Raw genomic sequence first — 72,089 nt, 5'->3', positions numbered from 1 at the left:
TTTATATAGGATTTTACTAGATTCTCAAAAATTCAGTTGAGCCTGGAAATGGAAAAGAATAACTAGATTCTATTTTTGGATGTGATGGTAATGAAAAATCTAGACATTAGTCTCTTATTACACAGTAGAGGGAAAAGAAGGCCTCAGTTGAAGATATACAGAACATGCCAAGGTAAATCAGCCCTGAGAAATGGATTATGAACTTGACTAATATAAAATGGCACTGATTTGGAGTGGGAAAAAATGTAATGTAGATCAACTGGGAATCTTACATCTAGTCAGCTCTCTTTACGGAAACTCTCAGTTTCACATAGAATATTCAGTACATCACGTTGCCACCTATTCAGTATTGGAGAAAGTTTTGTACTCCATTGCCCTCCTGCCCTCACTCAGACAAGCAAATTAAATTTTAACAACACCTCATTTAAATACAGTGATATAAAACTGTTTACACATTTACACCACCAGCCCTAAAAATAAATTCTATCAGAATTGCTCTAATCTATAAAAATGTTATTCTGGCAAATGCTCCTAATGCATTAAGGGCCATTATGAGTGGCCAAGAGGAGAGTCACTAACTTGATCAGAGAGCTGGAGCACCTCTCCTATGAGGAAAGGTCGAGAGAACTAGGCTTGTTTAGCTTGGAGAAGAGAAGGCTCCGGGGAGACCTCACTGTGGTACTCATTTCAGTACTTGAAGGGAGCATATAAACAGGACGAGGAACAGCTGCTTATGAGGGTGGATAGTAATAGGACAAGGGGGAATGAGACAGGGGAGGTTTTGGTTAGATATTAGGAGGAAATTTTTTACACAGAGGGTGGTGAGGCACTGGAACAGATTGCTCAAGGAGGTTGTGGATGCCCCATTCCTGGACGCATTCAAGGCCACGCTGGATGTGGCTCTGGGCAGCCTGGTCTGGTTGGTGACCCTGCACATAGCAGGGGGTTGAAACTAGATTATCACTGTGGTCCTTTTCAACCCAAGCTATTTTATGATTCTGTGGTTAGAAACATGTAATCCTTTGTAGTCAGAACATCTCTTTTAATGTCTGAATAATCTTCTTGTAAACTCTCTTCGGCTTCAGGACTTATATAACTTAAAAACAAACAAACAAACAAAGAATCTGCATCATTTATATTATAAACTATTACTGGTCATCAAATACATATGTTATATATGATACAAAAACATCTCTGTAATTTCATCACCTTTAATTCTTAGGTAGAATTTCTTTTCAAGTACGCATGAACATAATTTTCAAAGAATTTGGGAATTTTGGAGGTGATCTGAATATTTTTGCTCCAAGACATCTGCAAGACACCAACTTTTCCGACGCTGCTGCTCAGCACTTTCTGAGAATCTTGAAAAAAACATAATAATTCCAATCTATTTTTACTGTCCTTCTGACAGCTGTCTTCCCAGTGAGCAGAGCTGTCACTGACAAGCCTTGCTCAAGAAGAGACTGGAAAAAAAAAATCTAACATGAGCTACTGGGTGGTTTGCAGGGCTGAATTGGCATGAACTCTCTGCTTTCAGGGCTGGTTAATATCGCTGGTTTGCCTCCACTCTGCCTTCTGCCAAAATGAACTATGACAAGAGCAAATTTCTTAACACAGAGCCTGAGGACCTGACCTCTGCACTAGAACTACTCTTGGTAGAAATCTCTCTTATCATCAACTACATTTGGCTGCTCACAAAATATTGTATTTGCCTCCATTTATAGAATGAATCATATTTATATATGCGGTTGAAAAAATACACCGCAAAATAAAAATTCAACTGGCAACTAATTATAAAAATTAAAAAAAATAGTCAAATGAAATGCCTGTGAAAGGTTTTCTTTATGGGTAGTTGAGCAAGCCAGACAGTCATCCCAATGAAACTACTGCTTCTTACTACTGAAATCCAAAATGAATTACCGTAAAGCTTTTATACAATGTAGTGGTGAGCAGCTGTATACATCATTCACCAACTCAGCATTTATTTGTTTGTTTTTGATGTATATTGCATATTTTCTTACCTCTTATTTTGCTGTTTATGTAAAATTATGTGAAACTAAATATTTTAAATATCTTTCTTATACAGGTAGAGAAGCAATGTAACATTTTGCAGTCCCTACCTTAGACTGCTCCTTAACAGTGCACATTAACTCAGTTGATATTTTTTATCTTTTCCTTTAAAAAACCTTAAAAAGAGCTCATACTCCCAGACTGTTTAGCACTAACTAATCATTCCTTTTACCCTTTTGTACCTCCATTTGCTACATAATAAGGTACTTTTTGCTGCTTGTTCCAGACACTGAGCACTTTTATTGTACTTTTATGTGTATAGAAAATCTAATTAGCAAATGTGGAACTGCTAATGCCAAATTACTAGCACAAATCACATCTCCATGTTGTTGGTCACGGAACTGAATGTTTCTGTCTAATACTTTACATATTTTAAGAGTTGTCCATATGTTATCATAACCAGCTAAAAAAAAAATAAAAATTGGCAGGTCACTTGGGACACAGAATTTTGTGAATCTGTGGATCAACGCATATATGAACTGTAGCTCCAGAAGATTTAGGAGATGTTAGGAGTAATATTGACCAGTACACTTATATGGGTTTGGGATGAATAAAAGTAATACTGAATGGTTTAACTAAAAATAAGCTGTATGGAAATTTCACATGCACTTAATTAAACTTCCTATTGAGCAGTTTGTTGCCCTAGATGTGATCTAAGGAAGAGGTCTGTTTTTTATTGACAGTGCATGGAAAACTTGCTGGAGAGAAAGGTGGCAAGATACTCTTCTGATGCCCTCAATGAAATGACAAATTCATGCATTGTACAATTAAATTTGTTATTCACAACGTAATACATAAGGAAAACTCACAGAGATCGGCACATGCATATTCATAGACCACAGCTGTTTCCTCTATTTTGAAACTGAATTAGGAAAACAGTTGTTTTAAACAGCAGCACTACAATTAGGCTAAGGGCTTTAATGACTTTTATTGAGCATTAGTTACTACATGGTTTATAAAATAATGTCATAAAAGGGGACTGCTTTAAAATATATTGTATCTCTTCAAACAAACTGCAATCCCAACACTGAATCTATCTTATGTTTTGGGCTTTATAAGTCTATTTGATATGCATAAGGTGTTTGTAATGCAAGGAAACTAGAAGAAAACATTTTAAAAAACCTCAAAGAAAAACAGATATTTATCCCAGGCATGGAAGTTGTACTGTCTGACAACCAAAACTATGGTTTTAAATTGCTTTAGTGTTTTTTAAAACAAAAGAAAAATAGACTAATAAGGACATGTCACTCAAAGCATTACTTAAAATTGTGTGTAGTGGCTGAATGGGCACCAGCCAGGCTTGATGCCTTTCTTATTCAGACAACTACCAAGGACTAGGAGGTGCACTATTTGCCAGCATTTTCCTGATACCATATGGCATGACGAGTACGTTGGAACCTGCACTCCCTTATGCACAGCTAATAGAAAAATGAGACAGAAATATCCTGAACAAAACATTCCAATAAGGAGAGCAGGCTGCCTGTAGCTGATTGTTGGAAGAATTATTTATGAACTTGGAGGCACACCTGACAAGTCTGTGGGCTATCTCTTCTACATTTCAGAGAAGACTAGAAAAATTCTTACCATTAGCAAAACTAATGGACGAAGGACAAATGCTGCTGTATGGAGTAACTTAGTGTTCCCCATCGTTGGCTGAAAAATTCATAAATTGCAGTCCAAGCCCAAAGGTTATCTTTTATAGGCAGCAACTCCATGTACAATCCATAGTAAACAGACCCGTCACTTTTTCTCATTATATTTATCATTTGCAGGTCAGAACCACAACCTGTATTTGAGAAATCATGCAAATAAAAAGGATTCTTCTAACTCCCTTAGTTTCCCCACATATTGTGATAGTTTTTGTCATTTTTCTCAAATCTGCATATGGCTTGGATACTGCTAAAGAACATGAGGCGTGGGGACATCTCATCTCCCTGCCTGGCATTTTTAGTGGTTATTTTCAATTAGCACCAGTCAGAAACATTGATACTGCTTCTGTAATTGATGAAATGAAGGAAACAAGATTCAACGTTAGCTCTTCACCAGCTGTACCATGATGTGATCACAGAAATCAGTGAAAATCAGAAATCACACACAGAAATCAGCGATTTCACAGGAATCAGTGAACAATGTACATTTTTACTAATAGTTTAGCTACCAGCTTAGAGTACTTATGCTCACCAACCCAACTCTACAGACTGGCACTTTCTTCATGAACAACAGAATTTAATATTTCTCCTTGCCCGTCTAGAAAACCAGACATCGAATACGTCCGACTTTGAAGCTGGTTTCAAGGAGAACGCATTAAGAACTGACGCTGCCTTGGATCCACAGCAGCTTCACGTTGACTTCCGTTCCAGTTATTCAGTACGGCCGTGACGCAGCGCGGCCCCATTAGAACTACAGGTCCCGGCGTGCGCTGCGGGCGGGCAGCAGGACGAGAGGGGGGTGGGGAGAAAATGGCGGCCGCTGAACTGAGTCGGAGCGGTGGCTGAGGTGAGCGGGGGACAGTCGGGAAGCCGTTCTGTTCTTTGTTTCTGTCTTCGCGACCGTCTTTTTCTTTTTTTTTTTTTTTTTTTTTCTCCTGTTGTCCCGTTTAGGAGTGAGGAGGTCGCGCGGGGTGGGCGCTGAGGGACTGCGGAGGGGTGAGGGATTGGGGAAAAGGAAGAGAAAGGGAAGGTGAGCGAAGAGCCGCAGGACGTCCTCTGAGCGAGTCGAGCTGCTGTCCCTGCTGGGCCCCAGGAGGGCTCTAGCTGGGTGGTGCCTGCCTGGCACTGGAGGGCAGGAGGCCTTCCGTCAGTCTGCCCGCAGCCAGAGCCTTGCTAGCAGTGCTGAGGTCCCCGTTATCAGTTTGCAAGCGCTGGAGGAAGATTGTGGGTTGGAGTTGTTTCCTGGGTGGCTTTCTCCATAGGTACTGGGTGCCTCTCTCCATGGTGGTCCTGGCTAACATGTAAAGCTTTCTTTGTAGAGATCCCTTTCCTTCACAGCTGACAGGAGTTGCATCCAGACAGGGGGAGATTTTATTTTTTGCAGTCACTTTGTCAATGACTCCTTCTCTAGGGAGGGATCCCAGCTGCTTGCCTTCCTAATCTCGATAGCATTCCCTCCTGGTGAGCAGTTCAGGCAGGTTGGTAACAACAGATGTGTGGAGTCCTCTGCATAGGAGAGACACTGATCTGTTGGGAACCACCTCCCCTATGAGGTCAGGCTGAGAGCTGGGCTGTTATGCTGGGGAAGAGAATGCTCTGGGGATACCAGATAGCAGCCTTTCAGTATCCAAAGGGGGGTTGTAATAAGGAAGAGGTCAGACTCTCTGTTAGGGACTGTTGTAGAACAGGTTGCCCAGAGATGTGATGAATACCTTGTCCCTGCAGATATTCAAGGTTAGGCTAGGTGAGTCTCTGAGCAACCTGATCTAGCTGTAGCTGCCCCTGTTCATTGCAGGAAAGTTGGACTAGATGACCTTTAAATGTGTCTTCCAACTCAGACAATTGTATGAATCTATGAAATGCCTTTAACACAGCAGTATCTCAGTGTGGATGTCCCCTCTTCAGTACCACATTGGATGGGCCCTGGGCAGCCTGATCTGGTGGGTGGAACCCTGCCCACAGCAGGGTTGAAACTGGTTGAAACTTGGAGGTCCCTTCCAACCCAAACTTTTCTATGATAAACTTTAATTGAACACAATGAGACTGTCCAATAGGACTACACAGGATCATTCTTAAATAGCTTCACGCTTTACTTTAAAGTTCTTATATGCTTTGGTGTTGTGTGCGTTTTTCTGCCAGCACTGTCTGGTAGATGATGTGCACTTTTGTGGACAGTCATTACCGGGTGAATTTACCAGACTGCAGCGCTTGCCAGTAAGTGCACTGCATGGAGCCATGCTTAAGATAATTGAGGTGCAGGTTCACAAATCCTGTTACTGAGAACTAATTATATTACCATTTCTTCCTTTAAGCTTAATGTGGTTAGGGAGGTATCCCATAGTACTTTGAGCTGAGATATTAGGAATAAAAAAGCGTGGGTTGGATTGTGGTATCTCCATGCTCTGTTGGAGAATTTGTAGAAAAGTCCCATATCAAAATGAGTTTTAACTCCCATATCTAAATCAAGTTAGCCAGTTCGTGTTTGTAAAGCTACATCAGATGTTCTATGATTCTATGTTTGCTCTGTGAATTGAGTAGGTAGTATAAAACCAGAGGAATGGCCAAGGCTTTGACAAGGCATGTGTGGCCTGCTTTCTGAATCTTTTATAATATACACAAAATAATTTGAAATGTATTCTTGAGTAACTTCAGTATTAAGCCATCTTGCCAGAAAAGTCAGTGTGTCAATGCTCATAATAATAATAATAATAATAATAATAATAATAATAATAAGGGGTAGAAGGTAGGGGGGTAAAATTTTCCTGAACTGAATTGTAATGCCTTGATGAAAAGGCTCACACGCATTTCCAATTCAGGAAAAAGCTAACAAAAATGGTTGTATAGTTTCAGTTTAATATTTGTTTGAAGGTGATTGCTTTAGGTCTGGCATCATCTTGAGGAAACGTGGGCAGTTAATGAGGAACATTATCTTCTCTCTGCTTCTGAAGCAAACTTATGCTGGAGAAAAGAATTGACAGTTTTTGTATGAAATGTACGTGGAAGGAGGCATTGGCATGTCCAGACTCATCAATTTAACTTCAGCTATTATGAAAGTGAACTGCACTTATAATGATGAGATCTAAGCTGTAAACAGTATGGGTTAAAGACAGTGTCTGTTGATATCAGTGGTTTTTAATTGTCTAGCCTAATTCTGTAACAAAGGAATACTTGTAAAATCACTGTGTAATTTTTAAACAACTTTGAAGGTTTTTCTTTTTATGTAAAAACAAAATCATGTGTTCTTTACATGAAATAGAGAAGTATTTATTTGATGGGTTTTTAACTCACTGCTGGCAGTGTATGTACAGAGGCATAGTGGTGCTTTCAGTTTTGAGACTGAAATGGATATTGGGTTAAACTGGCCTTTGAGGAAGAATAGAAATATCCATTTTAAGCTGTGTTTTATTCTGAAAACTGCATTTTGGAGCCAAACTGTTGATATTTAAGAGTAAGCATGGGACTTCTTAATCTTGTGTCTCTTTGGCAAATTACCTATTGACAAAACTAACTGTTTTGATCAGTTTTTCAGGTAGAAAATATGAGTGGGGAAACAAGCAATGTCAGAACTTAATGCGTAGTGCATTATAGCATTTTCAGCTCGTGCCTGCTCACAAGCCCAGACCATCTGACTGCGAGAGAAGCTTAAACCTGTGCTTTCCTTTGTCTTAATTTGCAGGAATGGATGGGTGCCCAGTTTACAATCTCATTTTGAATCCTCAAATTAAGTTAATTATTTATAGTGTTACATAATGGAGTTACGTAATGGTGTAGTTACAGAAAGAAAATACAACACCATAATATACTAATTTCTTCAGCTGAAGCTCAGGTATATACAATTTTACTGATCAGATTGTATTGGACCGAGATAATAATTCTGCTGTTAATACTTTTTTCTTTTCCCATCATCCAGCACTTGTGCATATAATCTTTTTTTTTTTTTCTTTTTTTTTTTTTTTTTTTTTAAAGACAATCCTTATGAAATCAGATTTGGTCCAAAGCTCTGAATACTTTTTTTTCCGCACTGAATAGAGTCATGTACTCTTAAATTACTGAGATAATCTGACATAGTGGAATATGGGCCATGAGATCTTCCCATTTGAGATGTCTACAGTGGTTTCTTTTTTTCTTTTAAAGCTGAACAAGAGAAATATGTCTGTTCTTCTGTTTAGCTTTTAGTGCCATTTATGGAATCTTGGGTAATAAGGAAATAGTTTCAACTTCTAAACTATCCTTTAGTTTTGCATCCTGGCTTATCTGAAGTAAAGACAGAAGATGCACGCTTGAGGGAGAGAGTGATCAGGATCAGAAACAATAAATACAACAAAGCATGTTTTTATTCCTATGTTAGTGCTAGTGGAATCTGATGAATCAGTACATTTCTTCACCCTTGCCAAGTTGTTTTAAAAAAGTTATAAATGAAACTGAAAGTTCTTGTTAAGAAAGGTGACCCTAACCTGTCACACAAACGTTGATCTGCTTTTTAAGTGTAGATTCAGAAAAGTTGTAGTTCAGTTATAATTGTGTTTAGATTTACTATTATCATTAGGAAAACAGCTTCTAGTCCTTTTTTTTTTTTTTTTTTTTTTTTTTTCAGATGTCACTCCTAAACTAAATTATGACTGTTTTATCACAGTTGGCTTTATCTTTTTTTCAGTTGTTGAGTTGTTGTTCATCAAATACTGGACTTTTTTTTCCCTTACTGCTTAGAATTTATTCCAGTGGCAAACAGCAAAGCAGGGCATCGTGAGAAGCTTCTCTTATTTTAGCTAGTGCTGTTCTATTGCATTTTTTTCAGGAGATACCAGCATCTGTGGAAAAAAAATTGCCCTAGGCCTAATATGCCTGTGATTCAACACTGTATTTAGGAAGCTATGGGCTGTGTTTTGCATGTATAAGTTGTAGCTTCATTTTGAATTTTTGGTCCTGTTACAAATCATAATGTAATTAAAAATCCAGTTAACTATTTTAAAGTGAAACCAAAAATGTTCCATTTGAACAACTGCCTTAAAAATAAATTTCCTCATATCAAATTATGCTACTTCTGACTCTTGCTTTGGTGCCATTTAAACGTACTTCTGACCAAATTGAATGTTCATTCTCACCTTGTTAGTAGTTGGAAAAATAATCTGTGTTTTATATATACATATATAACAATTATTAGTTGAATGTTGCTTTTTTCATTTGTTGTTTTTGAAAGGAGCAACACAGTGTTTATCTGAGATTTTTTCTATTTGTGAAGAAGTGTATTTGTGTCTTTGTATTTAGCTGTTACTAAAATCCACGTGTGGTGATTTAATATAGAAAAATGCCAAATAATTTGCACTTCAGTATTTAAACAGTAGGTTAGGCTATATTTATTCCCAAAATAGGTTGTTTGAAGTCTGATTTAGTGGCATGAAAATATCTAATTGTGTCAAAAGTATATTAAGCGTCTTCTGTTTATAGTTGTTTGCTCTCTCATCTAGAATCTATTTTCTTAATACTGAGAGAAAAATGTTACAGAAAATCCACATGAATATTTAGCATCGTTTTCTTTGTGTAGAACAGAAACCTTTCACATCCCCTGTGCTGTGATTTACATTTGGAGTGGAAGTACCTTGTATGGATGTTCACCATTCAGCACCATAAGCAGTGGCAGTGAGGAAGATCATCTGAATAAATTAAAAGGAGACATTTAATCAGGCATCAAATGTAAGAACAGGCTGATGGAATTTCAAGAATAGGAAAACTATTCTGGTCATATAGAGTGAATGTCTGGGTTTCTGTGGTAACGGTCTGTGTGGTGTTGGAGCTAAAGAATGTTCTTCTCTCATTCTTCATAAGTTTCTACGTATATTTGGATGTAAATTGTCCAAAATTATTGTTTTGAATTACATTTTTGTTCTCTTTGTAGCTTATGCCTCTCAAAATAGAAGACAGATTACTGATTAACAATGCCTGCTAGTAAGTATTGTTACTTTAAATACTTGAAGATAATATTTAGAGGTTTTTGTGGATATGTGTATTTTCTTTGGGAACTAAAAATTGTAACAAAATTTAAAGTGGGGGGGGGGGTCAACAAATGATACTTGCTGTTATTTTTAAGGTATTTAAGATCTTGATATTTTGTGGTCTCTGTAGATCTCAGCATATATTTTCAAGAGATGCTCACAGTTTAACATTGAGTTTAATGATTTAAAATGTATTGAGTGCACTTTAATTATATGCTTGTAATGAGTTCAGCAAATGTTTCATTTCACGGGGAATCATTTGAGGACTGTTTTTGGGGGGTGACCTTATATTTGTTATAAGCTGTGATTAGTGGTTGTTTAGAAATACTTCAAAGTAATTGCAGTGATCCATGGTCACATCTATGAATGTCTGATCTGAAAGTATCTGTAAGTAATGGTAATGTTTTGATACGTAGTACTGGTAGAGTCACTGTCGTGTAAAATACTTCACTGTAAGTATATTGAGTTATTTTGGTTTTGTGGTAAGTAGTTGAAATTCTGCCTGTACATATTTGTGAGCTGATGTAACAAAATAGTGGCAAATGTGTATATTCAGACTGTGCTGTGGTCTAACTTTTGAAATACCATGAACTGATGCTGCCTTTTAATTGTAGTTTTGATACTAATTTTTGCTGGGAAGGTGTTTTGCTGTATCTGTTTGTTTTGTTTGCTTTAATAATTAAGCTGGTAAATTAAAAGGCTTTTTTTGTTGTTGTTGTTTTTTTTTTTTTTTTTTTTTTTTAACCTACACGAAGGGCATTATTAACATTACTTACCCTGATGCACATAGATAACTGCAGAGGTCTGGTAGAACTTGAATGAGATCAAAACAATTTTTCTGTAGTGAGATGTTCAGAACTACACAGCCATTTATTTCTGTTTACATTAGACTCTTCTTTGTTGAATGAATTAGAAAAGAAGTTACTTTAACATTCATGCGTATTATGAGATGACAGTACTTTATTAATATTTTCCTTGCAAAATTGTGGCAGTAAAGAGAGATTGGATTCTAATGGAAGCAAGCATTATTTTTTTGATAGAGGTACCTTTCACCAATGTGCAGCCTCCAAGACTTCAGCTTTCTGAATGTGTAAGGGACCACTTTGTCCACTGATTTAGGTTTCTAAATATTCCTCCAATTTATTTCCAGAGCATACTGAGGTAAAATAGGTTTCTACTGTAGAGAGTTAACTTAGAAATTTAGTTTTCAGATCATCGTGACAGCTTTTCCAGTATTGTCCTGCTTGTTTGCATGAGTTTGTATCGGTGACTTATAGCATTTCTTCTACCCTTTTATTCAGTGTAGTTAAGGAATGTGAATGTGTGGAAGTGGTGGTATGGAAAGTCAGGAGCCAGTTTTGGTCTCTGGGCAATGTTAAATCTTTTGGGGGACTTTAACTTTTGCTAGAGATACTTGAAAAAGTCATTCTGAAGTTATGGTAAATTCTACTTCCCCCAGTATTAACTGTTAATCTTTAGATGTAGAATTGCTGGCTAGCAATGGCATGGCCTTTGTATTGATGCACAGTTTGTAGTGCTGTAGTGTGATGAAATTGCTGCAACAGTGATAAAAAAAAAATTGCCAAAATGTTTCTTTTCTTTTCTTTTATTTATTTATTTTTTTTTTTGTAGCTCTAACTTTATATCCTTTTCTGCAAATAGCGTGGGCATTAAAGATACAAACTTGTTGCCTTCATCCCAAGTTGAAATGCAAGTTATGAAATATGAGAAAGTAAATAAGATTTTTTACCGGTATTATAGTACAGTAAGAGCAAGTTGATTTGAACAATTTTGTTAACTGATTTAGCTTGGATTAAAATGTCAATTAGCTCTTTTGTTTAAAAATGGAGTATGAATAGCTTACTGCTTTCTCCCACCAAGACTATCTGAATAAATAGTCTTTTTAGTCATCATATGTGCGGCCTCAATTTCCTGGCTCAATAACTTATGCAGATAACTTCATTTAATGTGGTATGGAACAAAGCTGTTTCTGGTATTTTTGACTGCCTTTGAAATGAAAGGATGTGAGTCCTTCTGTTAAGGAGAAAAACGTAGCTAAATCTTCTGTGAAAACATTTAATTAAGAATTGTGGTTTTGGGCATTATGTTCCAAATATTCACACTTAATCAGATGCTTCAAGCAACAGTTTGCTAGCTAACGAGGTTTCTTTTAGATAACTTAGTCTTGTTTTCTTTAACATACTTAAATTATATCCTTAATTCTCAAGATTTTGTTAGTAGTATATGTTATGTTATACTGATTCTGGCTCATAATTAGCAGATCATTTTATGACTGCTTTACTGACATGCAAATTCAGAGAGCAAACAAGAAGAAATAACAATATGATCTTGTATTCTGCCGTTGTATTAATAATACTGAAAAGTTTATTAATGCAAACATCCCCTACACTATTTGCCATCGAAAGAGATGAGTTGATTTTAGAGTTATGTATTAGTTATTAGTTATTGTGCAGTCATCCTTTTGGTAACTTCAGAACACTTCTCAGAATATACTGAGTAAGACATTCCGTGTTGCTTCACCTTCAGCTATGTAAAATTTTGTTTCCTCAACTATCAGAATACCTTATGGCTTTTTACTGTCATCTTCGTAGAGATAGCTAGTGCATAGTTGAGGTGCATTGCAGAGATTAGGGAAGTCACCAGTACTGGAGTGTAAGATAGAACGATTCAATGGAGTGATTGTCTCTTTCCTTTTTTTTTTTTTATTTTTATTTTTTTTACTTTGATCTTGCTTTCTTGGTCAAAGTTGCTTTATAACCTTTATTAAAAAAAAAGAAAAAAGAAAAAAAAGGAAATTCTCTTTTTAAATACACTTGAATAGTTAAAATATATGTAAATTCTTTACTCATATTAATCTTTTGAACTTATTTTAAGAGGCTTTAACTGTTTTCATTTTGAGTTTTTTTGCTCCACGACTTAGGACAATTTAGTTCTCTGACCGTTCTAGGTTTGTTCTGTATTAACAACATGACTAATGAGAAGGAAAGGTTTATTTCTCTATGAAATAAAGTTCTAAAATACCCTTATGGTGGTTGAAGATGTATTCCTACTTCTGTCTGTATAAATATTTCATAGGATAATGCATTGTTGGTTTGTTTGGGTGTTTTTTTTTTTTGTTTGTTTGTTTTTTGCTTTTATAGCAAAAAATTACATTGTAGTTCTAAGCAATAACATTCTTCAATCTTTACATGTTTCTTGTGTACCCTTGACACTTCAGAATCCCAAATGGGACCTTCCACTTAATGAAATTATTTTCTTGGTATTGTTTTAATTAATTTTGTAGCAGTATAGTTTCTATTTGTTTTCCAGAAGTTTTGTTGACTACACAGAATAGTGTTAAAATAGTTACATTGTGACTCTCTAAAACAACAGTGTCCAACCTTTTGGCTTGCCTAGGTTGTTTGTTTAGTGAGCAGAAATTGTCTTGGACCTTATATACGTGTGCAGTTCCAGAAGTTATATCTCTATTTCCATAGAAATGACAACAGATGGAAAAAGCACAATAACACTACTTGATAAAGCAAATTCTCAACTACAAAACACTGTTTTTCAACGTGGTCACCACCATTAGCTGTGCATTTTCACCAGCTCTGAACCAAAGCCTGCATGCTGCACTCATCACCATCTGCACCAGCAAAGGTGACCTGCTGTCACCACAGCTAAAATGTACCACCCACCACCTCCCTGTGCACGTATTCACTGTTTGGTCTCCAGTAACGTTCAGCAGGCATTGGTGAATGTCACTGGGTGCAGTCTTTTCTGCATGGCATTCAGTGACACGCCTTTGTTTCATATGCACTTCCACGTCAGATGCTATTTTGTCAGACTGCCCCTCTGCTGCCATCTGTAATATGGCAACAAAATGTAATGGAATACTGGTGAGAAGGTTTAATCTCTTCTGCAGTACTGCCAACATCCACCTCTGATGTTATGGGCCAGCATAATAAAACAGGAGGCATTACTTTTGGAGCAGCCCTCACAAAAAATACCGTGTTGTTAATCTGTAAGTAACAAAACATTTAATCTTAAATATTTTTCTTAAAACACTAACAAAAAAAAAAAAAAAAAAAAAAGGAACAAAAACGTAGAACTAGTGGGATGTTGGACCTTGTTTTTGTGAGACTAACGTACCAGTCTGGTTCGATGGCAGTGGCTGCAGTTCTTAGTGAGCTCTCAGGCTGTTCGTCAGAGGTATTTGCTGACACTTTACTCTTCCTGTTCATCAGCTTTGTAAACAATTGTTCAAAATGTGTGTACTCCCAAAACACCATGATACGATTAAGGTGTGATTGCGAAGCAAAGGATATTTTCCTAAAATACAGATTATGAAAGTCCAGTTAAGAGACACGAACAGATTTTTGAGTTGAATGTCTGATTGCAACTCTATGCATTCCATGTGAAAATTTTCAAGTCATTTGTTTGTATCAACCAAGAATGGTCTCAAAACTTAAATCAATGATATATTTATTTATTTATTTTTGTAGTCTTGGAGCCCCAAGCTATGGGTTTAGGTTGGATATAAGGAAAAAGTATTTTACAGTAAGGGTGGTGAGGCACTGGAACAGGTTGCCCAAGCAGGTTATGGATGCCCCATCTCTGGAGTCGTTCAGGCTGGGGGGGCTCTGTGCAACCTGATCTGGCTGTAGGTATCCCTGTTCATTGCAGGGGAGTTGGACCAGATGGCTTTTAAGGATCCCTTCCAACTCTGAGGAAATAGTTATTCTGTGGTTCTATGACTTGATCTTTTGAGATCCCTTCCAACCCTTCCAATTCTCTGATTCTGTTTTCAAATTCCTTTATCAAAACAGAAAGCACAGTTATGTATTCTTTGTTGTTCAGAGCCCTGCGTTTAGGCAGTGTATCAACATGCATACAATATTAGCCATCACTTGAGCTGGCACTGCACAGCACTGCTGTCCCTGTGCCCTGCTGTCAGTCAGCAGTGTTAATAGCACACTGATGCCTTGCCTTGATTTTTAGATCGTTTTCTTTCCTACACTGAAAATATAACTAATCTCAGTGTATCTTTTCATTAAGAAGGGAAAATCTGGTAACTTACAACAAGAAAAAATGTAGTTTGTAGCTGTTTTCATTCACTTATGATATCATGTGACTTTGTGAGCTATTAGGGTGGCTGCATTCATTTTTATTAATGAATCTACATGAGTTTCTTTAAGATCTCTTAATTTTGAATATATATTCATTTTGTTGGTTTCTGTTGACTGTTAATTCAACAAAAGTGTATGTGTCATCCTTTACCCACTTGGAGAACTGTATGCTCCATAGAAAGAGGAAACCATTTGTGCCAACACCTTGCAGATAATATCTAGGGACATCGTTTCTCCCTTTATGGCCTTCCATTAATTTTAGAACTTTCTTCAATGGAGTCAAGAAATGAACACGTTTTCTCCAATACATTGCTTATCAAAAGCTAGAGAGTATATTTCCTCAGTTGTCAGTTTTGTGTATGCAGTCTGGGTTTATTACTGTTAAACCATCAAGTGGTTTAGAGCAGAACTTGATTCTGTGCAGATTAAAGTGTTTATGTGTTTTTAAACTACGCATATTAAATGTTAAAATGTAGCCTAATAGGGTTTTTTCAGGTTTTATTAAAATATTGCTGTCATTATTATTTACAGAAATTGCTTTGCAAGTGGTTTTTCTATGGGTCGATTAACCTTCATATGCAGCATTATTTGATATTGATTTCTCAATCATGGGACGAAAGGGTAAGAAGTCTCATGCTGTTTATGCATGCAAGTGTCCTATTTTTTTATGCATGACAAAGAAAGATTGATTTGGGGAGGGGTTAAGCTTACCAGTATGTGATTAAATGCATGCATCTGTGGAAAGACCAGAGTAAACTGCTTCTAAAAATGTTCTGGCCTGCCCTTTATACGGCCTATGAGCTATTTTTCCTGTCTCTGCTATGTCACAAGGATCCCCAATGGTTCTGAGAAAGTCAGATAACTAATGAATTCCTGATGACAGAAGTTAACTGTGTACATAAATCTTGGCTTTCAAGGAATGCTATTACATTTCTAGAAAATGACGTCATTCAAGATTAATTCATACAGCAGTTAGACAGGAGTGAGTAGAAAGCTGGGGGTAAGTAGGTGAATGAGACTTTACCTCATCTAGTAAGTTGTAGATTTTGGCTGATGATTGTGTCCAAAGGGGAACAGCTCTGAATTTTGGTATTTGAAGGTGCTTAGCTGAACAATCAAAGTTCTGCTTAATTCCATATTTTGTGTTTGTGCCTGTGAAGTGTCTTAGCAAATTCTGTTTTTTCATAGTTGATGTATTCAAGGAAACAACTGATGACAATTAATAGTATCCCTGCTGACTGAAAGTTTACAAACCTTTTGATACCAGTGTAGAGGTTGGCATGCGATTTTCCAACAGCTGTATGTTATAATTTTTTATATTTCAAAATCTAAAGCAGTTACAGAACTATTGTCTTACAAAAATGTATTTACGAATCTTAAGACTACTAAGACGTCTTGAAATTAGGGAATTCTCAGATTGTCTACAAATAAAATATAAAAAGCAATTTAGTTAAATCTATTATTGAAATACTTGGCTTTTTTTTCTTTAAGTATGTATTTGTCTAGAATGAATATTGGAGTATTCTGATGTGCCTGCTCTTAGTTCTCAAGAAGAATGTTTCATGGATGTTCAACTGCTGACCCTTTGATGATTTACATGTGCCATGTGAAACGAGCATTACTGAAGTGCTCCTGTTTTGAATTTAAGAACTTTGGCTTTTTTAAAGTACTGAATTCTTCTAAACTAAATTAATGATGGTAAAAGTTAATGAGTAAAAGTTAATCTTCCCCAATTATTAGGGGTTTGAATGTATCTTTATAAAAGATAAAGATTTGATTTCAAATACATTTTTTGTCTCTTATTAAATTCAATGACTTAAACAAAAATAAAATTATATCAGAATTATAAAGAAGAAAAATTAGGATAAACGTTGTCTGAACACAGTGGAAAGCTTCCTCTATCAGTTATTTTAAATGTAGTAAGTACTGTTAAGTATTTGAGTTGTGAAAAGTCTAGTGAATTTTTTCCCCACAATTAGGTTTTTTAATTTAGCACTAGAGCACTTTCATCTCCATGCTTGCAGGGTAAGAGTTCCCAGCAGTTTCAGTTCCGAGCATTTTGCAAAAATGACAAAGCAGGTGGGAATGTGTCAGCACGGGTCAGATCAGTTCCAGACCATTTTTCTGCTTGTCTTGTCCTAACTATAAAAAGAAGTAGCTTACCCAAATAATAGAAAAAAAAAAGATATGAAAAAGTCTTAAGTCTTCTGGACAGGGCCTTCAAGATGTATGTTCTACCATTGCTTTTGCTGTTCTTAGGTTCTGATAATCATTCAGACTCTAGTAGCAGCTGCACTATTTATTCTGGTTATTATGGAACATATGGATTGAAGCTGGTGCGCTTCATAGAACTAATGGAGAAGATAAAATATCCTTGTGATTGTTAATAATTCAAATTAAACCAGAAGGTTTTCTTTAATGTAATTTCTATCCTTCATGTGTGAATTAACAGCTGTTAATGTTGAAAAGTTGTTACATGAGCTTCTATTTGCTTGATTTAGCACTAAGCTGATTTTTAGTGGGGGTAGAATGAACTATAATCAGACTGTCTTCAGGGAAGAAGTTGTGTACAGTGTAATATACAGGCAGATCTGGAGATCTATTCTTAATAATTTATGAAGAGACTTAAAATTTTCTAGCCCAAATAATTCTAGTATTCTGTAAATACATTCATATATCCAAATCGGAGTATTACTTTTTGTTAATGCTTCCTGAGAACATTGAATAGGTAGAGGTAGACTCTCTAGGCTGAAAATCAGTTCAACTCAGATAAGAGGTTGTACTTAATCTTGTGTGTCTTCTTTGACTGTCTTTCAAGTAATATTGCAGTATTTTGTTTAGCATTTGATTTTTTTCAGTAAACTCAATGCAATATAAATGTTTTGCTGCTTAAGAGAAGGAGATGTCTTAGCACGTTTTGGACTCTGTGTGCCTCAGAACTATTGCAGCATTGAGTTTTCTCAGTGTGGGTGCCGTGGTATATTCTTATGCTGCTGTCTATGCTTTTTATGTACAGTGAGAGAAAATACATAATTTCTGTAATATGTTATTTAGATACTGATATGAAGAAAGTTCTATTTTAATAAGGAAGTGTTTGTCACATTTCCGTATAGGTACTGAAGTTTACAGCTGAGCGTACTTAAATGAGAGTAAATCTATGAGGATGTGCAATGGGCAGAGAAGCAGGAAAAGTCTAAAACTTGAAAGTAGAAGTGGGAGTGGGAAAAGGACTGGGAAGGGTGACATAGGGAATATTCCTGTTGGCTGTCTGTTTGGCTACCTGGAGCTGGGAGTAGGAAAAAAAAGTGTGACCAGCTTAAGCATCTTGGCAGGGCTTTTTAGTCTGGACTTAGGTATCAGGCATGAGCACTTGTTGAGGTGTTTAGCCAGGTATACAGATACATATTTTTACCTGTAGTTTACCAATCATGACTATCTTGAGATATTGCTGGAAGTTTTCCAGAGGGCAGCAGTAATCTTCTTGCAATAGTTTTGCCCCTTGTACATCTCAAAGACTTCTTGTTGCCAGCCTTTGGTCATGTTGCTGCTTATCCTGTTATCCTTCAGCCCTTTAACCAAGGCAGCTATCAGCTATAGTGTCCTTCTGATTCAGGCACAGTGCCATGGCCTGCAAAATGCTCTTCCAGGTTAGGTGTTAGTACCTACTCCCAGCAATGTGGGAACTGAGTGGTGCTAGTAGAGTGCAAATGCTGTGGCCTCTCATCAGTGACATCCTGTAGCGAGTGTAATATAAGGATGTTGTTCTTTGTACTTTGCTCAGCTGAGTTAGAGGAAAACTTAGAGTGAGGGTGAAGCCAGGCTGAGCAGGACAGTCCATCTGATACTGGGAAGTTCTCTGCCAGGGTCAGCACTGTGCTGGGAGATACGGTTCTGCTACAGCTGCAAATCTCTGGAGAAGTCAGAGAGAGAGAGAAAGAGTAGGATCGGTGGGAGTTGGTGAGAACAGGAGGAGGCTGCTATGATTATGTCAATTCTTCTTTATTTATTCTGAATTAAATAATAGATATACTACCATCAAATTTAAATTTTAAAAGGATATCCTGGCTCAGTGTGCTAATGGATGTGGCCCTTAAGTGCAGCAGGTATTTTGTCAATGTTTATGATGACTCTGCTCTATGTTGTACTTCTGCTTGTCTGGAGGGAGAAAAAATGCATATTCACGTGCCTTAGAGGCTGCACAAGGTATTGTGAGTTCTCTTTTCCTAACCCTGCGTCTTCACTACAGTATTTTTCCCGTGTGCCCTTTTTGTCCTGATTTATGAAACGTTGCTATAAAATCAGTATTTTTATAAATAGGGATATCACAACAAGCTCATAAAGGAGGGAAAAGAAGAGGTATTATCAACCAGAACTCATTTCCTGACTGCGAACTCTGAAAGCAGGAATGAAAATTGTACTTGTCCACAATATTATCAAACATATTATCAGTATTAGCTATAATGGGAAGGAGTCAAGGAGATTTATGCAGATGTGTATTTCCAGATGTCTTTCCTGGAGTGGAAGTAATAAAATTTGGTGTTTTTTTTAATTGTTTTAGTGTTAAGAAATAAATGACCTTGTTATTGCCAGTAGAAATACAAGTAAGGACAAGAAGCAAAATGCATAATAAGTCATAGTGATTGTCTCACTGGAACTAGATTAATTTTAGATAATAATGTTTTAAAAATAGAGAACTCTCATGGTATCTCAGAGTAGGAAAAGAGGAGGTGATATTGAAGAGAACAGAAATGAACAAGTTAACAAAGTTCCCATGTGAAAACAACAAAGGTGGGAGAAAGAAGAGACAGCATGGAAACACTGTAGGCAGTGGAACTTGTGAGAAAGAATGTAACCAGAGAACTTGCTGTAATGGAAAACTTTCTTTTAATGGATTAGAAGTCTTTAAAAGGCACCATCCCAAAGATAATATCTTCTCTGGGGATTTCTTTTAATTGCTAATGGGTCTGAAAAGAGTGCTTTGTTGAAGAAGCTAAGTGGTAAGCTTTATTTAACTAGAATTTTTAATATTTTTTTTAATCTGTTTCTTACAAGGTGCTTGATGTGTGTTGTCATCTGTTGTTTTTATGGAGTGGTAATAGATTATTTTTGTTTTTACTTATTTTTGCATCTTCCCGTATTGATCCAAGTATAAAAGCACTGGTCTTGAAGTTGTATAAAACCAGAATTAGCTGTACAAATTTACTGTAAGGGAAAAAATGAGTTGTTTTTTGTTTGTTTGTTTGTTTCAATTTGATTAAGCACCAAAATATTAAAAGTACAGTGGTCAAATGTAAGTATTGGATGGAATTTCTCACATTTGCTGTTGTCTTGAGATTTTGCTATCTTGGGGGGGTGAGAAGCTGACTACTGCATTCTTGAGGGGGAAATTGGATCTGTATGCTGGAGGTTTTATTTGCAGCTTCTCAGTGGGGAGAGGATAGGGACCAGCTGAGTAGAAGGCAAATGGTGCTGGAATAAGAAATGGCGAATAAGAGGTGATTTACATGATGAGTCCTCTGTTCTCCCCTGGAGCACAAGAGGGACACTGTGCTGGCTGATAAGCACCTCCTTAGAGCTTTTGTTCTTTTTATAGCAGGTTGAAGAATATTTCTAATTAACTTCCTTATAGGGCCAGAATAATTTCGCTGTTCCAAAGTATTTGATCTGGTTTTAGTTCCAGAAGGGGAATGCCCTTGAAAATAGTTTCAGCTCTGAATTAGATTGGCTGATGCTAACAGTTCAGACCCAGCCAGGTAGGGCTAGTGTAGCTGTCAGTGTTAGTTTATGCACTTTCCTCTGGATAGTTGAAGCAAATTTATTTTTGTGTACATTTATCATCCCAAATATAAGAAAATAACTAAAAGTTATTTGTGTTATGCAAGTGATTGTAAAGTAGAAAATAAAACAAATGAAATGATAGAAAATAATGGGAAGCTGGAAAGTAACTTCAAAACTGCTTACCTCAGAATGGAATTTCTCCCTGATGTACCATGCCCTTTGTGATCAAGGATGTTAAGGATTGAAGTTCTGTAATCCTGGCTTATGTTTTCAAATATTATCAGAGAGAATGTTAATTTTACCAACCTATTTAAAATTAAAGAACCACTTTACATTTAAATCTTTCTGTTTAAAATGCCTTTATACTTAACAGTCTGTCTTATGTATTATTTTTTGGCTATTATTCAGCAATATAAGCAAGGTGTTTTGCCAAAATGCACATCAGTCTTCAGTGATAAATTTGGTTGTGGCAACCAAATGACTAGAAATTTTTTTAAATATATGCTGATGTTTTCCTCTGTTGTCATGAAAGTGAGAAAACCGCATGTTCAGGTGAGGCTGAGGTAGTTAAACTGGCTTTATTCAGTTTTATGTGGTGAGATGTGAATCCTACATTGACAGTATAGTTTTTTTCTTTTTGTTTTTCCTTATACTTGGCTTTGTTAACACAATTTGATACTGAAGTTTTTCACGTGTTTGTTGGCTTTATGTAGATGTCACAGAACTAATCAGATAAGCTTACAGTATCACAGCCCTCTCGTGAAGTAACTGCTTCTATGCTAGTGTGAGAGAGCAACTTTCTGAGCAAGGACAGAGTACCGAGGACTGAAATCATATCCAGGATGAGGCAGTATGTTCAAGTTCCAACTATTGAGCAAGAAAAAGCCTATGATTATAGTTCTGCTTTTGAACCAAGACCATGTATGTGTTTGGGTAGGTGAAACAATTGTTTTATGATTAAGTAGACTGTTTCTTGCTATTGATGTTGTATAGAATAAATGCTTGTAAAAAACAGTATTCTTGCAGTTGGTAAATATGTGCAGCTGTAGCTTTAACATATGAAATGTGGGTTATGAGACTCTTTGAGCAGTAGATAACATGCATTTTTTAACTTGGAAAATCCCATTGTTGTTGAGACATAAATGTATGTGTCTGTGTGTTTGTATGCTGTTTAAAACTTCCACATCGGCTAGCTTATAACAGTGCAAGCTTCTCTGTAGATTTGATGTTAACTTTTGTATTTATTTGTATTAAATGACTTAAAGATGGGAGATCATTAAATGCAAATTATGCCTGGTACCAAAAGGAAATTATCAGTGGAATTTGGGTGACAAATAAAAATTTGTCAGCTCAAATTGGAATATGTTTCTTTTACCCAGCTTAGTGACTGCAACCTGCAGAGCTGCGGAACAGTCTGAAGTGAATCTGTTTTACTTAGATCAGAGATATCTGGGTTAAATTGGTACTGAAGAAACAAATAATCATTTTTCAGTGGCTTCGCTCCATTTAGTAGTGTTCTTCTTTCTTGGGTTAGGTAGTGAAATGTTTCAGGATGTTGTTTAAGTTCAGTGTGCTGTTAACATGTATTAATAAGACATGATTATTCTGTGGTATTTTTTAATTCTTTCTTTTTCCTGTGATTTTTTTACATCTATTCCATATGTTTCCTGCAATTTTTTTTCATCAAAGCCTGTCTCATGACTATTAATTGTCTTGGTTATTTGTTTTGTGTTTTCTTCTTGTTTCTTTTCCTGCCTTTGAGAGCTTCAGTATTTTAGTAGTGTTCTGTTCAAATTTCTTCACTCAAAAAACCCTCTAAGACTGAAAACTTTGGTAGATTAGCTCTACCTTTCTAATACTTGAATTTTCTGTTTAAATGAGAAAATTATGTTAATGTGATTTAAAGAAATAAAAATCTATGAATTTTAATGTTGATAGTGAATACTTTGAAGAGTTTTTTTTTTTTTTTTTTTCTGCGAACTGTTCTGTAATTAAATAGATAACAATGTAAAGATACTACTGAAAATCCAAGAAAGGTAGGTTTTTCAACTCTGATTCTATACACTTATTTGTAGGCCTTTTCTGATCTCAAAATTGACTGTATACCTTTCATTAGAAGATCAGTAATAGAACACTATTGGGTTTCATTTAACTGAAACCATCTGGTTAGGCTGTGAGATGACCTTGTATGGTGCTATCTGATATCTCACCCTTCTCAGTTGAGAGTCTGTATCTGGGTTTTATGCTCAATTTACATGGCTACCATAGCTCTAAAATATTGTTTTCAGACTTAGTTTGTTGCAAGAATTTTCTTATTATATGAAGAGGGAGAAACAAATTCTAAAAGAATTTTTTGACCTCTACCTTAAGTTTAATATTGTATGATATCTTCTATAATACTGTGCTTGAGATAGCTGTAGAAAATACTACTGTTATTGTATTAATATTTTGCTTTAACAAATAATGATTAAACACATTTTTTACCTGGGAAATTTACTTTTTGTGAAGCAGAACACCAGGCATGAAAGCAATAGTCTGAAGAGTGTCGAGTCAGGTGCTGAGCTGCATATCTAATTAATGAAACATTCAACAAAGTTAAGTCTTATTTTGGTGGATTTTGATTGTTTACTTGAATTTCACAATACTGTGTAACATACTGGTCACTTAATAGGTACTCCTACCTTATTATGGTTTTACTCGATTTTAGGATGTTTCAAAACACTGGTCTTGATGGGATAAGATTGTACAGCTTTGTTGTAATATAAGTAGATTTTTAACCTCTTAATTCAGAGATATCTATATACGTTTTCCAGTGGCGTATGAAATGGCTTTGATTTTAGTTACTGAATACCTGCATCTTTTGAATAAATGTGGAGTTTTACACTGATTAGTCCTCTAAGAGGGGGATGTCAACAGAAATAGTGCTCAAAGTACTTGGCAGTAGTAACAAAGTAGTGCTTCACAAATAAATCCTCAGTGTTACAGTTCTTTACTGCTTGAATATGTTTTGCTTTTATAGCTTTTTGAGGCCCTAATTTGAATTCATTTTACTGATTATACACTCATCCATGACTTGAGTGAAAAGACTAGCTAAGAGAACTTAGGGTCAAAGTCTGGCTTCAAAAACAAAGATCTATCTATTGTAATTGTTTCCAAATAAATGAATTAGAAGAATGAAGTTGTCAGACTCTTAGTAGAATTCAGGCTTCTGTCTAGAAAATGGTAACATCATAAAGCAGTTTGAATAGAGGGTAAATTTACTCATGCAGAGCCTTGTAATCAAAAAGTACAGCAAAGGAAGGCTTAGTCCTGAACTTCCCAGATATTTTAGTAAGTATGGTACAAAACAGCTCTGATTTCTTAAGTAAAGAAATGCAGGTCCTGGTAGGTTTGTGTAATAGTTCTTAGCAATCTAATAATTTTGGAGATAAATTGTAAACAACAACATTATCCCAAAGGTAACCTTTATTCAATTGCTGTTTTGAGTTGAATGTGATTAATCTTTTGCAGATTTTACTATTCTGAGCAAATAATTTTTGGGTACATAAGAGGCTAGCTTTTTGTGAGACGTTTTTAAGGTACCTAGCTACACTGAATGCTGTAGGCAGCACGGTACGAAAGACTAAGCGTGATCTTCATGCAAACTTGGCATGTAATTAATTAGTATACTATTGGACTTGTTTCAGCTCGGTGGTTTTTGTTCACCAGAGCTGTTTTAACATTGGTCTGAGACCTGACCAGAGAAATAGTCTGATGTTTCTACTGAAACATTTTAAATCCAATTTGCTGAAACGCTTACATTCCTTGGGAATAAATCCTCATCCTAAAATCCTCATAAATCCTAAAGTGAATGGGACAAACATCTAGAAGCTTTCTCTCTGTATGTGTGTATGCGTGCTGAATTTTGTTCACTTCAGATGCTATTTTTAATAGAAACTGGAACTATTCCAAGGTACTAGTAGTCCTGAATCTTAGGGGGAAAAAAAGAGAAATGCTTTCTTCGTAAGTCTCTGTTTACTAAAGTATCTTTTTAAACTAATAGAATTACAAGCTACATTTATAGCTATGATTGTTGATGTATGAATACGGTATCAGTGGGAAAGTAGAAATAAGGTCGAAAGAATACTTTCTGCCACTCCAGGTGACTGTCTTTTTTTCTGATGCAAAGGAAAACAGTGAAATAATGGAAGTAGAGAATCTTTTGTTGATTGTGCTTACATCAATTTGTATGATTCCCTCTAAAATACAGTGACGATTTCATTGAATTCTTAAAGGAGCAAATAGAATGTGTGTTTGGTTAGGTTTTGAAATGATCATTTAGAAGGAACATAAAGGAGCAAGTGAAAGTCGTCTTGGTTTTTGTACTGCTAACTTTTGAAATTCCTTGGTCTTTCCATGTATTTTTTGGAATGGCTTGATGGCAGGTGCATTTCCAATGTTTGCATATTTTTGCAATTATTGCTTTATACCAGTTTTGACTTATACGACTTATCAATCTTTTTCAACTACCTTAATTTTACTTAAGTAGGAAGCACTATCTTTTTTTTTTTTTTTTTTTTTCTTAAGGTGAAATTACCAGAGTTCCTAAAATTTTGTTCTAAATTCTGGTGGCTACATCTCTCTGCAGGAGTGTGCTGCTGCTGTGCTGCTCTACGACCTCGTTACAAGCGTCTGGTAGATAACATATTTCCCGAAGATCCAAAAGTGAGTGATGACTTGAAATTGTAAGGGTTATTGAGAAGTTAATTTTTTTGTAGGGAACACTTCAGCATTTATTTTTATTTTCACATTTCACAGTAAATTCTGCTGTAATGCTTCATATCTTTGACAGAGTTTAGTAGAAAATTCATTTGGAGGGGAACCTCTTTAAATAGTTGACTAACTCCCTTATCAGAGCAGGGCAGTGCATACTGAAAAGAAAAAAGTATGTTTTCCTCAACTAAATGGAGATTTAATTAATGTTGGTATTCTGCCACAGAGGTAGCATTTGACTTCATAACAATTTAGAACCATGAACACTTGTTTTGTTTGCAGATGTAAACACTTCATTTGAATAATCTCGGAGTTGTGTTAAAGCTCAATGACTATTCTCTGTTGAAATGATTTCTGAAATAACAGTTAATAATGCTTATATCTGTACATAATCATGATTGTGCACTGTAATGGAGTTTATTTATGGTGCTACGTTTTTTTAAATGTTTTATATCTTTTGTCATGGAAAAAATGAGCAGAGCAGTCGGGATTTGTATAATGTTTGGATTATTATCTGCAGAGTACATGGGCTTTTCATTAAAATGTATTGGTAATGAGTGCTAGTTACTGCATTGATGTATGTTAATGGCTTTAAATGAAATGATTTATGTGAATAGTAAGCACAGGAAACATGGAATCATATGGTTTTATAGCCTTATTGCAATCTCCTGACTTGATACAAATATAGAGACCTCAAGTGCCTACAGTTGTAGTTTTACAGCTGTCTGTGAACATCTCCAAGCTGGTCCATGGTGTTTCACTGAATTGCAGGGCTTTGCTAAAATATTAGAAGACTTGGTTGATAAAATGTACTTACCTGCTACTGATCATGTTTAACACTTCAGCCATTTATTTGAAAAAGATAATGTTTAGAGAACTTACAGGAAAATAAAAATGAGGATGTCCATATCACAGTTCACGTTGTAACTAATATATTAATTTCTGCCTGATCTTGTTTTCACGATTAGCTTTCAGGTAGCCTGTGTTTCAGCCTTGTCCAAGACATGACACTGAAGAAGTGAAAGGTTTAAAGTAAAATCTTGTTTTTACATAACATAATTTTTGAAGTTACTGGTTTTTGGAGCTAAAGCTTTTGGCTATTTTGCTTGGAAGTTACATATTTTGTAATCTGAGTCAGATCTTTTACTCTGAGTAGCCAAAATGAAAGCGCTTTAAAAGATTCATAATTTCTGTAGATGTAATTATTTTTATTTGTTATTTTGTGTTCTTAGGATGGACTTGTTAAAGCTGACATGGAGAAGCTGACTTTCTATGCTGTTTCTGCACCAGAAAAGCTGGATCGAATTGGTGCTTACCTGGCAGAGAGACTGAGCCGAGATGTTGTCAGACATCGATATGGGTAAGGAAGTAAGTCACAACATTAAAAACAGATGCTAACAGGTAGCTGAACATAGGGTCAAATCAAAGATGATGAGTTTAGAAGGTAAGGTGTAGTCAGAAGGAGAAAATTATAAGTAATATGAATATGATGTCCAAAAATATTGCATGTAAGAATTGGAAGAGAAGAGCAGTATCCATCAGAGGCCATTGTCTTTGGTGTAAGTGATGTCAAAAGATATTTTTATAACTTTGTAGAGTGGAAAAATGGCAACTTGTTAGGATAATTAATTATACTCATTTTCATTTAATTAGAATGTGCTCTCACGGTGCAGAATTGTGGATAATTTGATGGCTTTCCTTTAGTAGGATTTGGATTGGGAAAATGTAGAATAGAAAGTTGGGGTCTATAGTTGAAAACAAAATGTTCTAAATAGAACTGTTATTACTGTATTTATTCCTTTGAAAAATCCTGTTTGACGCAATATAGAAATTACCAATTTCTTCTTCTTTAGATCCTGTGAAAGATGTACCTTCATCCTTTCTTTTCTAATTTTTTTCATAGTGAAGACTTAATGATAAATGTTGCACGTGCGTTTATGTTAGTTTCTCCACAATTAATTTTCAGATATGTTTTAATTGCCATGGAGGCATTGGACCAACTTCTAATGGCTTGCCATTCTCAAAGCATAAAGCCGTTTGTGGAAAGCTTTCTTCATATGGTGGCCAAGCTTCTGGAATCAGGTGAACCGAAGCTGCAAGTTCTTGGAACTAATTCTGTGAGTAAACTTGGATGCTAACTTAAACTAAGTTTTTGCTTATTTGTTAAGGCAAAATAGTTTCAGAATTGACAAAGTATCTGTCAGCTGCATGAACTGAGAAGGTTCTGCATGTGGTGAGATACACTGTTTGTGCACAGAACATTCACCAGCTAGAGGCAGGAAAACCTGTTTCAAACTCTTCTGATGTTTGGGCTCATCCTCTGCAGAAATAACTTCTTCTGGAAGGAATAGGAAAGCTGTTTTGTGGATTCTTATTTTGAGTCTTTGACAGACCTAAAGACATTGTGTAGATAAGGCAATGTTTTATTTCTTTCAAGCAATAAAAGAAGTGATGTGAGAAAGAGGAAATAAGTTCCTTTTTCATGTAATCTAATGTAAAGTAACTTAGATTTAAATCTTGATTCTTCTTCAACTGCTGCAGAAAAACCAGACCTTGCATTTAATGTAGGTTGTTCTGTAAAATTGTTGGACTTTCCTGTGGGCATGATTCCTAGCTGATGGAATTAAATGAAGTTGTACTTCAGGGAGGCAAGAAGGTCTATTAGAGTGATATGACTCTGGTGTAGAATTTCCTCCTAGATTTGAACACAAAGGATTCTTGCTGTGACAAAGGGGAGAAGCTTCCCCTTGTACCTCAGACCACCAGGACAGTTTTACTGACAGGAAATGTGTTTACACTATATATATATATATATATATATATATATATATATATATATATATATATATATACACACACACACACACACACACACACACTTATGAGTGTGCATGTATACATACATAATACATACATGATAAAAGAGTCCATCTCCAGTGGCAGAGTTTATCAGGGATTTTAGAGACAGGACAAGAGCTAACAGTTTTAAACTTAAAGAAGGTAGAATTAAATCAAGTATAAGCAAGAAAGTCTTAATTTATAGGAACCTGTTGCCCTGAGAAGCTGTGGATGCCCCATCCCTGGGATTGTTCAAGGATAGGTTGGAGGGGATCTTGAGCCTGACAAAGCTGATCTGATGGGAAGGTGTCTCTGCCATAATGTCCCTTTTAACTCAAAGTATTCTGTTTCTCTGTATGTGTCTTCTTTAATATCTTTGAGCTCTACTTCCCTGATTTTTTTTTTTTTTTTTTTTTTAATTGTAAAAGCAGTGCCTTGGCATGGTCCCTTATAGAATTAGAAAAAAGCTTTGGAACTTATTTTCACAGCTGCCAAATGGAAGATATATATCACTGTCCAGTTGTTTAAAATCCTTAGTAATAAACAGTTACTGTAAACCTCCACTTTGGTATACAAGGCACACATCACTTCCAAATGAATATTGAACAGAAGTTCACATTACGGTCATCTGTTTTATATCGCTGTCTATTCCTAATGAGGCATTTTATGAGCAAAATGGGTCAATAGATTTCCTAAATTAGGAAATATTTCTTGTTTTTCTGTCTTGAAACTTGGTAACCAAAAATGAGATGTTAAATTCTGTTAGGAGAGTGAATATGTGGATCTTCAACAGTATTCCAAAGGCTAGTTTTAGTCTATTATGCTAATTTCTCTAGATGCCCCATATAGTCAATAGAGAGAAAAGTCAATTTGTGTTAACTCTAGACGAGAAAGCTCTATATTGGCAATGAAATTGTCTTTTACTGAGGACATTGGCCTACTGGGATCTTAAATAAACTTGATGTCAGGCATGGAGAAGGTTTATCATCCCATTTATCCTTTTATAGCTTTTTTTTTCCTCCCAAATAAAATATAGATGGTGAAGTATAACTGAATTATCCTTTATGTGCTTCAATTATTCTATTGTACCACTTTGAAGAGGAAACTGGTACTATCTGAAATAGCTATGAGTAAAACATAAATTGGGGAAAAGTCAGTATTTGGGAAAATTTCTGTATTTTTTGTTGTTGTTGCTGTTGAAAATGATTTTCACACTAGCTTCTGCTTATAATCACAGTCATATTCTCTATCTTTGTAAGAATATGATGATTATTTTCCATTCCAAAGGTGACTTACAAAGTTTCACAGGAATATAAAGGCACTTATGACTTTCAAGTAAGAGTCAGCTGTCTTAATTGTTGAATGTTTTTTCTCAGCCTCCCAAACAGACTTTTCTTCAAATTAAAAAACAGAAAAAACAAAAACACAAAAAAAAAGCCAGACTTGTTTACTGAAAGACTTCTTGAAGTTTGAAGTCTTGGAAAGACCTGAAAGCTGCTGATGGTGCCTTCAAGGTTTTTCCGTAACTTGTAAATCTTAGGTTCTTGGAGGCAGAAATTTTTCTGTTTGGTGCTCCATGGAGGGATCCTTAACTGTCTTTCCCACTCCTCTGTATGAAACACTGCTCATCACACCAGGACTCTGTGTACTACACTGACGAGTTATGGGGATGTGGTTTAGGGGCATGGTGGTGATGAATTGATGGTTGGACTAGATGATCTTAGAGATCCCTTCCAACTTCAGTGATCCTATGTCTTACCAAAAAAGCCCACAGAGTTTGTATTCAGCTCTTTGACTTTTAAAACTATTATTTTTTTAATTATTATTATTTATTTACATTTAAAAATCAAAGCTGAAGAATACTATTCTGGAAAAACAATTGTTTTGATTTATTTATGTATTTCTTGTGCCTGCCCTTCAAATTAGTGAATTATTTTCTGATTTTTTACATTGCATTTGTAAGCAGTTTCTTACTAGATATTCTTTCTTACTACATTTGTAAGTAATTTCTTCCTAGAAATTTTTTAATAACATAACTGTAAACCTGCTTTCACAGATATTTGAGAACAGGTGGAATTGAATAGTGAACTGTTTCATTTTTGGAGTAGAAGAGGTTTCAAATTGGCAGTATCTGTAAAATACAGAAAGTCTGTTTCTATCATGGTAGATATTTTTATTAACTGTGTGCTAAGACAGCATATGCTGGTGGGGAAACTGAAAAAAATGTGGTAAGAAAAACTGAGACTTCCTTTGCCTAAGTAATATAGAATCTGAAAGCTGATTGTAGTAAGTTTATTGTTCGGAAATTTATTGAAGTGCTTAATTTCTCTCTTGTTACCGAAATTCTGTAAATCGGCTTGAAAAATTATGTAGAATATCTGTATCTCCCTTTGTACAAATAATTAAATGTGTTGTTAGATCCATAGTTGTTATACTATTAGAGTTAATTCATTTTGTCTGCTCTTCTTAACCAGGAAGAATAAGCATCTCCAAACTCCCTGAAAGGAGGTTGTAGCAAGGTGGGGGTTGGCCTCTTCTCCCATGTAACTATCGATAGTTAAAGGGAATGGCCTCAAGTTGCACAAGGGGAGGTTCAGGTTGGATATTAGGAAAGAATTCTTCTCAGAAAGAATGTTCAGGCACTGGAGTGGGCTGCCCAGGAAGGTGGTTGAGTCACCGTCCCTGGAGGTATTCAAGAAACATTTAGATGTTGTATGAAGGGACATGATTTAGTGGGGAAATATTTGGTGAAAGGTGAACAGTCAGACTGAATGATCATGGAGGTCTTTTCCAACTTTGGTTCTGTGATTTTGTGTAAAGAAAGGTAGAAGAAACTTTTTTACTTAGAATGGTGAGGGTCAGGCTTACCACAGGCTGCCCAGAGGAGCTGTAGGTGCCCAATCCCTGGAGATATTCAAGGGCAGGTTGCCTGGGACGAGAGCAGCCTGATCTGCTGGGTGACAACCTGCTAATTTCTAAATCACTAATTTCTGTTACTGAGAAAACTTTTCTTGTCATTGTTAATTGTCATTTTAGTACTGCATTTATGAGGTTAATGGTACCCAGTGCTGCATGCAAAATGGAGCACAGGAGATTTCTTCTGAACACCAAGAAACATTTCTATGTTGTGCAGGTAGCTGAGCACTGGCACAGCTTTCCCAGAAAGGCTGTGGAGTCTCCTTCTCATCCTCCTCGGAGGTGTCCAAAAGGCAACTGGACATGACCTTTGGCCCTGTGCCCTGGGTGTCTGCTTCAAGAGGGTCTAGATGGACTCAGAGGTCTCTGCTGTTCTCAACCATTCTGGAATTCTGTAGCTGTATGAATCTGGTGTTTGAACCTTGAAATATTTGTTCTTTCTGTAGTTGCTTACTGCAGTGCCTGTATACGTTCACACACTTCTTGTTATTCCTATGTGATAGTTTCCTCATAATATAGTAGCTTTTTCTATAATTATCTATATCATCATCTCCCCACTTCAAATGAAACATGAGAAAAATTCAGGCTATCCAAGATAGAAGTTGGAAGCTCAAATATCAGAAAATACTGCTCAGATCCAGCCTACACATTTTACAGATCGTCACTTTAATGTAACTCAGATTTAAATATAATGCATTTTGATTCTTCTTGAACTGCTGCAGAAAAAACAGACCTTTTTTAAAGACATCCAGAGGGTGTCAAAGCTTCTGTCCCAACATCTATTTTTTCTACAGCAGTAGAAAAGTATTGGCTATCTCAGAGTGATAAGACAGCATAATTATACATAAGTAATTATGTCTTTGGGAGTTTAATTTCAAAACTTGCATGATTTACTCATAGGATTTGTGCAGTCTGTTTCTCCCTGGTAATATGATTCAACTTTCTTGACTCAATCCTGGATAAGCGTTTTCTGAAAAACCTGCATTTTCTGAAAATGTTCCTGCCTTAGTGGTAGATTTATAAGGTTTTATACTACTTGAATTTTATTGATTTCAAAATTAATGGAAATAGATACTAGCAATGTAAGTACCTCGTTGTACCTTCTGTATTGTGTAATGTTTGTACTGGAAAAGCTTCCAAAATGTCAGTATGCTATTGCAAGAATTTACTATGATTGACAGACATGTTTACATCTATATATATTAAAACAAAATAAGAAAGCCTACTTTAAATATATCCTAGGCAACTGCTTGAAATTTCATTTAAAAATTGCCTTTTTAAAGTTAAACAGTTTTTGTGTTTTTGTGTTTGTGTTGTGCTTGAAAATATCTCAGATGCTTAGGAGTCAGATGTTGTAAGTTTAACAGCTATAACATTTTAAGAACATCACTTCCAAGCAAGTAGGAAGTATAGACTAATATGTACTGTGGAAACTTGTTCATGACAGTGCAACTCATAACAGTCTTATGACTGTTAGATTTCCTGTGACCTAAACATTTAGTCATCTGAATGCTAAGCCTCGAAATCACTTGGAAGTGCTTTATGTTTGGTGGATGAAATTATGATATATTGGAGGGAATTGTTCTCTCTTTCTGGGTATTTAACTGTGAGCATCGTTTTAAGAGGCCGAGTACTTGCATCCCTGCTGTAAAACTGCATTGTGGTTTAGGAGAAATGTCCAGAGAGTGGCTAATGTTTTCATGGTCTCAATTCTTCATTAATTCTGATAAAAGAATTTCTTAGTACAAGAGGAGATCTTCCTCCTAGCAAATACTGTTATTTGAAGTCAAGTCCTCACATATTTTAGATGGTTACTGCTGATCCTGGATGCTAGAAAAGTTAATAAGCTCATGACCACATCTATAGTAGATTACTTCTGTTCGTGCGCTGATGGAAGTTTGCTGTGTGAATCAGTTGTAAACCTAAATGCTTGAATGTTTGAAGAACGCTTCAGATTGTATTACTCTTTTTTCCCCCGTGAACTTAAGGATTGATTAGGTTTCTTCTTTCAAAAACAAAAACAAACAAAAAACAAAAAAGCCTTCAGAATGTGTACTTGTTTTGTAATAAACAATCTGTGAAACAAAATCGTGAGAAATAAATAAGACAGTAAAGCATTTTCCAGTGTACGTTGAGGGAGAAGATGGTTTTTATACCTCACCCTATTGAGAAAGCAGTATGATTGCCGTTCAAGGACTGAATTCTCATCTGTGGCAGCAGAATATACAGTTCTTTTGGATTGTTTTTGTTGTTCTTGTTTTGCCATTTTGTTGTTTTTTTTTTTTCACTTTCTTACCACCTGACTATACAAGCTCTTCACTACAGAAAGTTATATAAAATGAACAGGTATTAGACAATTTTGCATCTTTTTCAGTAATGAATGGGAATATCGTTTTAGAAACTTTCTGAAGGTGAATTGATAGTGTGGTTGCAGTGGATAACTGTCCTAGATAAAGCAGAAAAAATAGTATTACAGAGTAGAATGTGGTATATTTTTCTCAGGAATACACAGGTTTGTCTTTCAGCTGTCTCAGACCCTCCATAAATCAGTGTACTGTAGATCATACCAAATTTGGGCTGATCTTTAAGTATGTAGGAAAGTGATAAAAATATCTGCATCTTTGTAGATGCACAACAAATGTCTCAACTTTTGTTTAGCCATTGATAAGAATGCATTGCAGAGGAAAAAGTGGAGTTATCTTAATATGACATCACTGTGCTTCATGAGGCAGCATCAGCACGGTGTTAGACCTGACATCTTTTCCTTGCCCTTTTTTTCTTCTCTGTGTAGTCCATTCTAAAATTTTCAGTGGTAGAGAATCCACAGTGCCTTCAGGCAGTCTGTTCACTTAGGTGGTTTATTTAATGTTTAGCTCAAGCAGCTTTTGCTGCACTGTAAGCTCGCTATTGCTTTTCTTACTACCACTGAACAAATAAAACATACTATTGGTTTTCTTTTCACAGCTGTCTCTTCTGTATACTGGAAGACTACTGTCTTTTTTGGCAGCTCTAGAATAGATAATTTAATACCTTTCAGTCTTTTTAACTTTTTTTTTTTTTTTAAACATACAACTTGTTCATCTATAGAATAATTGAAGGACAATATCACTTAATCAGTACCTTCAGCAGTGATGCTTAAAATGGATGTGTTACTTCATCTATGGGTTTATTAATGCCAATTGGATGGTAAAACTTTCTTCATAGATCTCACAAATAATACATATCATAATTAATTGTTTTCTTTATCATGACTGTATAAAAGCATCAAATTTTGTTGAATACAACCCTCAGTTTCTTATCTGCATTCAATTGTATCTGATGTCTGTTTGCACAGCTGCCTTAAAATGGTAGCCTCTAGTAAAACTTGAAATACTGCCTAATTCTAGAAGGGCCCCTTCAGAAACTCACTGAGTACCGTATTGCAGTTTGATGATTTAGATGTATTGGTATTTTTTAAACCTTTCTGCATCTGTCCTATGGAAAGTGTTCTTTTAACATCATTTTTGTAGCTTCTCTGAGATTGGTGTTTTTTTTTTTTTTAGTCAACATCACTGAAGTTAAGTTGTGACAATTGTTGCTTCATCTGGATTCACAAAATCTGTTTCCTTGTCATAGGAATAATTTAGGCTGAGTTGATCTGATTTCTAGTTGACTAATTTACGTTGATTGTTACTTATCCCTTTGTTACTTCGTAGATGTTTGCAAATCTGGATATTTTTTGTGGCCTTTGTGAGTGAAACTTTAGATAAATGGTTCTTCGGTTGAGTGGGTTACAGTTCCATGATTGCTCCACTCCTTATTTTTTCTTCTTTTTTTACCTATTGTGAAAATAACAGAATTGACAAAATTCCTTCATGTTTGTTTCCTTTGAATTCGGTTGCTGCTTTGCCAGTCAGTGGCAGTCTACCATGGGATTTCTTAGATTGCATGACTTAAAGACATTTGCTATTGAGATGTTTCCATATTGCATAATATGTAATTTAATTCAGTTTCATCATTTAGTAATGATCTAAATGACCTAAATAATCTAAATGAAGTTCTGGTGGAAATTCTTTAAAAAGAAAAGCTCTCAGTTTGATTTTCTTCTACGAAGTTAGATGTTTAAACATTGTGATATTATTTAAAAATCTGGATTCCATTTTAATGCGCTGTTTCGTATTATTCTTAAATGAAGCTTAGTATTCCTTGGTATCAAAAACTTGTTTTAATATATTTCATTTTCCAGTTTGTCAAATTTGCCAACATTGAGGAAGACACACCCTCGTATCACAGACGCTATGACTTCTTTGTATCTCGGTTCAGTGCCATGTGTCATTCATGTGACCATGATCCAGAAACACAAACTGAGTAAGTGCTGTTCCTTATGTATTGCGAAGAATTGTCTGTAAAGTTTTTATTATCGTATGTAGTGGAATCATTCATTCCATGGGGAAAAAAATGAAATTGACTTCTTAAGTGGTACCAAATATTGAAAATCTTAGATAGGTTGGACTCATAGAATATTCAGGTGAAATTTTAACTCATTGATGACTGCTGAATTGCATGGATTCTCTCCAGAAGGTCAGCACTTATTACTTCAAATGTGTGCAAGTTGCATAACTCATTTGAGAAATCAGTGGGGCTACCTACATGAATAGAAAAGCATATTTTGAGTCTGTTATTTGAGAATTATTCTTTAAAATTGAATTTTATTAGATGTCTGTCATATGATACTGTGTGAAACTGAAATGCCTTTGTGAAAAATTTAATATGAATTCAACATTATGTAAGCACCACAGTGTTTTTAACTTTAGCTCCCCCTAGTGCTTTTTTTCTTTATGTGAATCGTTCATCAATATTTAACTGTCTAATTTTCATCACTGTTGCACTCGTTTATTTCCATGCATTAAATTATTCAACCAACTATGATAAGTCCATATACTTAATCAGGGACTGTAGTGACAGGACAAAGGACAAGAGTTTCAAACTAGAAAAGTGTAGGTTTAGGTTAGGCTTAAGCAAGCAGATCTTTCAATGAGGATGATGAAGCAGTGGAACAGATTGCCCAGAACAGCTGGGTGTGCTCCTTATCTGGCCATTCAAGGCCAGACTGGATGTGACTTTGAGCAGCCTGACTGAGTGGGTGGCAGCCCTGCCCATGGCAGGGGGTGTTGGAGCTAGACAGTCATTAAGGTCCCTTCCAACACAAACTGTTCTGTGATTCTTAAGCAAGTGTTGCTGGTGAAGCTGGTGTATCGTGCAACTACCTTATAACAATATATTTCTTTCAGTGTGTTTATTTACCTGAAGCTGATGGTTACAAAGTACTATATTCATAAACGCTTTAATGAGTTTTGTGATTTTTTTTTTTTTTTTTTAAAGGTTTAGTGTAAGGAAAAGAAGTATTAAAGTACTTAACGTGAAACATTCTGTAACAGGTTAACATATGGAGCACAGATTGAGATTTTTTTTTTATTTTTTTTTTTAGTATTTCTTCTACCTTCGTTTCCCCTCATAAAAGAGATAATTTCAGTAATGATCACAAGCATGAGATGCATTGAGAGTGTAATTCTGATTTATTTGTCAGGTATTATCTGCAGCTCAGGATACTCCAGAGTAACATACGTCAAAGGAGTGGTTATTATTGGAGTAAAATAACCCTGTTAAGTGTTCAGATTTGCTCATTATCAGTCTACATTGTTACATGTGCTTCAGTTTGCAATGTTGTTGTACCCTTTAGGGAGGAATTTCATCCTAGTGACCTAAGACTGCACACACCCTTGATTTAAATGCTTTAATATCTTATTAAACCTTTCCTTTATGGGTTAAATTTGATGCTGCAAGCCATCGAAACTTACATCTTCTTTTTCTAGACCTCCTTGTAAAACAGAAGGAACATGAAATTAGTGCTACTAATGCTCTAATACACAGAAGTATATATATATACTATGGGAGTGAAAGTGTTTTTACTTAGAATAACCAGATTTGTAGCAATATAACTTCTTCACATCTTTGCAGACAGTTTGAATGCATTTCTTTTGAAATAGAAATTTAAAACAAGTCCTCTTCCTTTGAGAAAAAAATCATTCTTGGAGCTGTCATATTAAATTTGCTGTAAGTGCAGGGGTAGCAGATGACCCTTGATTCCAGATAACAATTCTAAATGCAGATATCACAAGTAGCTAGTGCATTTGATAGAGCCTAGAGCATAATTCAGCTTATCCTAAAATGGGCATGTGTAGCTGCAGTTTGCCTGTGTAGCTTGAGGTTCCAGTGAACTTACTGACTTGAATGTGAATGGGAGTTTGAATAAAATCTACATTTATGGTCAAACAATGGAGATTTCTGAGCCTGAGAGCAAATCTCACCTCGTAAGTGACATTTCCCTTTCAGCAGGAAGTCTGCAGAAAAGCCATTGTATCAGCAAAATGTTTCGTGATGAGTTAATAGTTAAAAATCAGAGATTCTGAGAAAAAAGCATTGCTTCATTTTAAACACTAAATTCATATCCAGGTTATTTGTAGGTGACAGCAGTTGCCTGTGAAAAGTCTTTCAGTGATGGGATTTTGGAAATTCTCTGTCTTAAATGGCAATCTTAGATCCTTAATATTGAAAATTTAATATCTGAAAACTTCACTGTGGTTGTACTGGAGGATCAGACAGTGCTTTGATCATTGTTTGTGTATCCCTCTCCTCAGATTTATATAAAAACACTACTGAAGTTGTACTTACACATCTAAAATGACTAGATAACTGCTGTTGGATTCTGTTTGAATGCATGTAGCTTCATTCAGAAATAGTTTTAAAAGAGAGGGCTGCATTGTTAGCCATTTATAACTTGATATCTGAAGAATAAAACAGCGCTGAGTTGCTGTACATTTCATTGTACATGTTCTTTTTGTTAAAAATAATGGAAGTATCTAACAGCTTGACTAAATCTTTTCTAAAACTGGTATTAAATTTTCTTTTGTTGTTTATCAGCCACAATTAACTTAGCTAAAAGAGTTTTAGAACAAAAGCGGTGGCTCCTTTGGTGTGTCAGGCTTAATTTGACAGAAGTACCTTTTGTGTGCTTTCCATGGTGTTCATCTTCCACAAATCTTTAAAGACTTACTGTTAATCCACAGCCTTCACTACAGTTTTTAAAGACTTAATTGTGTTATTGTGGTTGCTGTTGCAGCAGCTGAGCACTGCTAGTTTCACAGTGTTTTTCTGCAATGGAGTAGGTTAACTTTGCCACTGATGGATACTAAACTCCATAGAGCTTATCAAGATTTTACCCAGTAATTTCCAAATTACTGTTTTTGAGAACCTGATGAAATTCCACACTACATAATTGCTTCTGTGTAATACATAGACAGCACTGCTAAGTGCTGTGTTTCTCCTGTTTCATAATTCCATTTCTTCTTTCCTTAGGATCCGAATTGCTGGAATCAGAGGCATTCAGGGAGTGGTTCGTAAAGCAGTTAATGATGAACTTCGAGCAACTATATGGGAACCTCAGCACATGGATAAGATAGTACCATCATTACTGTTTAATATGCAGAAGATAGAGGATGTTGACAGGTATTTTTATTCCTGACTACTAGTAAGTTTTAGTTTTTATGATACTGATCTTTTTCTTACTGGTGGAAATCAGTAGTTTATTAGCCAAATGTTCTTGAAATAGAACAGCTTTACCTACCTGCTGCTAATACTTCTGTCTTTTCGACCACCTGCATTTCACTTGTTCACTGTTCAAGAAGTTGTATATCCATGTTTACTCCTCAATTCTAATTCTGTTTTTGTAATATGTCAGATGCAGTGATTGCTAAGCAGAAGTTTGTAGGTAACTCAGATTTCACTAGTTATATTTGTTAAAAGTTGAGGGTTCAATTCCTGCTTAGTCATCGGAGCAATTCCCTGTCCTGTCTGCAGCAGTTCTTAAAGAAAAGAGAAAATTTCTACTCTTTTTGCCCTGAATAGCTTCCGGGCATATTTACATGCCAATTTCGCATTCAGAAAAGATCTATGCAATTACTGATGTTGAGAATATGCCATTTACCTTAGAAATGTCACTTTTTTTTGGTCCATGTATATATTCATGTCTTATCACTGTGCAGGTGTAGAAAATGGTTATTGATAGCACTGTAAAACTTAAGCTTATGAAAACCTACTTCAGCTGTGTGAAAAAGCTTAAATGTTTGCATCACATGCAGCCCTAGCTGCTTCGAAACTTGCCTGGTAGGCTCAGCAGGCATCCAGTGACAACATGCTTTTTATGCTTTTGTGTGACACTCAGCTTTCACAATCATTCAGTTTTCTCTTTTTTTCTTTTCATACCTCAGCTTTACTTCTTTTATTCCTAACTATTAGTACCTGGCTCTTCTATTAAGTAAATTTTCAAACGAAATGGCTGAAATTTGTTGTCTATCTATGCATGCTTTATGTATTTATTGCTTATCATTTATTATTTTTTTTTTTTACATTATTATTTACTGCTCACCAAGTACACAGAAATATCCACTTGGATTTTAAATCTGAATGAGAGCCAAAGGTTTCTGAACCTGCTCTTTGAGAATGTTTTAGCCTTTGCTTGCTCTCACAGCGTTTCTAGATGTTCTTTCCTTAATTACCCCTTACAGTGCCCCCAAGCATATATTTGCCTTTATGCAGCCAAGTTGACTACTGACTGAAGGAGGGTTTGGATCGGCTGCATAAAGCAGATCAGTTTATATCTGCTACAGGACTCATTTTTTATCATTTGTCGAGCAATGCAGCGTTGGTGGAAGAAAAACAAATCTGTCATAAAGCAACTGTTAATTAAATATCTGAACTGGCTTCTTCAAACCTTTTCCTATAATGCATATTCAGTAGAAGAAAAGACTCATGAATTTCCATGTGACAAATAGGGGCCTTATGATGCACATATGATAGAAAAGCTGAAAACAATATTTATAAATTGTTGATCTTCTGGCCTTAAATGGTGTTAGAGAATGTCCTATTTTGTTTTATATGAAACTTCATATTTTGTGGAGAACAAATAGAGGCTTCGTGAAGAGTAGGAGTAAGAAACATCTGTTTTGGCAGATGGAATGAAAGCGTTGTGAGGAAGCAGAAATTCTAGAAAATATCCCTATCTGAAGTCCATAGAAAATAATTGTGGCAATGTTGAGGCAAACATATGTAAGCTTTACCTTAAAGAGCAGTATAATTTATGTTTGTGTAACCTTCAGAGCTTAACTCCTGAATTCAAATCAGAAGATATAGTTATTGGAGTTGAGGATTGAAAATTTACACTTTTTTTTTTTTTTTTTTTTTTTTTTTTTAAGATAATTGTAATTGTGGCTCATTTCTTCCATGTGTCTGAATAGATGACTCTCAAATAAATTTGCCTGCGTAACATATAAAAACTACTGGGTTTTTTAAGTTGTACTGTGCTACAATTGCTGTGCATACTTTCAGTATATTATAAACCCGAGAGATTCTTCCCTCCCTTTAAAGATTTTCTAGGAGATTCAGAACAAGGGGAAGGTATGTATCAAATAGAAAATTTAAAGGTTATTTTCAGTTATTTTATAAATTACCATTCAAGGTAACTGTAAAATTGGAAGTGTCAACCTTATTTAAGGCAAATAGTACTAATACTTCTTAGAGACTTCAGTTTGAATATATCCATAATGTTCATATAACTTCTGCAGTTTCTTCCTGTAACCTCTTCTGAGCAAGAATCCAAGCAGTGCTTCTCAGTTTATAACTTATTTTTATTGTGTTTTGAGTAGAATTCTTCCAGGTATATCAACTGTGTGTGTTCTTCGCCTTGTTCTCTTACCCCATCCCACTCCTCTCTGTAAAACTATTTTCTAGTAAGTGTGTGTCAAAACATTAACAGGCTTGATTCTCCTACACAGTCATTTGTGTCTTTGCTCTGAGGAGGATGACTGTATGACTATACCAGAGTAGGAAATAAAGAAAAAAAAAAAAAAGAGAGGCAATCAAGGTGCTCAGCAGCTCGATAAAGCTGCAGGTTACTGGTATTCTAATCATTGTGCTTTTATAAAACTACTTCTCATTACTTACCTAACAGGGTGCCTGGGACTTTATTACTACTAAAATCTAACATGCTAGCAACACTTACGGCTTTCTGAAAGTCTGATGTTAGCAGAAGCTACAAGGTTTTTTATATTATGTCTCTTAAATCTCAGTAATCCTGAAATACTAGAAGATTTTTCCTATTAGAGTATCTGTAGAGTACATAGATATTATGAGCTCATTTGACTTGTGGCATTTCTGTATTCAACCTCTTTCAGTGCTATAAAGCTGTGATTTTACTACGCTGAAGATTTAACACTACATATGTTGATACCTAATGCTTAATGAATGTTGCTTTGAACATTTATTGTACAAGCTTGCACTGCAAAACAGAACTATAAAGAATTTAGCATATTGATTTCTGCACTCTTAAATCTCCTACTGCATAGATACATTACTTTTGATGTGGGTGAATGAATGCTCACTTCTGTTTTTAACGTGTGTTTGTGAAGAATGCAAAAAAGCAAACAAACGCTTTCTACCTATAGGTACAGTATTTCATTAGAAGTAATACTGCACCTTAGTGGGAATTGTTTTCTTTTTTTCTAAATCTATTCTCAACTGCTTAATTTAAATGAAATGTCATTAACTGCTTAATGGTATGATGTGTGAAGTGCTTGAACTCAGAATAGCTTTCAATTGCCTTTAATTTGTTGAAGTAGTTCAAGTTCTGTGTTTTGAAAAGGGCAGTTGGATGGGCAAAGAGACAAGAAACAAAAATAAAAATAATTAAAAGCATGCATCAAAACTAGAATATGGCAGACTAGATGCTATTTCGGAAAGGTTCAGCCATTCACTGCTTATGGTGCCAGTGTTCAGTTTTTGTATGGTGCCAGCACTTCCATTTTTGCAGCGTGAGGATAGGCTTCAAAATTCACTTGAAGAATTTGGGTCCTGGCTGGTTTTACTTTGTCCAAAATAGATCACGGTTTCCCTGATTTTGCTTCTTGTGTCTGTAATTCTCTCTTCAATTTAGTATTTTTACTGTCCCTGTACCACAGTGATATAAACAGTCAACCTGATTCCCACTCACAAAGAGAAAAGAAGTAATTGCAAATGATAGTATTTGAACTTCAAAAAACATTTTAATAATACAAAACATTCAAACTTTTGCACTGCAGTATTTACTGAGTCATAACTTAACATTTGCATATAAAATACTGTTGGTATTTGCTGATTTTAATTCATTGGGAGATACTGCAGTGATTGAAGAAATGGCAGATGTGTTTTGGGGGGCTCTTCCCACTTCTAGCTTTTCCTTTACCTCCCTCCCATAATATCAGAAGTTTTATCATTCTTTGCTATCAATAATACATTTCTATAATTGAAATAAATGTAGCGTTAATAATATTAGTACATTGTAATGCTGGAACGAGCTGTGTCTGGCATAGGGCAGCCCCGGCCTCTGCCCCCAGGGGCTCTGCAGCCCTCGGCCAGCACTGGGGCATGGGGATCCAGCACTGTTCACTGTGGTCATTAGCCACCTTCTAATTGATTGTCCCTTTACTTCTACGTTATCTGGTTAGAGATAACTGTGTGGGTGACAATTTTCTAATTAGTTTGAAATGTATTTTTTTTTTTATAACTTGCTGCCCATCTGTTTCTGCAGAAATATTAGAGTTTTATTTAACACCCGCAGTATGGATTCAGTAGTGGGTAGGTGAATGAGATTGTTAGTCTGAAGAAAATAACTAAGGTTCTGCACAACTCTTTATGATTTTGTGACCTCTGTTCCATTTTTTGTAGGAGGCAGTAGTTGATCAAATGCAGTAGGGAACAAGTCATATCAGTATTCTAGACATTTATTTTTATCTTCATATGTATTTACTATTGCAGTCCACAGTGCTGAGTAGATATATAAAGGGTCTATGCAGTTCTCATATGAGATAAAATATTTGATTCGAGTTCTGTTTTGATGTATATTTGATACACAGTTCTTGCCTGGATCAGCAGACTGGTGTTGAATAAGTGTAATGAATATTGTACAGCCAATTGCATACACAGTATGGAAGGTAAATGTTATTCAGCAGTAACTTGAATGTTATTTTGTCTTATTTCAGCAGAACTGGTCCTCCGTCCTCTCCTACAGGAGGAGAGAAAGAGGAAAATCCTGCTTTGCTGGCTGAGAACTGTTTCAGAGAACTGTTAGGAAGAGCAACCTATGGAAATATGAATAATGCTGTCAGACCTGTTTTTGCGTAAGTTGGAAACTTGTGGAAGATCTTACCTTAAGAGATTTTTTTATTTCATCCTTACATTCAATTCTTTCTTTCTTTTCAGCATTTAGGATTTGGCTAAGTTATTAAAACTTCTTCAAAAAAATTACTTTTTTTTTTTTTTAATTCACCTCTTTCTTGGCTCTCTCTTAACTTCAAACTAATTATATAAGGAGAAATGCAAGTCCTATTTTGTTGATTTTAGAAGCATAGCATAACGGTTAGGATGGGTTGTTGCTACAACTGGCCTTTCTCTTGAATGGGAAACTGTTCAAGGTGCTGATAATAGCTGCAGTCAGAGAAGAGATGAGCCAAGTTATACAAAAGAGTACTGTGTTCAGACTTCTACTTTCTTGCAGTTTTCTTCCAAGACCCATTCTGATATTCTGTGAAGAATGCTTTTAACAGCTTAGATACCAGAGAATGGCAGATGTTTGCATATTATGGACAAATGTGTCTATACATTGTTGCTGATATTGACTGTTAAGCATTTTTCAGTTTTGTTCTTGAAATTATTCCAGGTGTAGCCTTTGTTTTCTTTTTTTTTTTTTTTTTTTCATAATAAAAAAAAAGGAAACAGAAAACACAAATGTTGATATAACTTAAAACTGCATCTTTCACCTCTGTTAGTGTCTTCTAATTTAGACATTTTTAATTAATTAATATTTAATTAATAAATTAGACATTCACTCAGGAAAATCTTCGCAGGAATCTGTAAGTACAGTAGGTGTACAAGTACATCTTGGTGATAAGGAGAGCTGCCGGCTCCTTGTAGATTTTCAAGATACCCACCTGTTAAGGAAATATCTACTTTCAGATGCTGTAATTCTTGCTACAGATTCTGATTTGATTCATACACTGAAAGACTTTTAAGCTACTGAAAGCCTTTTTTGAGTTACTACTATTAAGCACAAACAGGAATTCAAAAAGAAAATTGGGAAGATCATTTCCTTAATGAGGAAGCTTTTGCAACCATTTACTATTTGCCCAAAGGGATTAAATGTGAGGCAACCATGCTACTACCCTACTTTCTGTGTGCATCCACTGTGCAAATCTGATGCACAAATTGCCAGTTACCAGAATTTTAGCATGAATTCGCACTGTTGAATAGATTAGACAGATCCAGAGACATACAGAAATCCACTGAAAACTTGCATCTTCCCAAGTATAACGAGTTATACCCTATTCATGCCATTAAATGCCATTCTTGTGACAAATTATCTGTGCAAGCATTTTGAGTAATGTCAAAAGTATGACGTTTGGTATTCACTCAGCAAGCATGATGCATGAGATTTTGTTGTATATGCCTATACAAGCTTCAGATCTCCTTTCTAAACATCAGTATCATCTTTTCATTTTGTACTATAAAGATTGTTTTCATTGGTTACTGCTAATGTGGATGAATTCAGGGTCTGTCATTGTCTCTTGATCCATAAATTAGTAATTTGCACCAGTGGTTATGCTGTTGCTTTTAATTTGAGAAACCTAGTAGTGTACATTTGTTACATGCGTGCGATCTTAATTGAAGACGGTTTATGGCTTTTGTTACTCCAGTGTTAAAATGCTTTGAAATCTTACTTAGATGTTCTATATTCAGAGAACTGTGATGGATGGGGAAGGAAATGAAACAAGATTTGACATGAATTTAACAAAATGAAATGTACTCTGCTGAAAATATAGTTTACTATGTTTTACAAAATCATAAAATTATGTTGAATACACTGCCTGCATTATGGCATTACATTGTATGTAAGCAAAATATATCACCCATCAAATATAACTTTTTTTTTTTTTTTTTTTTTTTTGGAAGGAAAATTCTTGCCCATCAAATATGTTGTCCACTCAGCTATTACATAAAACGTTAATTTAGGCTGTCATCTTCCCGCTCACCAATAGACTGGAAGGTAACCTAGAGCACAAGAGCATTGATTTAAACCAGTGGTTTAATCAACCTTGAAGTAGACCCGTGCTCTTCTGGATCACTAGGTTGGTAGAAGTTGGCCAATGAGTTTATACAGAATTTGGAAGTTTCAGTTAAATAAGTTGAAGCATCCTGTCAATCCTCTTGTGTTCTGAGTGCTGACTACTTTCATCTGTGTGCTTCCACATTTGCTATTCTGAGGCATCTTTAGGTATTTTCTTTGGGAAAGTTCAAACCAAAAGAGATGCTGTAATTAAGATACGTATTTAGAAACATTGCTTAAATTGAAATTTTGTAAGAAATTTGTTGTTTGTTTGTTTAAGAACAGTGTCTGTCCTTACTTCAACCCACGAGCTTTGTATTTTCACCCCCTGTGCTTTTGAAGAAGGGGAGTGAGAGAGCCGAAATGTGATGCTTAGCTGCCTGTTAGCATTAAACCACTACAATTGTGTAGAAAACCGTGATTTCAAATCCTTTATTTTTTATTCACAGGCATTTAGACCACCATAAGCTATGGGATCCCAATGAATTTGCTGTTTCTTGCTTCAAAATCATCATGTATTCTATACAGGTAGGTATTTTCAGGATTTGTTTTTCTCACATACGCATGCTGAGCACACAAAACAGTTAAGTGCTTACTTCACCATGATAATACTAGACAGTAGATTATGTCAGTAAGTCCAGAAGTCCATTTCTGTTCCTTAATCTTAAACTTTTCAAGTAATGACCTAATTGTTCTTTATGATAAGAGGTTATTTGAGATATATTTTCAATGAATGAAGAAGGTTTTTATGGAGTTCTCAAGTCATTGATTGCTCAGCAAGCTACAGACCAAGGAACAGGATAGCCGTACTGCTCTGACGTTGTGCTTGATAAAGAAATCTCTGAAGTTAGTTAGATCTCCGTGCAAATGCAGCTGTACTGATTTTACTAACTAAGAAAAAAACTTCTTACGAAGCAGTGCTGCTGTATTTATTTTTTTTCAATGGGCAACTTCTCTTGTTTGTTGCCACGTGACCAAAGACTGTTTCTTGGATTATATCAAGCACTGACAAAAGTTGAAGTTAGAAAATTCCAACTTTGTAGGATAATAGAATAATGCTGAGTATTGTTAGTATTTGTATCAGTTATGCTTTTCTGCAAGACCTGCTGAAATCCTTGAACTTCAATTAGCTGGATTAAGTACCATGTCATACATACAGTCATAGAATCACCAAGGTTGGAAAAGACCTGTAAGATCATCCAGTCCAACTGTCTAGCAATCACCAATAGCTCTCACTAAAACCATGTCCCTCAACACAACTTCTCTCTCTTTGGTGACTCCACCACCTCCCTGGGCAGCCCATTGCAGTGCCTGACTACTCTTTCGGAGCAGTATTTCCTAATGTCCAGCCTGAATTTCCCCTGGCATGACTTGAGGACATTTCATAGAATCATAGAATCACCAAGGTTAGAAAAGACCCACAGGATCACCCAGTTCAACCATCCACCTATCACCAATAATTCTCACTAAACCATGTCCCTCAACACAACATGCAAACGTTCCTTGAACACCTCCAGGGTCGGTGACTCCACCACCTCCCTGGGCAGCCCATTTTCTCTAGACCTGTTCTTGTAGACATTCCGAAGTATTTTGAAACTGAATTTCTCTGTACTGAGTTGGGTGGACCTGTTGGTTTCATCTGTTATAGTTATTTAAAATCCATATTTAGATGTGAATTGATGGTAATTAAAAAATGAAAAGGTAAGAATGTTGTAAAATAGGAACTTAATTGTGACTACAGCTGAGTGGTATATAAATATATTCTTATTAAAGTCACAGGTGAAGCTGATATTTCCTTTTTTACTAGGCACAATATTCTCATCATGTAATACAAGAAATTCTTGGACACCTTGATGCCTGCAAAAAAGATTCACCACGAGTTCGTGCTGGCATTATTCAGGTTCTTTTGGAAGCAGTTGCAATAGCAGCTAAAGGATCAATAGGTAAGTTTTAGTAAATTAATGGCATCTGATCAGAGGATAGATCTGAGAGATGGTGGGGTTTTTTTCCTTTATTTTCAGACTGAAGGAAAGGATTTACTTTAAGGCGGTTTTGTGTGTGTATATACGTATATATACATTTTACCTCCTACTCCTTTACAATTAGTCAAATATATTTACTTTGTCATTTAACTAATTATAGATGTGTGATCTTTTGCTTAAAAAAACTTAAGTTTACTTTTATGGCCTTGTGAAAGATAGGAATTTGTTCTTGATTAGAAATTGTGAAGTCTGGGAGAACTGTGTGACTACAAGAAGTCAAGAGAACTGTTGCTTTGTAATTCAGCTGCTGTGACAGGACTAGTAAGTAATATAGGAGTTGAGAGTAGAGTGATTCTTCACAGAATGGCCAGGGTTGGAAGAGACCTCAAGGATTGTGAATCTCCAACCCTCCTTCCACATGCAGGGCCCCCAATCTCCCCATTTAATACTAGACCAGATTACCCAGGGCCCCATCCTATCTGGCCTTGAACACTTCCAGGGATGGGGCATCCACAACCTCTCTGGGCAGCCTGTTCCAGCTCATCACCACTCTCTCTGTAAAGAACTTCCCTCTGACATCAAACCTAAACTTCCCTCCTTCAACTTAAAACTATTCCCCCTTGTCCTGCAGTTAGCAACCCTTTCAAAGAGTTGATTCCCCTCCTGTTTGTAGGCTCCCTTTAGGTATTGAAAGGCTGCAATGAGGTCACCCTGCAGCCTTCTTTTCTCCAGGCTGAACAAGCCCAGCTCCCTCAGCCTGTCTTCATAGGGGAGGTGCTCCAGTCCCTTGATCATCTTCGTGGCTCTCCTCTGGGCCCTCTCCAACAGCTACCTGTCTGTCTTGTACTGAATTTTGGAAATTTTACCTTAGTAACTATGAAGCAGCAGAAGTAAGGTGGATTATGTAATTTACGATATTGTGTTTCCCTGAAATAAGAGTTGTTTTTAAGTTGTGCAGGCACACATACTTAATCTACCCTTTTTTTTATTGGTGTTGATGTTCTTGTTGAAACATTACTGCTTTGCATCATGAGTTTGTGTCTAAGCCTATCTGTTTATGTAAGACTGTTTATATAAAATTGACTTAACTGCAAATGTAGACTGTGAAAACTTTTATCATACTGTGAAAATATCTCAGTATTTGATCCAATGCACGTATGATAACTGGATTTTAATAGCAGGATTTGGAAAAACTGAAATTCAGGGACAGGTGCTTGCAGTTTAACACATTACTGACTGGATTTCAGCAACCACTCATTTTTTTTTATATAAAACTTGTGTGGAGGGTAGACTGTCCAACAGTTAAGCACCTCCTCAGCCACTTGTTTACTTTTCTCAGAGGAAAAGGAGAAAATAGAAGGCAGGTGAGAAGTCCAATGAATCAAGATAAAAACAGTTGCTTAAGTAAAGCAAAAACTACAAGCACAAAGAAAATGATTTTATTAATTACTTCCCATCTGCAAGGAGGTGTTTACCCACATCCTGTGTTATCAACAGTTTGAGTTTAAAATCCAAAGCACAGCACCTCACAGACTGCTGTGAAAGTTAACTCCATCCCAGCTGGACCCAGTACAGCTTGCTAATACATATTCATACCTGATTGCATTTCCTGATTCTAAAATATTTTCCACAATATCAGGTATAGGCATGCTGTGTAAGTTTATTTCTATGTAGGCTGTCTCCTTCAAACATTGAATTTCACTTGTTTTTTTCACCTTAACCTGATTTCTTCTTAAAATGACTTGAAAGGGCTAGTTTTCCTTTCCTTGAGTGCAGTCATTTCTGTGTTGTTTCCAGGTCCAACAGTTCTGGAGGTTTTTAACACCTTACTGAAGCACTTGCGTATCAGTGTTGACTTTGAGTTGGGTGATAGGCGCAGCTCAGCAGGAAGTGCCACGTTCAGCACAAGTTCCAAGGAGAGTGATGAGAGAATTGTCCAGAATGCTATTATTCAAACAATTGGTGAGTAATGACAGTAGCGAAGACTCACTTAAAATCCTCTCCCAACCCTTATGTCAATGAGATGGTATAAAAACAGAGCTTGAATTGAAAAGGAATAATAGCGAGTAGTATTTCTGACAATGCTCCTGTCTAAATCACAGGCTTAGTTTGCAGATCTGGCTTCTGAAAGCCAGTTCTGAAAGACTGTTCTTTTACTTGTTGATTGAGCATATATTCAGTAAATTCAATGAAAATTAAAATGCTTGTGGACTTGCAATAAGTTTATTGGTTTTGTATATTCCTTACACATACACATCATTCCATACCTTTGATACAGCGCTATTGTTAGTAATTTCATGAAAATAATTTAGGAAGCTGTATACAGTAATGCGTTTTCAAAGGTTGAAAGCTCATAGAAACCAGCATTTAAACGTAGCAGCAACAGTGACACCCAGTGGCTAGTTGTAGTACCATGATTTAACTATAGCACCTTTATGAGAGACTCCTAATCATAGAACGGCTTAGACTGGAGGCGATCTTAAAGACCCTCTAGTTTGTACTCCCCTTCCCAATCACTATATCACACTGCCCAGGATCCCATCCAGCCTGGCCTTATGCCTCCAGAAACGGGGCATCCACAACCTCCCTGGGCAACCTGTTCCAGCACCTCTACCTAGACACAGAGCCATTGACAACAACCCTCTGGCTACAGCCATCCAATCCAACCAATTCTTCATCTACCTAATAATAAAACTTTCAAATCCATATATCTCCTATGTTTAGATAAGAATGTGGTGCGGGATCATGTCAAATGCCTAAAATAGTTTAGGTTGGAAAATATCCTTTTATACACAGTGCTTAAAGTGATAGCAGCGATTTCTGTAAATTACTTTACTAAAATAGCCAAACTCTCTCCCCCATTTTATTTTTTTGATATTTTTCTCTGTATTTCAGTGATAGGAATAGTCATTAAATAGTTATATACCTTTAAGATTTGTTAGTAAACTTGAAGTAGTGACATATGAAGAGACAAAAGCAGTGGCACTGTTCCACAAGAAACACAGTTCCTCAGTAATTATAAGTAAGAGATTTCGCATACTTAACTTTCAGTTTTATGTTTAAGAGAGTGAAATTAGAAAGTATTGGGCTTCAAAGAAAAAGTTTGTCATGAAGAGAGTCACTGTGCCATCAAGCAGAAATAACTCATGAATTTGCCCTAAAACAAATCAGTTTATTTAAAAAGACATGCCCAAATAGAATAAACATTTTGTTTGTCTATTTTGACCTTGCAAATGTATTCCTTAGGTTAATAAGGCTGTATTTCTCCTTCCCTTTGTGCTTTCATTGTGTTTTTATTTAGGATTTTTTGGAAGCAATCTACCAGATTACCAGAGATCAGAAATTATGATGTTCATTATGGGAAAAGTACCTGTTTTTGGAGCAACTTCACAGTCACTGGATACAAGTCACCTTGGGTTAGTATGAATTCCTACCTAAAGTCTCAGTAGGAGCTGTATTAAATGCTATACAGAAAAAAGGCATAGCATCAGCAGCATGAACTCAGTTTTCAGGTATATCACTAATAGAAGATACTTGATTGGATTGCTCCATGTTTTGCAATAAAACATTTCTGCTCTCATATCTCTGCAGATATTTCTGAAATTAACTTCTTACTTGACTGTTAATTATGTAACTCTACAGTTTGCATAGGAAGTTGCAGTTGTTCTCTTGGCTCTTGGTAGATTTTTATACTGTGTCCCTGTGGCATAGGCAGTAGTGTCCCATAAAAGATAGAAATCTGAAATCTATCTGTTCCAGGCAACTTAGGCAACTTACTCTTATTAAGAGGGCATTTGAAATGTGGATCCATTTAGAGTTTTGTACTTGCATTGTTAGTGATGGAGATGGTTTGGTTTTAAATTTCACAGTTTTCTTTTATAAATGTGGGACTGAGTAGTATGTTAGTATGATGTGTGTATGTCTGCTGCAGAAATGTTTGTGACTGCTGTAACAATCTTGCAATACTGTACTGAAAATTTGGTCTCTGCTACACAAGACATTCAATAACTGCAATATAGCCAATGTTTCAGCCAGTGAAGGTGGAATTTTCCACTGTTATTTAGGGGCCAACTTTTTACTTGTAAAGAGACTTGGTCTTTTCACTGGTGGACAAGGGGTTTTACACATCAAGAAAGTGGATCTTCACTGAATGACTGCCTTTGAATATTCCAACTACACTTTCATTTTGTAAGATCTTGCAAGCAAAGCACAATGTGGCTATGTGCTGATGGGTATTTAACTTCTTTTAGCACCAACAGGTAGAAAAGCAGAAGAGATGAAGAACAGGCTAAGTGATGTTTTTTGTGGCTTGCTGTGATCTGAAAAATATGTAAATTCTTTGCATTTCTCTTGAGGATTTTGCAGATTACTTTTTTCCTCGTATAAGTTTTACAGGAAAATTGTTCTGGTTTGGTAATGGCCTCAATTACATTTCAATTCAGAAGTCATTCAGAGCATTGATTCCTATGAAAATAAACTCAAGCATACACCAGTTGAACTCTTCATGTACAAGGAGATTTTAAAATGGAATGTGAAGATTTGCATCTGGTTCACATTTATCTTTTACTGCTTTTTCAGTTGGATGTGATTATTTTTTAAGCTTTGCTATAGATATCCTTTTCAACAACACTTATTATTTCCAACTAAGGTGCAATTGCTCCTTACTTGTGGTCATCCTGCATCCCTTCCAAGACTGCAGTATTCAGTTACTAAAAGTAATGTTGCAGATGATGTGTGATATTTTGAAGATATGCTAAGAAATTAATTTTCCATTTTTTTCCAATTGTAGGGATTTGGGAACTAGAAGAATTCAAATCATGTTATTGAGGTCTTTACTTATGGTAAGCCTTCTTTATTTGGTATATTCTAAGCATGCAGTATCTTGTTTTATGTGTGCATTTATACGTAGAAATACTTCAATGAGTTTTATGGAATTTAATGTATGTTTGTATTAAATAGATCTGTGGATCTACTCAGTAAAATTGAGACATTTTCCCAGCTTAGGTTGCAAGTGGATAAGTAAATATGCCTCCATCTCATAGAGCACATTAGTGAATATTAGTTACAATTAGATCTGCAGATCCAAAAGGAAGTCAGAGAGAGAGTAGGTTGAGTTGATTATTTAGATATCAGTGGTAGCAACATCAAAGTGAAATCACTTTCATCCATTGCATTAGACTATAATTCGTAGAATGGCTAATAATTTTTGAAGCGTGAGAATGGGTGCATGTCTCCAAAGTGTTAGAGTCACAGGCAATGTTGTTTCTTCTTTCCTGGTGTATTCCACGTTACCAGTATATAATTATTTGATCACAGTTATGTTTTTCAAATATAAAGCTTCTACAAATTTTTCTGAAAATTGTTAATTTCACCTTTGAAGTATTTTATGAAGTACTAAGATAATATAAAACACTTCCTAGCTTAAAGAGACAACTTATTTGTAGTTGCAATGCACGTTTCTGCAGCTGTTATTGATGCAATTATGGGACTTCAGCCACTGGTTCTTTTTACATCATCAGTGATGAATAGCATACATCAGTGTTTTTATTTAATTCATGTAGAGCTAAGCAGTGCTAAATTCTGACCCTGGTGTTAGGCAGAATTATCTTGGAGATTTAGGAACTACATTTAGAATGTAATTATCAGGGCCTTCCCAAATGCTGGTTTTAACTGTAATATTGGCACTCTGTGTCTTGGAAATGATGTTAATATGTATTATGCTGCTTGCAAAAAGACTCATAAATACCAGTAATATAACAAAATAATTTGCTTACACAGCCTTATTTTGTCTTCGTAATATAAATGCCACAGTTATCTCGGTTTATTCAGTTAAAACAAGGTACGTCCTGCTAGTAAGATTCAGAAGTAGGTAGTATAAGAGGCTTTTGCTTGTAGAATCCTGGCTTCTGCAGAAGCTGAAAACTGTTTAATGACTAAAACAGGTGTAATAGTTTGAAGAACAATTTCATCACTAAAGCAGAAGAATGCCATCCTGGAAAAGGAGTTTCTGTGCCTGCATTGTGGTGAAATTTGTGTTGTTAGGCAAATCACTTAAAATGCTGTTTGCAGATCAGAATAGGAAATCCTAGATTCTAGCTTGCAGAAGAGATGAACAGTCAGTGTTACAATCTAATTACAAAGAAGAAAATGTTAGAAAGGACCTCGGGGTCATTTTGCAGGTTGCCTTTATTTATGATAGAATGTGCTCTGCCTAAGCTATTCCTGACAATATTTATCTCCCCTGTCTTTAACAATTTCCATTCACGTTGTTGTGGAACTTAGGCAGTTGTTTGGGTTGTTACATAGCCTGTAGGTAGGCTATGGGCGATCCAGATTTTGCATATTGAAGGTACTGAATACTTTCAGTGTTGGAATTTTGTTTTAAATATTCTTTTAGAATACAAAAATTAAATCCCATCACTGCACAGATGTGGAAGTGGATGTCTTGATACTTAATGAATTACTTAGACATTGATAAATATTGTCATAAAATGTAGGAAGGAATTTATGTTCAGAGCAAAGCTTTTATTTAGGTATAAATATGTTGTGAACTGTACACATTTTAAGTAACTAGAAGTTACTGAAATCCTGCCTGTGATGTGTTCTGAACTGAGCACAGTGCAATCATATGTTCAGTACAAATGAATGCTTACCATCTTATAACTTAACATCATGCATAAACACAGGCAGAAAAAGTTGTGTAGGCAATTCGAAATTGTCACAACGTTATGTTCACTTTTATTTGCAGTATTGCTGTCTGTAAAATTAGTAATTTCCCATTTTTAAAAAAGATTGGTTAGATTCTTTCCTGTGGCATTGACAACTTCTTCATGCTCCTTTGCAAACTAAATTCCTACCTACTTACTGTGCTATAGGAATAGTGCTTGCCTACAAATAAAAGCTGTGCTGCTATAGAATAAAAATAATGAAGATAAAATTATTATGCAAAGTCTTAAACATACGATTATTTTTAATATGATAAGGCTTTTGATTAGTTTGTACTCCTTATTTTCTCAACAGCTTATGCTTTGCAGTTTCTGAATCTTGTTTTAGTTTAAGATGTGCACGCATCTTTCACATGTGCTCTCACTCTTTTATTTTTCCCTTCACATGAGTATACCAGGTACCATATATGAGCATCTCACAGCTTGAAATGGATAAGTCTCTGCTGAAATTCTTACCTTCTTCATTTTGTCCAATGCAACTTCTCACAGAATGGTTATTTTTTATAAATTTAATAATAGTACCTGTATTTTTCCTTTTGTAAGTGTCGGTAGAGTTGGGAAATACTATTTTAAAACAGATTAAAGTGTTCATTTACACATAACTATTAAAATCCTTTGAAATACATAGCGATGTTAGGAAATTTCAAAACTGATACCATACTTCCAACTGTATCCACTTTTCAGAGGCCAGGAAAATCCTGCTGAAACATTAGTGACAGCTGTTAGTTATTCTCACAGTGCACATTAATGTTCAAATATGAACAGGTGACTTCAGGATACAAAGCAATGACGATAACTAATGCGCTTCCTGCCCCGTTTCTGGACCCATTACTGTCCCCTTCACTTATGGAGGACTCTGAACTAAGGCAGCTGGTCTTGGAAATACTGCATAATCTCATTGATCGGCATGACAACAGAGCAAAACTCAGAGGGATACGGTAATTCTTTTATGTTTTCTTTGGCCTAATTTCAATTCTAGTTCAGTATCTGAATGATGAGCGATGCTTGTTTTAAATATTTTTCCAAATACAAAATGCTAACATATTGTTTAGATAAGTGTCCATTGCTCTGTATCATTTACTGATGGAAGGAGTTTAACAGGTGAGACTAGGTGCATGATACATTAAATGACCATTCCAGTATCTTTAGTTTTAACTAAATTTGTAGCTGTTGACCTCCCTTTGGGGACAGAACTTGGTATTTTATATAGAGGTAACAAAATCTATGGTATTCATAATTGTCTTTGTAGTTCAGCTTCTTCAACTGAAATTTGAACTTCTTGTTGGCCTAAAATGGAAATTGCTTCCAAATTTGTTTGAATAGTTCATATATGTTTTGCTGACTTCCCCTTTCAACTTTGTGAAGCATTATCTTGGTTTCCTTTGTAGAATAATACCAGATGTTTCTGATTTAAAGATAAAACGAGACAAAATTTCAAGGCAAGACGTGAGCTTCATGAAAAAGGTAATGGAAGTTAATCTCTAGAGGTCCCTTCCAACCCCTACAGTTGTGTGATATTTGCAAACAAAAACACAACTTCCTGAAGTGAGTGGAAACGATCTGTGGAAATGTTTATCGCTGTCAGCTGTCTAAGATAATACATTCATGTTTCACAGCTAACCTATGTTGCTTTGCTTTTTTTCCTTTGAACTATGAATTAGAAGATGCACTTATTTTACTAGAAAGAAATTTTTTTATTGTCAGATGGAGTTTTTGATGTTGAGCATTAGTTAACATTCTCTAAAAGTCCTGTTACCTCCTGAATGACCACGTGGAGATCCTAAGGGAATTGTGTATAAAACTTAGGAATTTCAGTACTTACAATTAGGTGGAATTAATCTAGACACAGACAATAAACTATTTTAATCTCTGTCCACCTTCTCAAAAGCAAGAGACTTTTTTTTTTTCTTTTTTTTTTTTCCCCTGCCATTTAAGGATGCCGGTGATAGCCATTGTCATAATTAAGGAACTGTTGAACTTAGGGCATTTTAGTAGTCTTTTAGAAATACTCTGTATGTACTATAAGGTCCAGAAAATGCATTTGTTTTCATATAATGCCTTTCTTTGCCAATGAAGTGAATTATTGCATTACTTCTGTTCTCCAAATATACCATATCCATTATAGAGCCAACCTTTGTAGTGCTTATTTCATAATAGCTCTTATGTTCTGATAATAGCTCTGTTTTCCTCCTCTTTGAATTGAACACATACCATTGTTAGACCCCTAAGTATATTTGAGAAGCTATAAATTTGATTTTAGTAGTATAAAAAAGACTTTGAAAATCTTCAATATTCAAGTGAATGCATTCTTCTTGAAGAGCATATATTAAAAGTCAATTGCCCTCCTTCTGAAGCTGAACTAGTACTTTCAGAGATGGGGAAAATTATCTGTGTCACCTGGTATAAACCTGTATCCTCTACAGATTAAGAATACTGGAGTGGTACTAAGTAGTGTCTTGTATATAAAACCTGCTTGTTTACCTTTGTGTCTGTATTTCTGTGTGTGTGAATTGAAATAATCATTTTATTAACAAAATTTGGTTAAGTACAGTGTTAGGAGGACATTAAAATTGCTTTTGAATTTTAGGGTCTTTCATTAGATAACCTATGTTCTTCACTAGACCTCCATATGTGCATCTTCTGACTGCCTCCTAGAAAATGTTATTTCTTTGCTATTCGAGAAGACTTTCTTAATGCGCAAATTTGGTGTCTACACAAGGAAACATGGATAACCCTTGAAACTCAATTACATGAGTGTTTTAACATCTAATTTTTATTTTCTCCTTTTTGTAAATGGACAGTATCTTCCTGAATACTGAATACTTCAATATGAAATTTATGTCAGTGTCTGAGAGTGCAGTATTCGTGTGCAGTTTAGAATGAAGTCATTCTCTTTGTAGTAGACTAGTTGTCTTCTTAGTGGTCTTCGTGTACTTGTGTATGTGTGTGTATCTTTAGATATGCTTTTTCTAATTTTTTATTTTTTGCTAAATATCCATCCAAACTGATCTAAAATCAGAGTTAAACTTTGAGTCAGGAGTTGGGCTACAGTGCATGTACCCTTTCTAACCTAAATTATTATGTAATTTTAATACTCATTTTTTTCTTTATTATCCTTTGTAGCACGGTCAGCAGTTATACAGACACATCTACTTAGGCTGTAAAGAAGAAGACAATGTCCAAAAGAACTTTGAGCTGCTGTATACATCTCTAGCTCTTATTACAATTGAATTAGCTAATGAAGAAGTGGTTATTGATCTTATTCGATTAGCTATTGCTCTTCAGGTATGAGTCTGAATCAGTGTTGAGTTCATTGGTTAATAGTTCATATTTGTGAAGTTAGACGTGAGTACTTTTTGTATATTGTATGTGGTTTGTATATTGATATTTAAATTGGAAATCAAGTAATTCAGTCCTAATATGATCAGTCCTTTAAGCAAATATACTCAATGTATAAACTGTTGAAGGTACAGCTGATCAGATTTGTTTAAATACTTCTACAACATGTTCTCCTTGTCCAGTTCAGCAAATGCAGGGAAACCCCTAGAATGACCAATAGTTTCATTAACAAATTAAGTTATTAAGACAAGTTATTTTTACGAACTCTAATCTTGCTTCAGTGTTGCATGTTAGATTTTTTGAGAGTTCTTGCCCTGGAAGAAAGCCTTTGGTTGACTGCCTGATCTTTTGTCAAATCAGGTTATTTAATCTTACTGTGCTAAAATTATATCAGTCTGGAGAGGCTTTATTCTTTGACATTTCTCTTATGTTATTCAGTCTTCAGTGAAACTTTGAATCTTAGTGACTTCATCTGTGCTATAATTAAAACATTCAAAAAAAAAAATTGCTAGTGTGTGCCAAGAAAATTTTTACAAGATTTTCTACTGTGTTCTCAGTTCACTGTCTGTGACTAGCCTTGTTCTCTTACGTGTGTCCACATTATGAAACTTCTGAAATGCAGAGTGCATCCTTAATTTTAAAATCTATCACTTAACCATATCCTCATTTGATGAAAACGTTGTTAGGAGTTTTACTAGAGAAGAAGTAATGCAATCTAAAAAATAATAGCAATGCTAGTATAATAAGTATATATTATATATATATATATATATATATATATATAATAAATAAGTAATTGGGTAATTCCCTTTATGATATTTTATCGGTGACTCAGAAGGGTAATTTTTAAAGTACCGTTCTTATTTTTCCTGATCCACAAGTGGAAATTGTTAGGCAGAAAGGCTACTAGTTACTACTCTGTACACTCTTTTTGAGAAAGTTGAGTAGATTTAATTCTTTTCAGAGGAGTTACATCCTACAAACCCTTCTATTTCGGAATAATATTTACCTAACTCAGAGTAAGCTGAAAGACTAGGGTAAGGGGAAAGATATTAAATTCTGTGTCATATCAGATAAAAATGTTAGCTGATGTATGATAACTACCACTACTGCTGACCTCTGGGTGTTTGAGAAAGCGTATCAACTTCGGAGAATATAATTGTGTCCTTTATATTTAAGGACGTTGCCATCATCAATGAGGATAATCTACCAATGTTTAATCGTTGTGGTGTCATGGCATTGGTTGCAGCGTATCTAAACTTTCTGAGTCAGATGATTGCAGTCCCTGCCTTCTGTCAGCATGTCAGCAAGGTAACACATAATTAAGTAATCAGTCATTTGGTATAGCATACATAATGAGTAAATAAATTATTTTAAGTAATTTCTTGCATTCTTGACCTCTTGTGTTTATGTCTGCCATTGTTGTTTCTTGTCTTCTATCTCCTTGTTATCATCTGCTTTGTTTGCTGACTCAAACTTATGCAAAGAATTATTCTCTCCTATAACAGTTTTATTTTGTGCATGTTACCATAGATAAAGATCTAAATCACTGTCTGGTGTAAGACTTTATAGCCTTACTGGCTTTGATAAACAGTTTCAACATAGGCAAGACCATGAGAACCAGAATTTTTATTTAAAAGAGTGGGTGCCACAGTATCTTTCTGTGGCGAAAAGAAACTGTGAAGGGCTTGTTTTCTATGAGATACGTATTAATGAAGGACTGACAATCTGCTGGAGTAAATTTTTTAAGGCATTTTAGTTTTTTAGTGCAGTAGGTATTGAAAACACTCCATACTGTTTGCCTTGTCTTTTTTCAGGTCATTGAAACTAGAAGTCTGGAAGCATCATATTTTCTGCCAGAAACAATTTTCAAAGACAAATGCAAGTAAGTAGATACAGAATATTAATTGATGAACAGTAAAATCTCTCTTTTACTTTTGCACATCATGAAGTACAATAGCGAAGTCTTGTGAATTTGAACAAGAGTAGTGTACTAGGTAACAGAAGAAAACCAGGCATTAGAAAGCTGTGTAAAAGAAATTGGATTTTTTGATACTTCTTAAATTGTAGTCAGATATATCTTTGGTCTGCATAATATGGTGTAAGGATCAACACAGCAACATGCATTTCCAGAATCACAGAATTGGTAAAGTTGGAAGGGATCTCTGCAGGTCATCTAGTCACATTCAGGCAGTACCACTTACTGCACTCTGCCGAAGACCACCTCCAAGTTTGATTTTATCCTTCCTTGGAGATGCTCAACCTCTCTGGATAGCCTGTGTCCATGCTTGGTCACCCTCATGGTAAATAAATGTTCCCTCAGATTCAGATGGGACCTTCTGTGTTTCAGTTTGTGCCCATTGCCTCTTTTGCTGGCACTGGGTACCGCTGAAAAGAGTCTGGCTCTGCTGTCTTTGCACTCTGCCTTCAATTATTCATACACGTTTTCCTCCCCGTGCCTTTCCAGGCTGAAGAGTTTTAGCTCTCTCCACTTTTTCTCATAGGAGGAGAGCTCCAGTCAGTGGAATAATGATCTTAGACTAAAAGAAGGGAAATTTAGACTAGATATTAGGTGAAAATGTTTTACTGGAAGGCTGATGAGGCACTGGAACAGGCTGCTGCCCAGAGAAGTCATGAATTCCCCATCCCTGCAAATTCACAGGCAGGTTGGATGGGGCAACCTGATCTAAGGGTGCTAGAGCTGGATGGTCTTTGAAGTCCCTTCTAACCCAAGCCATTTGACAATTCTGTGTTGTTGCTGTTGTTTTTCCTTCAAAGCTCTCCAGTCTTTTTTACTGGGGAACCCAGCACTGGACATGGTACTCCAGGTGCAGCCCTTAATCGAGGGGAAGTATCACCTCTGTAACATTTTCTCATTGCTATAGCCTCTTATTGCTTCCCAGGATACCATTTACCTTCTTTGTGGCAGGGGCACGTTGCTGACAAATGACAAATAATCTCAATTTATTTACTGAGATTTCTTTATTTAACACAGGCCATATTTTCTTGAGATGTTGAGGAGTAGTTGAGAAATATATTTCAGATAACCCAGAAGTGTTAAGTAATTTAAAATATTGCAGAGTTGTATTTTTTACTTATTCCAGAGATTATGTCAATTCATGTATAACTGATCACATTTTCTTTCTATCAGATCATCACCATCGGCCCTTTTTTGGTTGCTTGCATTCAATATAATATTTTACTCGATTAGCCAATCTTTATCAGATAACAGAGATAATAAGTAGTTGTATAGCTAGATAATAACTTCAAATATATATTTTAACAGCCTCCCAAAATCATTAGAGAAGCACGAAAAAAATTTATTTTTCTTGACAAACAAGATTGCAGAATCATTAGGTGGCAGTGGATACAGTGTGGAAAGATTGTCCGTTCCATACGTACCCCAGGTAACAGGTAAGTTGTAAAACTGCTAAGTACTGGTTATTGATAATGCATTCTTAAGGTGTTGTCTGTCAGCAGATCCAATGAAATGTAGTGTGACTGTTTGACAATGAGGTTTAATCATAGTACAATTTTATTTTCTGAAGATTCTTTTTTTCTGATGAGCAACTTTGTTATTGCTATGATGTTTTCACTTTTGGTCCTTTTTTTTTTTTTTTTTTTTTTTTTTTAAATTCAGGAGGTGAGGCACAAAGTTTTTGAGCCTACTTCACATCTTTATAAAGCATGAGCAGTTGTTAATTTAATAAACAGTGTCATGCTTGCCTCCATTACTAACGTAGTGTCAGGAAATATGATTAAAATGAAGTATGCCCAAGGAAAATTGGTGGAAGTTCATACTACCTACCCATTATATATAAATATTATGCTAATGACTACATAGTACGTGACATTCCTGACTTTCTGTTCTTGATATGTTTTCAACATCCTGTTAAGAAATGTACAGAAAAAATATTTTAAGAGTTTTTTCATTTTATTTTTTACTAACAATACATGTTTTTTTGTCTTTATATAACTGCTTGTTACTGTAATGGGACTATGGGACTTACCAGTCTGAAGCATTAACTTGTTGCAAAATCAAAGTACGCAGCAAGAAATTGTGATTCCACTATATTGTACCTTACACATGGAAAGTAAACAGCACACATGGATAGTGAATATCCTACCTGTCACGCCTGCAGAATGGTTCGGTTGTGTTCAAAGACAATGACATGCTTGATTAAACTTTCTGGATAGCTAGGGAGGGAATGAGAATGACTGGTTTTGCAAACTAGTGATATATTCTGAGACACATCTGAAATAGCTGTTCGTTCTCTTGCTGGATTTTTTTTTTCCCCCTGAAAAAGGGAAATGTTGCTTTTTTTGATAGATCATTTCTTCTGGCATCTGAATGACAGTTAACATTGTATTTCATTATCTCCAGAAAAGTTTGTAACAAATAATGAAATGTTATGTTTTATGTTTTCAAATTTTTACTGTCTTTTGAGTGAGAATGGAATGAGAAAGATAGATGGCCTGATCGGCAAATCGTGTTAAGCCTCTTATATGACATGAGATGCATTTGTGTCTAAATGACCTTACTAAAGTTTTTTTGGATACCTTCCTAAAATACATTGTTACACAGGAACACCAACCTGATGGTTCTAACACCAACAAGGTTAAGTGAGCTCAGGTAGAAGAAACACCCGCTTAACAGCTTTTTGAGCGATGAGAAAAAGGTCAAACTTCGTGGTAAATTTTAATGATGTTACATTTAATAACGTACAGAGATTAAAGTCCTCTCACTGCTTTCCTGTTGGTTTTTCTTATCAGTTTGAAGGACATACTTCTGGTACCTCGTTCTCTTCTTTGTTTAGTGGGAGGGAAAGCCAATGTTTAAATGCACACTTAACTATTTTTCTCCATATACGTATATATTAATTGAGCTCTATTTTCATTAGGCAGAAAATATCACAAATGCAGACACAAGTCAAAAGGTAAAAATGAGTAGTAGGTCATCCTGCTCTCCTGCTAGCTGTGGTGTGCAGTGATAGGATGTGCCCTGTCAGAAGAAAAAAAAATGCTTCTAGAAGGCTTTTAGACAAATAGGCCAGAAATTGCTTAGCGTTTAGTGTCTCCTTCTGGGTTTTTTTTTTTTTTTTTTTGCTTATCTCCTTCCTAGTATGCCTGTGTGAAGCTGCAAGGTTTTCCTTTTTGTGTTTATTCTCAATTTAGAACTCTAAATTATGGTAGCTTCCTATTTTCTTTACCTTAACAGGTAGTAGGCCATAGGTGTCATTTTTGTGATGGTGCCAATTACCTCTTTGAGTGAAATCGCAAGAACTTAGTTGAAAGTTGAAAGAAGGTGCCAACAGCTCACAGAATGATGATTCTTTCTGTGGTAGATTATTATAAAGCTGAGGGTATTTTCTAATGAAATATGAGGGTAAGTGAATGCATTGCTATCTTAATCACTTTCATTCAGTTATTTATTTAAATTTGTAATAAATTCTATTTAATTCAATTTAATTTCTACATGAACAATGTCAAGTTAAATGAAGATTTTACCACATATTTTTATGCTTCAATATTTTTAGTCTTTCCCAGTAGTATGCTGAATTGTAAACACAGGAGTTGAGCATAGGGTAGATTCTGTTTTGTAAATGAGAAATAAAAAGTAAATGCTGTCTCTAGGTGCACAGTTTGTTTATATTCCTCATGCAGGCATTCTACTACACTTCTGCTGTGGAAAGGCATGTGGAAAGGGACTTAACACTTAACTGGGAAGATTTGTTTCATTCCTAGCATAATGCTGTCATTTTAGAGAGCAGTCTGTGAGGAAATGAGATATCTTAATCAGTTTAGTGAAAAGGATGATGGATAGGGATTTTAGCACTTTGTTTACCCTGAAAACTTGATTCCTGTAAACATTTTGTCATTTTGTATTCCTCTACAAACGTAAATGAATCTCTGGGTGAAGCTATTTTTTTTCCTCTCAAATTCTTACCAAATTAGTATCTATAAACTTGAAATGTAGTCTATGTCTTGAATGTCATACAGCTGTAAATCACGTCAAGTTGCATCTTGAGGCAAACTTATTTTTTAGGCCAGTTGCTTAAGGTGCAACAGCACCTGCCCAGGTAGGTGGTAGAGTCAATAAATGCTAAGATGTGGCCCTGAGGGACATAGTTTAGTGGGCAAGGTGGGGATGAGTTGGTGGACTACATGATCTTAGAGGTCTTTTCCAAAGTTTGGTTCTATGATTCTGTGTGGATCTCTCCAGTAACTGGGCTTAGACACTGTCTGGCCACCACTGGATCCCCCTTCCCAGTCTCCCTAGTAACTGGCATCTGGATGTGCCTAAAGGCCCTGTCCAGCTGCTGCTGCAGATCTCCTTTGCACCCAACAACACACATACTGATCTCCACTAACCCCTAGGCTCCATAGTGTATGTAGTTCGCCTGGATCTCTTGGTCCCTCTGTAGCTAATTCCTACAGATGCCTGCCCCTCAGGACAAACAGACATACTTGCGTTTGCTTACAGAGGTCAATATTGAGCTGTCCAGCTTGATATTCCTTTGTGGTCATACACTGATGCTGTGTGTCCTCATTCCACTTGCTGTATTCAGACTTCAGAGTACACACCTATACAAAGAGAAGAGTGTTCTTCAACCAGGAGGAGTTAGCAATGGGGTGGGAAGACAGAACAGATTGCACTGATAAGGCTAAGTATGGCCAGATGTTCATACAGACCAACATCCTGTTTACATGAGATTGATGACCTTATCTCCTTTTCCCTCTGTTTTCCCATGCTTGTTCCTTCCCACACTATCTCAGTCCTCTTTCTCCCTGCCCTTGGTTCTTGCTGTAGAAATCCCACAAAGTTTTGTGCAATCCCAAGATCCTCTTCCCCAGCATCTCATATTGTGCTTCATGTCCCAAGCAATGACTTCCTACTTTGTCAGTGATGTGACCTCAGAGCCCTTCCTTCACCCCTCTGGGTGAGTGTCACCCCTAGCCTGAGGGGTTCTTGGGGTCTCCCCCACTGCTATTTTGTCCCCAGGATCTTTTACATGTGTGTGTGTGTGAAGATTAATCTTACATCATTAAAACCTAACGGAAACATTGCAAATTATAGAATTTTTTGCCCGCATAATACCTTCATGTTAGAATAGAATGAATACTTGCCAGACAAGAATAGTTAGGCATCCATAGACGATGAATTCTATCCAAAATCATCACAAAAAAGGTGCATTCTGGTGTTTGCATGTCAATTACAAGAGAAGGCAACAAGATGGCAGCCAAAATGTACTTCAGTCTTGCATTTAACCGTCATGGTTTGAGGTGCTTTTGTCTCTGTGTATGCAGATGTGTACCAGTTTAGCCATCAGGGATTAAAAATTAAGTCCTTCAGAACTCTGCTTCACATACTCAGGGCCTCTTAGAACCTGGCAAAGGTAGCTGGATCTCAGTTGTTTTTCATTGAGCTTGTTCATTCACGGCCTCTTGTTCTTAAAATGACACTTCATTTATATAACTTTTCAGAAACTTGATTTCTAAAAGCCAAGTATGTTCAGCTCTGCTGGAATGAACTCTGATCATACTCGATATTTGCATTGCAGAAGTGTTTTGCACAGTGATTTAAACAGAGAACCAAAATAAGTTGCCATCTGGAGGGAACGTATTACTGCTATTCTCCTTATCCTCATCTTAGTATCAAGCGCATTTAGGCGCTTCTGACTCTACAATAAAAATAAAAAGGGCCACTTCCCGTTGTCATCATCTCAGCTGAAATCTAAAATGTGACATAGCAATTTGTGGCTTTGTAAGTGACGTCCATGAAAGTCAGGGTATTTGTATCACCATTAGTCAAAGGTTCCTCGTGGCATGTCTTTAAATCTATTTTTGGCTTTTCTTGTCTTACGTTAATGTGTCAAAAGTGAAAAATGATTACTTGGTGTCAGCCTTCTGGAATGAAGTCACAAAAGGAAAATCTATCTAATGATGGATCACTTGATCACAACCTTCCACGTTAATGAAATTATGTTCCTTTTACTATCTGCGTAGTTGATCTGCAGTTGCTTTAAAAACTTATCAGAGTGACTTGCTGAATGTTTCTAGAAATTAAGAAGTAGAGAGAAAATTTTTTTTCAGGATTTAGACTGGGAGGGAAAAGGCGCAATTAAGAGATTATTTTTCTTCCTGTTCTGACTGAATAATTAAACAGGAAACTGATCTTTTTACATAGTAGTGCAAATGATAAAGTAGATGGTCTAGGGTTATTAAATAGCATGTAGAAACAAAACTGCATCTGATGTGTAGAAACTTATTTATCTTTCAGCTGTTTTGCATAAAGTGAGCTCTGCTTATTTAGTGTGTGTTTGTTTTTGTTGTTTTTTTTTTCTAGATGAGGACAGACTCTCCAGGAGGAAAAGCATTGTGGATACAGTATCTATTCAGGTCGATATTCTACCTGGCAACAGCACAGAGGATAAGGTATGATAATGACAAGATATCTTAAGGCACCATATTTGATGCTGGAGGGAGGAACAACCTCTGAATTATGTTTTATCAGAAATTCTAGAGTTTGATAATTTTAGCAGTGTAAATGTTGTTCTATGAAAATATCTCAGAGTCATAAAATCATTTGAATTGGAAGGCACCTTTAAAGGTCATGTTGTCCAACTCCTCCAAAATGACCAGAGACAGCTTCTTTTAGGATTACCTGACAAATAATTTCTGTTTTTCATTGTTATTATTATTCCTAACTGCTTTGGGCTAATGATACTTCATATGATATTGTGTTCTTTTCTTCGTATACTGCTTTAACATATTCAGCTGTGCACTGGTCTCTCGTCCAAGCATTCTCTCCTGATACTGTCACAGTGTTTTTACTTTAAGAAAGACTTTCTCATACAGAAGCACTGTGTAAAGAAGTAAAACGCAAAGATATGTAGGCTGGAACTCTGGAGAAATGTTTGTGCATCTTTGGTAATATTTTGGTCCCAAGCAGTTCCTAATGAAGTAGAAACCAAATGGATATTCATGTTGGTAAATGAACAAATCAACTACCAACTCTTATTTTATTGTTCAACTAATTTTAGGAAGCAGTTTTTGTTATTATCAGGAGCTGCCTAAGAGTCATCTCTGAGATATCAGTATAGAAACACCACAGGCTATTCCTGGCCCAAAGAAGAGTTCTGCCAAAATTCAAGTCCTTCTCCAAAGCTTTTGTTATTCACTAAAATTTTTCTCAGTCATTCTTAGGAAAGATTCTTGAAAACTTTGGCCTGAGTGATTATTTTGATCTGTTGTTTGTGAATAAAAACAGGTTAGTAACTGGTCAGCTTTTGTTTTTCCAATATTTGTAGGCAAAGCTGGCAAGCATCAGTTCTGAATGTAAAAAAATGACAGTTTCCTGTGAAATACTGACCATTCCAGTGACTAGCGATAGAGAATTAGAGGCCTGTTTGCTGTAGAAACTCCAGATAAAACCATTAGTAACTTTATATGGTGAAAAAAAAAGTGGATCTTTTGTCCTTCAGTAGTTACCCTGTTCCATAGCTTTTAGAAGTTTGTGGTGCGTGAGGTTTAAGGGTGATTTTTTTTGTTTTTGTTTTTTTTACTTTTGTCTTTAGATTGATAATACAGAAGAAATCACCTTTGAAGCTTTGAAGAAAGCAATTGGTAAGATTTATTACAATTATATTTAGTAGCGTAGTTCTGGGTTACTGTGGAATTACTAGAGAAAATTTGTTGTCTGAATAACATAATTAAAATATTACATTTGTTTTTATCAGCAAGTCAGCTGATTTAAAGTTTCAGCCATTTATTTCTAAGTTTCTGAAATAGGATCTTGATAATTTTTAAATTCATTTTCTGAAACTCATGTGACTGAGTGAAACCATATGGAAATGCTTTTCTATGGAATTTGCCCTTTCAGGCCTAGCTAGAAATAATGAGATATTTCAATTGGTAGATTTTCAAAGTCTTCAGTGCATTCAGGAAATAGATTGTAAGATATGATTGCAGATGTCAAGAACACTCAGCTGGTAGAATTCATGGAGTTAAGAAATAAGAGAACTGTTTGAGTAGTTATACAGTCTAGTTTACCAAACTTCTGTCAAAAATGTGGATTGAACATTGACATTTTAAACAATAGATAAAGTAACATTTTAAACAATAATTCAATCTGACAGTTTTCCAAAACTAACCAATTGCTGAAGTACAAAAATTTGTTATATGCTGAAAAGTTCCAGCAGCTTGTAGGTTTGCTTGGCCTGTATTCCAAATTCTGTTCAAAAATAAATCCTTCCCAGCTGTCTGTATGATGCTGGGAGGGCAGATATTGCCCTCTTCTCTTGAAGGAAGAGACTTGGGTGCAGTGCATCAGAAGTGGAGTCTTGAGACCAGATGATGAAACAACAGGAAGCCTTGACTGGTGGTTAAAGTACATAGTAAAAAAGGGTAAAACTGGCATCCTCAAATGAGCTCCCTGAAATTGTATCAGCATTTTGCTTTAGAAGCAGTGACACTGTGCTTGCGTGTGGTTGCTTGTTTGCTTTTCTGGTGCATGTTTGAAAGTTAGAAATACAGTGTAAAAGAAGACAAAATGCTTCAGATTGCTCGTACTTGAGAGACAAAATTACACTTGTCTTTTTTTTTTTTTTTTCTTTTCTTTTTTAAAGATAATAATGGACTTGAAGAACAGGAAAAAGAAAAAAGGCGTCTTGTGATTGAGAAGTTCCAAAAAGCACCATTTGAAGAAATCGCAGCACAATGTGAAACCAAGGTAAGTTTCTGAAACATGTTATGTACTGTTGAAGATGTTAGGACAAGCATTAATAGAGGTGTGCTGACTAAGGGTGCTCTGTGTTTCTATGCATGTCACTGCTGCTGTTGCTATTGAAGTGTAGTATTCAGCTATTTGTCTTCAGCTATTGTCTCTGTAATATCAATTGTCTGTATTGGGAAATTCCAGTTATTTAAAATGTGTTTTTTGTTGCTTCTACATTATTTTAAAAGGAATAGAGATCTTATTCGCCCCTGACCTTAAGGTTATCTTTACTATCTTTGAAGTCTGGATTCTTTATCCATCCTTATTTCCTTCTGGGATAAACAGTAAACAGAACTTACAATTTTTTTTTTTTTTTTTTTTTTTTAATAATTAAATGTGTACCTTCTACCTTGAACAACAAAGTTTGCCATGTGCTTTAAGGTAGGCTCACTTAACTTCACATGCCTCTTCAAGGCTCAGAATCCCTGCAGCAGTGGGAAATTAAAAAGGAAGTGCTTTCTAGATTTGCCGGGTAGAATTTGTGCAATACAGTGTGTAGCCTGACATGTTCATTTTCACTCTGCTCAAGATTCAGTAATTAATTTTTAATTTTTTTTTTTTTTTTTTTTCCAGGCAAACTTGCTTCATGATAGACTCGCCCAGATACTGGAACTCACTATTCGGTAAGACTTTATGCAAGAAGAATATTGTGAATAAAACTGAGTTATGAAGCAATTGTGACTACTTTCAGGCAGCAATGTGATAGTGTTCTAAACATGCATAACTGAAAGCAGTTGTATAAAACACTTACTTTGATATTCTTGTTATTGAGTCATTATGTAGTGAAGAGCATCAAGAAATTCTTCTAACTCTTCCAATTTTTAATTGTTGAATTGAATTTGTCAAGAGTTTAACTGGACCAAGTTCTGGAGATGTTAAGATCATTTATGTTATTATGTTACATTTTAAAAGTTAAAAACATGTTTGTGTTTTTATTATTTATACGTACATCAGTAGTATCAAGGAATGTGGTTGTTTTCCCAGTGCTTTCTTCCCAATCTGTTTGAGGACTTAGAAATTGAACAACCAAAATAGTACAAAAATCATACAGAACAGTTGTTATTGGGAGTTCTTGCACATCTGTTGTGTGGTGTAAATAATATAAGTAATAAAATGCATTTTAATAGAATCATAGAATCACTCAGGTTGGAAAAGACCTTAAAGATCATCGAGTCCAACCACAGCCTAACCATACTACCCTAACTCTAACAACCCTCCACCAAATCATGTCCCTGAGCACCATATCCAAACGATTTTTAAACACATCCAGAGACGGTGACTCAACCACCTCCCTGGGGAGCCTATTCCAGTGCTTAACAACCCTTTCTGTAAAGAAGTTTTTCCTGACATCCAACCTAAACTTACCCTGGCACAACTTGAGGCCATTTCCCCTCATCCTGTCACCAGTGAGAAGAGACCAGCCCCGCTCTTGCTGTAAGCACCTTTCAGATATTGGAAGAGAGCAATAAGGTCTCCCCTCAGCCTCCTTTTCCCCAGACCAAACAGCCCCAGTTCCTTCAGTCTCTCCTCATAGGCCATATTCTCCAAGCCCTTCACAAGCCTTGTTGCCCTTCTTTGGACCTGCTCCAGCACCTCCATGTCCTTTCTGTGCTGAGGTGCCCAAGACAGAACACAGTGCTCGAGGTGAGGCCTCACCAATGCCGAGTACAGGGGCAGGATGACTTCCCTAGTCCTGCTCACCGCACCATTCTTGATACAAGCCAGGATGCCATTGGCCTTCTTGCCCACCTGGGCACACTGCTGGCTCCTACTCAGCCGACTCTATCAGTACACCAAGGTGTACTTCTCATAATGCTATAACATCAGTGATTTGTTGATTTAGAAAAGAACCTTGATAAAAAATTCAGACACGATAATGGATCAGGATAAAACACCTGCTGTGAAGGAAAACAAAACAGTAGTTGACTTTTCTCTCAACTATTAGGTTAAAAAAAAAAAGCTATCTGTATTACTGTAAGTGATAATGATCATTCTTCTTACACAGACCTCCACCTAGCCCCTCAGGAACGATGACGATTACTGCTGGACATGCTCATTACCAATCTGTTCCAGTCTATGAGATGAAGTTTCCAGATCTTTGTGTGTATTAAGTGTCTTCTGAAGTCTGCTGGACATTATTTAGAGTAGAGTACAATAGAAAGAACAAGATGAGTTCTCAAATTTTATTGTTTTTCTTTTTAGCTGATTTTAAAATAGTGATGAACACAAGCCAAAACCAGATTACTTTAGCCAAACTCTTGAATCTGTTCAGTTTCTGTAAGTCTGGTTTTCCTTTTAAAGTTAGGTTTTCATTTATCACATTTTTTCATTTTCATGTATGAGTACACATAAATGTCATATATAAAACTTGTTTTTTCACATATATTAATCCAATTATTCAGTCAGTTAGTCTTTCTGTAAATTCCTTTCATTTGTAAGTTGCTTTAATATGTTAATTCTTTTTAATTGAGAGGAACCTGATAGATGCTTTTACCTTCTTATTTTTTTCTTCTCCACCTGAGTCATATATTGAAAGAAAATCATCATATATGTAACAGTGGAGTGCTGGCCTAACTCCCTTTTGTTCCTGCTGTTGCAGTTGATTAACCTGTTCTTTTTCTAAGAGAGAAAGGAGAAAAAAAAAGCAGAACAACAAAACACAATACCTTACATGTGTTCAAGTATAGTAAATGGATGACTGGACACTTGTTAAGTATTTCTGATGCATCGTACAATACGCTTCTAGATATATACAGCTAGTATATATTCTGTGTTTCATGCTGTGAAAATTACTGCTTTGCATAAAGACAGGAGAAATCTCTTGAAACACTGAATCGTGCAATATTTTTCACATCTTAAAGTTTATAGTTTACAGACTGTACTTTTGAAAATGCAGTACTATTTTATTCTGTCTGCTTTAGTATAAATACATGAGAAGTATATTTAGTATAGCAGAGAATAAACTGAGGGCATTTTAAGTCATAAATGCAGAGATTACAATTATATTCTATGAGGTATTTCTCTGTCGTTTATTACAGCTTTTTAGTGATGTTTTAGAAGTTGAAAGAAAACTGAATGAAACCATTTAAAGACCAAGAGTTGCAAAAGCATTTTTTTAGAGATGCATATGTTTGTTCATTTTTGTTTCATTTTGCAAATCTTTGTAGAAATAAGGAAAATGTGCTAACTTTCATAGGTTTATGTATCTGAGTGTACTATTGAAGTGAAAATAAAGAAAACCAATCCAATAGATCCTTCAGCTTTTATTGATAACTGTCAAGGCTGTTTGTGACTCACTAAATTCTGCAGGCGAAACAAAACAACTGTAGTTGTTGCCATGAGTTGTAAAGTTGAAGTCCCTTGGTCTATATGAATCTGAACTGACACAAAAATGTCTGTATTAAATGCAAGACACTTAAGGTAGCCTGCAGTATATATAAACAGTGAACACGGGCTGTGAACAAAGTGCTTACCTTCAGTTAGCCCTGCTTTGAGTAGGGGCATGAAGAGATGACATTCAAAAGTCCCAATCAAAATAAATCTATGATTGCATAATTCTAAGAGCTGGATGATTGCTCTCTGATGGGCAGGGCAGCTAAATTGCTGACTTTGGGCCATTTACAAACCCACTTTAAAACAGACTGTTAGATATTTGAACTGTACTACAGCATTTATTCCTCTAGGCTACTTTTAAAAACCTGATGGCACACAACATGAGAGAAATTTCAGCTACTTAAACCTATGAGATAACATGCTGAGAACTTCAGAAAGCATTCACAAAACTCAAAAGGTAATTGAGACCTTCTTTTCAGTTTAACAGTGAAATCACAGCGGTTAGTGGATGACGAAACAGCCCCTTACCTACAGCATTCCATTGTGATTTTTACTGCTGCAGCTTATCAGCCTGATCAGAC

At 35.8% G+C, this 72,089-nt stretch overlaps 1 protein-coding gene across 1 annotated transcript; it reads left to right on the top strand.

Annotated features, from left to right (window-relative positions):
- Positions 1-21,458: 21,458 nt before the first annotated feature.
- EFR3A (EFR3 homolog A) lies at positions 21,459-70,286 on the top strand (the record flags this gene model as incomplete). The annotated part of the gene is made up of 23 exons (XM_079533492.1): positions 21,459-21,549; positions 25,244-25,320; positions 26,601-26,728; positions 27,335-27,485; positions 35,348-35,469; positions 38,518-38,667; positions 43,233-43,370; positions 45,802-45,880; positions 47,160-47,295; positions 49,132-49,296; positions 50,636-50,750; positions 52,124-52,175; positions 54,825-54,997; positions 55,448-55,523; positions 57,183-57,344; positions 58,578-58,709; positions 59,216-59,283; positions 60,685-60,812; positions 65,746-65,834; positions 66,977-67,025; positions 68,027-68,130; positions 68,749-68,798; positions 70,181-70,286. 23 exons carry the CDS (start codon positions 21,459-21,461, stop codon positions 70,284-70,286), a joined length of 2,541 nt encoding a protein of 846 aa, XP_079389618.1.
- Positions 70,287-72,089: the final 1,803 nt, after the last annotated feature.

The sequence above is a fragment of the Tetrao urogallus genome, assembly GCF_951394365.1.
Source record: "Tetrao urogallus genome assembly, chromosome: 3".
NCBI lineage: Eukaryota > Metazoa > Chordata > Aves > Galliformes > Phasianidae > Tetrao > Tetrao urogallus.
Note: the sequence above shows the minus strand (reverse complement) of the source record. Positions and strands in the feature narration are given on the sequence as shown.